The sequence below is a fragment of the Dermacentor silvarum genome, chromosome 3, assembly GCF_013339745.2.
Source record: "Dermacentor silvarum isolate Dsil-2018 chromosome 3, BIME_Dsil_1.4, whole genome shotgun sequence".
NCBI lineage: Eukaryota > Metazoa > Arthropoda > Arachnida > Ixodida > Ixodidae > Dermacentor > Dermacentor silvarum.
This window is the reverse complement of record NC_051156.1, coordinates 84,265,635-84,325,633: the sequence shown is the minus strand read 5'-3', so window position 1 is coordinate 84,325,633 and position 59,999 is coordinate 84,265,635. Positions and strand designations below refer to the sequence as shown.

The 59,999-nt window shown below is 45.4% G+C and overlaps 1 protein-coding gene across 1 annotated transcript; it reads right to left on the bottom strand.

Moving 5' to 3' along the window:
- Positions 1-20,852: 20,852 nt before the first annotated feature.
- LOC125943862 (monocarboxylate transporter 9-like) lies at positions 20,853-56,906 on the bottom strand. Its single transcript, XM_049663395.1, has 4 exons — positions 56,702-56,906; positions 55,415-55,558; positions 44,699-45,925; positions 20,853-21,000 (listed from the first exon to the last, which is right to left on the bottom strand). The coding sequence occupies exons 1-4, from the start codon at positions 56,811-56,813 to the stop codon at positions 20,864-20,866; spliced, it is 1,620 nt and encodes a 539-aa protein (XP_049519352.1). The 5' UTR covers positions 56,814-56,906; the 3' UTR covers positions 20,853-20,863.
- Between the last annotated feature and the right edge of the window lie 3,093 nt (positions 56,907-59,999).

Below are 59,999 nucleotides of genomic sequence, written 5' to 3'. Positions count from 1 at the left end.
TATTCTTTTTTTTCAGCCAACTTTGTACTTACAGAAGATAGTTTGTACTGTACTTTTTAAATGTACCACTCCCCACTATAATGCCTCTGGCCCTGAGGGTAATTCCAATAAATAAATAAATAAATTAATTAATAAATGTATTGCTAGGTAATTAAACCAAAGGGTACATATATATATATATATATATATATATGTAAGAGAAAAAATAACAAATATTCTAAATGCAATAATTGAAAAAGTGAGAACTCCCGACCGGAATAAGCCCACATGTTTGCACTTATTAGTGAATACTGGAATTAAAACTCTCAGTCGCAGCAATAATATGCATAGCAGGCAAAACCATCGCATATATATATATATATATATATATATATATATATATGCCCACCATGGTTTCACCATGGTTCTGAGTGGCGCTGGCTAACACTCCTAGGGCTAGATCGAGTAAACATAAATACCCAAGTTAGTGGACGAATTGATGGCCGTCGCCGTAGCACAATGGGCAGTGCAACGCACGCGTAATGCGGAGGTTGCGGGTTCGGCTCCCGCCGGCGACAAGTTATCTTATCGTCCACTTTCATTTCCATTTGCTTCATTATTTACTACATTCCCATTTCAACTACACCTAATTTTCAAGACGCTTTCCTTGGCTTCGTTGTCTGTTGGCTTTATGTGGTTATGATAACAAAATCGAGCCCATCGGTTCCCATTCGTCTTTCGTATATATGTATATATTGTAATGAACAGAGACACAGAGACAGCACCCGTTCCTGGGCCAGCTGTTCTATTATCTGCCTCGTCGTCTTCCTCTCTCTGTGCGCGCCCGCAGTCCGAACGCCCGAGCCTAGGTGCGTCTTTTTCTTCCTTAAAATCGGCCACGCTGCTGAAGACAGCTCTGGCGGTTGTGAGGGCGCGCTGATGCTGGAAAATCGCTGCATAGTCATCGTCGGAAGTAGTCGTCGTTGAGACCGTCCAGCGCGCAACCAGCTCCTCGGGGGGTCGGCACTGACTGTTGCGCTCTGGTCGCACGTCTCGTCGACGACCATCCTGTCGCAGTTGGGCACGTAGGGCTGGAGATCCTGCACGATGAGCAGCTGCTCTGCTCAGCCGTGGCGTGCCCCCTCGCAACGCTGCCACAAACTGATCGACGCCCGCCGTTGCGCTCGAATCAGCCGCGACCGAAGAAAAACCGCGACCAATGCGCGACTGGTCTTTCGTGCGTCTAGTCCGCGGTCCTGCGCGTCTTGTGCGTCTATCGCGTGCGGGCAGGTCTTTGATGATAATGCCCCCCAACTCGGCCAACGGCTGCGTAGACATGCAGAGATGTGGCTCCGACGAGTCAGGAAGCATCTCCCTGCTATGATCCATGGACTGCTCGGGGCTCTCGGAGTGGTAGCGTCGGCGCCTCCATGCGCCCCTGCGTTGAAGTGGTCGAGAGCCATTGCACTGAATGCTTTGGATGGAAAGTGGTCTTGGTCTCTGAAAGCGATGGTACGGTGTCGGAAGCCGCCGCAGAGTCGAGGAGCCGTGGTGGTACAAATGGCTCTCGTTCTGGGTCTACAGCGAGGCAGGTGGCGGAGCAATCTGCCAAAACCTTCCCGGGTGCAGCTACAGCGGCAAGATGCTGCGGATTCTGAGCTGTGCACGGTTTTCGTCGCAGCAGCTCAGCCGGTGCAGACTGCCGCGTGAAAGTAGCAGCGGTGACTTGCTGCGTGTTCAGAGGTTGTGGTAGAGCCAATGATGCTGGTTTGGGATCTGCCGCTCGGTAGTGACTCGAAGCGGGAGCGGTAGTCGCCGTGCGCTTCCCACCGTCTGTGATGGGGCCCGCGACGACACTCGGGGAGCCGGCTTCAGCGGCGGGGCAGCCTGCGGGCCTCCCTGGCGAGGCGTTACTGGGCACGACTGGTGTGTCAAACTGGTGCTCTTGAGGAGACCCGGCCGTAGAGCACTGCTGGCCGGGCTCGACGCAGGCATACGTGAGCGGGCCGAAAGCAGCGATCAGAGCTGCACTCCATTCAGACCACGACCCAAGTTTAATGCCTGCGTAGTTGTCCCATGCCTTGGCGGCACCGCAGAGTCGTTTCGCGGCAACGAGCCATCTTGTGTTGTCAGGCCAGGCATGACGATCACCCAGGGCATTGATGTTTCGAACCCAAAGGATGACGTCGTCTTGAAAGCCGCGAAACGTCGGTATGTCCACGAACGCCGGCTGCAGGGAAGCGTGGACGGCGTTCCCAGGCAGGACGCAACCGCTGACGGATGCGAAGGCGGTCGTCATACCCTGGAGCTGTTGTGTCAGCTCGGCGATGGCGTGGACGAGGGCATCGGTATATCCCTGACCGAGAGCCGCCGAGGAGGCTTCGACGCCATCCCCGGACGGTGCAGTGGGTACTTGCGACGGTGGTAGGGTGGCGGGCTCCATACCGAAGGAAGCGTGGACGGCGTTCCTGGGAAGGAGGGACCCGGCACGCCGAGGAACCGTGCGAGGAACACATAAGGTGGAAACGCCTTAAGGCAGGTTCATAGTAGACTGCGCCATTGTAAAGAACAGAGACACAGAGACAGCACCCGTTCCTGGGCCAGCTGTTCTATTATCTGCCTCGTCGTCTTCCTCAAAACATCTCTGTGCGCGCCCGCAGTCCGAACGCCCGAGCCTAGGTGCGTCTTTTTCTTCATTACAATATATATATATAAACTTTCTTTTTTACCTAACAACGAACAAAATTTGGTAAAGTGCTAACACCTTGCAAGTTTCGTGGTCCCTTATCATTGCACATATACTTTAAGATCACTTAAATTCTAAATAAAAATGAGGTCAAAAAGGTGTGCACCTGCATTTCCAGCTCCAATTCTTTACTACGTCCCTTTTGGACATTTGACTGTGCGGCCGAAACGTCAATAAAGTCGTGTTATTGTATTTTTTCTTCTTCTTTACTCCGTTCTCGTTCTATGAATTATATATATATATATATATATATATATATATATATATATATATAGTTATACAAATGAACATGCATTTCGTGACGGTTCTACAACACATTATATGGCATGTTTATCAAGGGATATCTATATTTCCGCAGCATTAATTCGAAATTATATTGATGTTTATTACTTCATCTTTAATTTATTTCATATTTTATTTCATTTTTTCACACACTCATAGAATTTGTATAAAATACGCCTGCCTACAAACACAAACAATACCACGTGTACAAAGAATGCAATGGATCGCAGTTCGTTCAACTCGGAGGTTAGCGGAGGTCACAGTGCAGGAGTTCTAGGGCCAGGTGAGGGTGTAATGACCGCCTTTGTGGTCAAATACTTGGCTGGCAGCAGGGACCCTTCGCATTCCTTTTGTTAATATGTATTCATAATGGCACTGTATGTACGCGCAGCTTTGTACCCCTTTATAGCACCACTGTATATGCCCGTCGTTTTTGATGTACCTTGACATGAGCCATTAGACGTGTCGACACTCACGACGCCACTAAATCCTTTCAGTGACGCCCGCATGCTTTTTGTTAATATGTTTTCAATAATCCCACTTCATGCACGCGCAACTTTATACCCCTGTATAGCACCACTGTACATGCCCGTCGTTTTTGATGTACCTTGACATGAGTCATTAGATGTGTCGACACTCACGACGCCACTAAATCCTTTCAGTGACGCCCGCATGCTTTTTGTTAATATGTTTTCAATAATCCCATTCCATACACGCGCAACTTTGTACCCCTGTATAGCACCACTGTACATGCCCATCGTTTTGATGACTTTGACATGAGTCATTGTACGTGTTGACATCCATGACAACACGAAATCTGTGCACGCCTGTGCCAATGCGCTACTCACGATTTACGAGCTTGTTTTCACAGCATTGTTGTATTCACTGTTTTTTTTAATAATTCCACTCTGTGCACGCGCAAGTTTCCATTTACGTTTTCGTTGTACTCTTTTTTACTTTGTATTTTCTTCTTTTTTACTTTGTATTTTTTACTTGTCTCTTTTACCCTTACGGAGTGGAGCAGCGCTTGTTGCAGTTTGCTTCATATGCATCATTTCTTCGCTATTCAGGTGTTGCAGATCCTGGCGATTGTTTCAACGTTAGCGCCCCTGCATATCTACACTCTTAGCACTGTACCTTTTATGGTAACCTATAATCACGAGTAACGTATAAAATAAAAAATACATCCAGAATATTTTGTTGTTTTAATTCAATTGTGTGTCCAATATAGGTTACAACAGCCAAAATTGACGGATTTAAAGGTTAATTCAGCGGAAAACGCCTTGTAACCTTTAGATTGTAACCTATAAAGAGTACTGCAGCGCATGGGTCAGGAGACCTACATCATGGATTGGACGTTTACTGATAAAGGCATCGTTATGTGACCGTGTTCTACATTTATGGTCTTATTATAAACGTAGGACCTCGGCAGTTAGGCTGCATTGGGTCTTAATTTCTGCCAGTAAGCTGTTTTATTTTTCACAATAAAAAATATCACGTGGCAACCTCTCTGGGAGTTGTCTATAAGTATGCGTACGCATTGTGGCACTTGCTCATCTCCACGCAGCCCGGTGTCATTGTCAGTGTTATGAAACTTCATCCGGCCAGTACAAACGACACCGCTGTGGCGATACAAACGGGTGCGGACTGCAGCGCAAGGTGCATTGATAACGCAAGCAACCTACTGCAGGTGGCAGCGCCAGGTGCACTGATGACGTGCCGATAATATAAGCCGATAACGCTCTTTAGCACTCTATCCATCCGCGTCGAACCATTATGAACCGTGACCAAACGTACTCCGCCGGCGGCTGCATATGACGCGGCCGCGCGGAGCGTATCTTGAAAGCGAACCGCGATGCCGACTGCTGATATAGCTTGGCACGCTGTGTTCTCGCCGCTTGCTTAGCGTTGAAGAGAGACGCGCCGGCCAGTATCGTGAAAGCGATCTGCAAAACGAGCAGAGTGCGGCGTGCGGTTAGGCACGCACGAAGCGCGTGTCTAACGGCCTATAAACCGACACCCGCTACCAACTAGGCAGCGTGCACGCATAAGTTAACTCGCACGGGGAGTGAGCTGGGGATACGATGTGCGCTAGGCGACCGGCGTAACCGCTTTTACAAAGACAACAACCTACATGTCCGCAAACCGTTCTGTAATGAACGTACGATGCTTTCTAATAAAACTTGCAGCAAATGAATGTACTGCCAGCTTTCCTTGGGCGCTTTCCTTGGGCGCTTTAAACTATCCGTAAGAACGGCGCTATAACTACAGCAAATTTAAGTTGCAGCAGAGAACACGAAACGCGCCAAACGTTTAAAGGACTCAGCGGGAAGCCGCTACACTCACATAAAAGCGAGCGACGTCCGCTCTGGTGTATTTTTAGGGGACATAGACAGATGAAAGGAGTATTCAAGGTTTGAAGGCGCCAACTGAGAAGGGAGCTCTTTATTGCTGTAAAAACACGAAATGCCCCCACCATCACATAAATAACAAACTACCGGTACGTACCTTTGCCATCTGCTTCTTTTCTTGTTCTTTTTGCTTGTCCTTTTGTCAAACATGGTGGAAGAGAGCAAGCATGAGCCACACTGGAGTACGGAGATCCACGGTGCTATCATCTCTCCTCCTCGGACCAATCGAGATAGCTCGAGTTGCACGATGGGAAGTTTGTAAGCGGGAGGCAGGAGGGCGCGGGACATGTCGTCCTTTCGTTGTTGCAGTTGTCGTTTTGATGTTACGAGACAGGACTTATGTTTGACATGTTCGAATACCATGCGATCAGCGTTGTCTGCTTGCACCACTTGTAGCCTTCAGTAGTTACTGCAGCTTCTACTGGGAACCTGGGCGATCCGCTGCATACCCATGTCTTTATGCAGCAGAGACCTGTTCGGTGTGTTGCGCGGTTGGTGCAACGAGCCGAGTTGCGATTGCAAGCGATACACTATTGTGCGCCTGTCGGAAAGTGACAACCGGGTGAGATGTGATTATTGTGACCACGTCCCAAACGCACACGGAGGAATATGTCACCTCGGTAAGTAAAACTTTTGCTTTAATTATTTTGAGGTGGTAGCACGTGAAGTCTTTATAGTTTGCAGTTTAACATTTGACAGGTGCATGCTCAGGCTGTGCGTAAGTGTCTCTGAAAAAGTGATTGTAGATATATTTGCTTCTATATGCGCTTCGATTAACTTTGAGCTGACTTCCGTGTTATGATTTTGTGCAAATATTTGATGAGACCTTTCTCACACATTGTGCCTTCGGCATGGGCTGTACTAATGGAACTAACTGACCTCAACAATAGCTTTCCTTTACTAGCATCGTGCATTGGACTGCTGCAGTTGACAGAAATCCTTTAGTGCTGCACAAGTAATCGCGCGTTCCTCCGCGGTGCCGTGGCGATGTCTGGCTGCCCGCATGGCTGAGCGCGTAACCCGCCCGCGCTCTATGGAGGTAATCTCAGGTGTGCAAAAGTCGGGCAAGCCGAGGTAGCTCGGGGCTGCATTTGGGCTGCCTTTCCGTGCGCCTAGTGTTGGAGATCGCGTAATCTCAAGGTACAGAGACGCGCTGAAGGGTGAAACAAAATAAACGATCACTCCCCTCTGTTTGCGTTCTTCAAGCCAACTTCACAGTGAGTGTTCGCGGTCGTCGAGTGAGATTCGTTCATTTATGCTTCTGCTGGCGTGACACCATGCTTATTAGTAGGCTAATGTTTACTGTTACGGCGAAGAAAACGGCGTACCTTAGTTTGAGTAGTGGTCTAATGCTTTGCCATCGCTATTAATGGTTCGCGTCTCGGGCGAAAATGCATCTTGTGTGTGTGCTCAATCGGGCCAATAATTTACCATGGAGATCGGTGGTTACCATTGACCCACCGCGAAGAATATGAATTTATCTTTTTACCGCAACCTCACCCCTTCTCTTACATCTTACACTTCACTGCTCAATGATTTATAATGATATTGTATGCCGCGTTGTTTCGAAGGAATATATATGGTATAGGCCAGCTTTCGCACGAATTTTAACTTTATTTACGTGTTTTTTTCGCCAAGAGCGCTCAGTATTTAGTAAGCTCCGTACGTTTTACCTCAATTGTGTTATTTCAACTAGGACTTGCTGAATATATTTTTTTTATTTGAGTGTCACTGTGTATTATCAGCTGCTGAATCTAGATGTCATCGGTAAGATGATGTAATTGAGTACCGTATGCTCCTTATAAAGTCTTCAAGAGGAAAGGAAAGTCTGTTTAGGAATTGTAAAGTTGTGCTTAACATGTTTTAATACACCCCATGTCAAGTCCACTCAAATAATTTTTTACAGAATCATATGTAAGGCATGAAGAAAGATAGTCACAAAAAACAAAGCTGCACTAAGTTTAGAACTTCCAAGGTGACATCTTTATATGCTTGCATTTAGGTTTGTGGATGCAATAATTACAGTTGGGCAGCATAAGCTTTCCAACATAATAATGTTGGAAATGTTCCAACTTAATAGTGTCTGAACTTCTTTCCCTGCATACAAGCCATGTGTGCTGCAGCTAGCTGGAGGTATTGCACGAAGGTGATGTTGATTTGGATTACAGAAGCATATTTTAGTCTTTTCCTCCTGTTATTTTACACCGTAGTGTTGATTTTACTTGTCATAAAACTCAAATTATTTACCTGGCAGCGACACTTTTTCATTCGACACATGGTGCAAACAGGTGAACATGACTGCTTCTGCAGTTTCATATTTTCTTTTACAAGTAATGTGAACCAATAGGTATAAGTAAGCAATTTGGGTGGAAGATATTTATTATGTATCCTATATGACGCTTCAGGCAAACGTCTGTACAATAAGCCGTGATTTAGAACCTGTGCTTCTGTAACTAATTATTGTTAGCAGTTTTGAGATTCGATTTATCTTATGACTATTCTTTTCTAGCATTGAAGTGGAGCTTCGTTTTGCATCCAAGGTTGGGGATCTCGAAAATAGGCTGAAAGCAGTTGTTGAAGTGTTTTCTCAGAAAGAGCAGCGGGCATGTTCGTTGCTGGACATCAGCAAGCAATTGCAAGGCTGCTTCGGCTACACATTGATCAATGAGGTATGTGAAAAAACAATTTGCTGTGCACTCTTGTCCCCATTTTCCAATTTATTTTTAAAGCTACTGCGCGGAGCTAATGTGATGAATATGCAAGAATGAACAAGGATATGTATTCTTTTTCAATTTCAAGGCATAAAATGTGCCTTCGTGTTGCAATCCCCCAAAAGAATTTGTGCTATAAGGTTCCTTGCCCAGAGTAGCCCCCACTGTATGACTGTTTGTCTCACGGCTCTAAATAATGAAGCCGTCAATTGCACTCGGACTTATGTACACTTAAAATGAAAGTTTATATTAGCGGAACAGGGTCAAAGATATCTTTACTACGGTTAGTTTGATACATAAAAATTCAGATTTAATGGCGGTCAACTTATGCATAGCCTGCACGAGTGTTCTTAATATCCTGGAGTGAGATTTCAGTTGTAGATAGTTCAGCAAACGAACTCGAAATTAACATTATACTGATTACGTTTTGTAAAATAACATTTAATTGCTTTTTCGTCAAATATTCTTCCTATAGTGACAACTAAAGGTGAGCCAGTTCTAATTTTCCGTCATGTAGAATGGTTGGGCTCTTTGGGGTTGAGTGGTGCTCTGCGCCACTGCACCTTTTCGATAACGTTTACTTTGTCGGTTCACATTGTACTCTGCACATTAAATGTTTGATATGCTGATGTTTATAGGCTGTAACTGTCTTTGTAGGTTCCACTGCCCAGTGGTGATATCCGGATTGCAGCTCCCTACATCTACACATGCATCGAGCATACGTGTGTTTATTCTGGAAGCAGGAAAGAAATCTGGGTCTCGAATGGCAGCATAGAGCTAGCTGCAATTTATTGTATTTTAACCTACTACATCAAGAACCTGGATTATCCTGATGAATTTGCGCCATTCCTGGAACTGATACAGAAACTGTTGCTTCCCAGCAACATTTTGCCTAGAGGGCTCATAGATAACAGATTGAAGTGTTTTTTTTTGCCCTTTTGAAGAAAAAGAATGTGATTTGAATCAAAGTCTAGTTGACAATTTTCGCTTTGCATTACTCTTCACTTGTTGCCGTGAGGTGGTCAACATACAGATCATTTTCTGCATTACATTTGTATGCCTTTGTATGCCTGTTTTATTGAAAAATACTGAGGTAATATATCCATTCATGCAGGTGGCACTTAGTGTTGTGCACAAGGCTTTTATTCAGCTCCTCAATATTCTTAAAATTAGTGCTACTTGAATTATGGTGACCTTAGTTTATCATTGAGGTATTCTAACTGGTAGCCTCTTGACAGAGAGTAATTGTGTACTACTATGCCTAAAGAATCCAAATTATCTTTTTCACTATTTATTTTAAATGGGTAGTGCATTCAACAATTTGGAATCCCATCCGTGCCATTGCTAACTAGGCACTGAAACGTGTCTTGTAGTAGTATTAAGAAACATCTTTTCATCTTTGTGCTGTCGCCAGGATCTGAACTGAAAAGTCACGATGCTGTAAGCATCACCACTTCCAGCCTTTTGTCACGTGGTCCTACAAGCCAGTACATTGCAGAAGTCCTGATTTATCCTATTCTCATGTTTATAAGAGCAATCAGTTGTCTTTATTGCCAGTGGTGTCGAATGCTAAAACCAAGAAAACATTGCTCCGGTACAGATGGGCTGCACAAGGCACCATCATAAAGATGCTATGCTGACGCTGCGAGCGAAGAGAAAGTGACAAGCAAACTGTACATGCTGCCGCATTGTCATAAGCGCCGTTTTTCTTGGTGTGGAAGACGAGGTGATTCTGTAGCTAGTGCAAAAACTCATTTGAATTTTCATTACCTGGATAATGATGTCTATGATGGAATTTTAATTGTATAAAACACTAGCTATCACAAATTATTAAAACATTAATTAAGAGAGCTTTTACGAATGTGCATAATTGTGCCAAATACTCCTTGTCTAGAGGCTTCAAATATAAACACTGAGATGAACTATTGTGAACAAAATTTATGTTACCCAAGATTTTAAACTTTCGTGCAGCCAAAATAAAAGGTGTCCTGTTATGTGTCACATGGGCTTCTCTGATCCTGATACATTATCTCAGTAAAACACAGGGAAAAGTTTTCTATCATGCTTCTTGACTTAGACGATAGCCTGTTCCTTTTATTTGCCAATGTTCCAAAACTGGTACATACGAAACCTGATTTTTTTATTTTCTTTCCCATCTATCTCAGTTTTTTCTTTTTGTTTTTGCATACTCACTGATACATGTAGAAACCATAGCAATTAAAATTTTTGTTATCAACCTATTATGATGCTTTGCATAAAAGCTCACAAACAGGCATATTTTGCGTTCCTTCAGTGCCACACGTTTGTGGAATTATTTCGCAGGAAAAAAGCAATGTTGCAATGAGCAAAGCAGAACTAAAATATCGGCATATAGTCGGGTATTACTGGGCAAAAAATAAAAAATAATAAAGACACTCTAGTTTTAAGTTTTTAGACTTTTATGCAAATGTTCCATTTTTGGAACATTGGCGTTTTACGGTGTCAATTGCAGCGTAGACTCGCGCATGCATTTCGCCTTCTTATTCGTTGTCTTGCTTTTGAGCGGATATCGGTGGAAATTGCAGCGTAGACTCGCGCATGCATTTCGTGTTGTTTTTCTTCTTTTTCGTTGTCTTGCTTTTGAGCGGATATCACTCAGTTCCATCTGGGGACTCGTATTGGAGCATCGCAGAAGTATATTTTAACTGCGCTAACCCACACGGACAAGGACGAGGCAGTTAAAATATACCATGCAGGTCAACCAACTAGCCCGACTTGGAGCTTTATCGCAGAAGACCTTTGTGTGCTTTCGTTCCGACAGTGATGGCCCGCAATAGGTTCCAGCAGCTGAAAAGGTTTTTCTTGTAGTGGACAACACTCAGTTGAGAGAAGGCGAGAACATGGGAAAGATTCAGCCGTAAATCTACAAATGTTGCCGCCAGTTTGGAGTGTTCCACGAAAGTCTCAGCACCGACGACTCAATGGTACCCTATTATGGCCACCACTCGTGCAAAATGTTCATTCGCGGTAAACCTATTTGATTTGGGTATAAGATATGAGTGATGTTCTCTTCGAACGGGTACCCCTATGCATTGGAAATATATTGCTGGAGAAGCGAGAAGGACGAGAAGGCACCTCTCGATCTGAGGGTTGTCAGCAATATGGCATCTGTCCTGCCCGCCCCTAAACAGCACGAAGTCAACTTTGATAACTTTTTCACTTCGCGCAGTCTCCTGACGAAACTCGCTCACCAGGGGATTTGAGTGACGGGGACTGTACGAGATACAAGAACCGGTGGTTGTCCACTGAAGAGCTTGAAAGACGTCGGAAGAGAGGAAAGAGGGTCTTTCCACTACAAGTGTGACCGGGTGGTCTACACATGCAGGTGGAACGAGAATGCAGTCGTCATTGTTTCTTCAAACCACCTCTGCCATGAGCCCCTTGGAACGGAAAAACGCTTCTCACGACGCGCAAACGAAAGGGTAGACATTCCTCAACCATATTTGATCAAAAAATACAATGAGGGCATGGGGGGTGTAGATGTTCTTGCCCGCCTCCTCAGAAGTTATCGCCGAAGAATTCGAAGCAAAAAAATGGTAGTGGAACCTTTTCAGCAATGGTCCGAACATGGCTTTCGTCGCAGGATGGCTCCTTCACTGCGAGCTTCACAAAGGAACTGATGCCGCCATGACGCACATAGCATTTCGGCGGGACGTCGTCATGTCCTTGCTGCACCTCAAGCAGATAATTAGTGTGCAGCCTGGACCTCGGGTTCATCCGAGATGGGAGGATGGGAAAACTGATGGCCACTACATCATCTCAGCGACTCGGTGGAAGTGGGCAGAGTGCAAGAAAAACATGACGAACCAGTATTAGCAGTGCAAAAAGCGTCTGCACACGAAATGCTTTGCAGCATATCATGACTTAAGAAGTGTTCACTGACCTACAGCAAGTAAGAAGAAAAAATAAAATTTTGCAAGCATTGTTATAAAGATTTATGCTTTTGAAAGGCCATGTATGACTCTAATAGTTATTCTTTTGTTAACATGAGTAAGCAATCCCCATTTAACAGTCAATAAAAGTTGTTCCAGACAAAATTTGTGTTTTCCATATGAGAAATTCCAATGTTCCAAAAATGGAACATGCGAAAAAAACTACTAAGATTTTGTGAATGCGGCTGTATTTTTTATCATAGTTAATTTAGAAGACCAATGCAAATTATCAACATCAATTTCAGTTTTTTGACTAATACGTCATGGTGCGGCGCTTAAAAGGTTAACAAGAACATCAGGGTGCTTCTGAGAATGAATAGTTGTGGTGCCAGCAATAGGAATGCATATAACTTAACAGTGTGATAAAAATCAACAGCCTTCATTTTGTATTTGCAGTATGAGCATTTAAATACCTACAAATGTTAGCCAGTGAGTTTTTATTGAGCTACGTTTTATTTCAGGCAATACACGATGTTTGCGGAGGAGTATGTGTCTTCTTCCAAGTGACGCAAGTGAAATGTGATGACTTTACTAGTTTACATGGCTACACAATAGTCAGTTTGTTTGAAATATGCGTCGGGTATACTTCCTAAGATTTTAGTATTAGTTAGCATGTACGCAAGCATTACTTCTACTTGCATGAACATATATATGCCTGTAATGTCAACATCTGCTCTTATTTTTATTCCTGCTCAATTAGAGTCTGAAAGCCTGCTTTTTCTCTTACTGTTGATTTCATTATAACACTGACTTGGAAGCACTGCAGATATCTCTATGGTACAGTCTTTTTTTTAGACGTTGCCCATCATCAAACATTTGTAATCGTATATTTTTCCATATGCTATGTTGAATTTGGAGTGTCCTTGGAGTCGTATTCTTAATGTACACCAGGAGGCGCAACAATATTTGTGTAGCCTTCAAGGGTTATATAAAAACAAATGTCCCCTTCCTATTGTAGTAGTGCCTGTAACGTCGTGGTGCAGTTCAATTTTTCCGTGTTTTCTTGTTTCCTAACCACAGTGCAAATTTATATAGACAGCTAAGAGCGTTTCACTGAAGTCATGTATGGCTCATAGTGCGACATGATGCCAATGTTACGACTTTTGAGATATGCTTATTGCTCATATGCACAGAGAAAGTGGTTCCTCCAGTGCTTACATGGATATGTATATACCTTTAATGTCGAGATGCGTTTTTAATGTTATCTTTTTTCAGTTGTAGGCTGTAAGACTTGTTTTTTATCTTGCTACCAATTAACATTTATAATGGCTTGGAAGCATTACAGTCTCGTAAGGTCGAGTCTTCTTTTTTAGGTGTCACCTATAACTGAAACTTTGCATATTTTTTGCGTTTACTACGTTGCATTGAGAACGTCCTTATTGTCCTGCTATGAAGCAAGATGCACAGGATGTGCGAAACTTTTTTTTTGAGTCTCGAAGGTGGATCTGAACACATGTCCAATTCATGTTGTGGTGTCTGCAATCTCATATACTAGCATTTGCCTTGTTTTCTTGCTTCCTCACTACAGTACAATTTTTACATGACAGTTAACACGGATTTAATGATGACATGTATGCCTCAAACACCGTGATAAAATGCAAGTGATTTCCTGGGATATGGTGCAAGTGATTTTTTGAAGTCTCAAATGTAGTGTCCCAGCAAGGCCTGCTGTATTTCTGGTGTATCTAACTTTGCATTTTCAAATAAAAATATTGCATTCCAAATAAGTTTATACTATAGCTGTGGAATTGTCAGTTTCTACTTGAATTATTTATACAAGCTAAGTGTGCCTCCTGCTCAGGCCTTCATGTTGTGTTTAGAACTGTACTGTTGGGAATATTACCGTTATACATGTTCTCCAATGTTGAGTAATACACTTATGTCACGGTGATGTTCATTTCGTTAGAGATCCTGCAAGAGATACTAGTAGTTGTAGACCTTTTCTGGCTGAAAGACAACTATTATAAATGATTTGATGAGTAGTAAGCTTTTTATGCACCATTCAGCTGAGGGTTCATTGCAGGGAATTTTGCATGGGCCTCGCTCTTTACATGGTCCACCGAGCCGGGGGCGGCCTAGCAACGGGGACGCGCCACTTCTTGGGTTTTGTTCTAGAAGGGCCCACTCCTCGCATGCGCCACCCAGCCAGCTGTCGCTAAACAACAGAGGTGCGTCTCTTCCTTCTTTTGCGCTTCTTTTTTTGGTGTGTTCCAGAAAAGCTCGCTGGTCTGCGCATGCTCGTCCAGCCAGGTATCACCTAGCAACAAAGGTGCGTCTCTTCCTTCTTTCGCGCTTCTTTCTGCTTGCGCCTCTTCTTTCTTACGCACTTCTTTCTGCGGCCATATTAAGCAGCCTACAGTCCTGCTCGGAGAACTGTGAGCCCTCGCAGAGGACGCCACTCGGCCAGTCCTTTACGGACGCTGTCTTTACGCACGCTTGCTCTTCGACATAGTTCTTGTGTCCACCTCGTGTGGTTTACACTGCAAAGGGTTTCCCTGTCTCTCTCTCTCTCAGTTTTCATTCTTTTTCATATAGGCAACAAAAAAAGAAAAAAATGACATTGCGTTTTTCAGGAAACTTAGAGCTTACACACGCCATAACATTGCTTCAACCGCAAGTATATGTAGTCATAAAATGCCACCTACCCCTCAAAATGCACAACAAAGGTGACTACGGGAGTCATAGAAATTTCTTCGCTTTCGAATGGTATCGTGACACATTCGAATTCTCTTGAGGTGCAATTGAGTAGCTGTTAAGCAATAAATGAGGAAAATGTTTGCCTTGCCCACGATCAACGTCAAGTGTTCAGAACCTTGACTCGCGCTGTTGCTGTTTTCTCCTGCTGCACATGCATTTACGTTTACTGTGTGGATTATTCCTATCATATCATGTAACATGCAAAAATTAAAAAAGAGAATATCAGTGTTTTGTTTCTAAGAGATCATTCAGCATGTGAAAATTAAAAAAAGAAAATCAGTCGGCTGATATACTTTTTAATTTTCGCATGCTAAATGATACCTTAGAAACAATCCACCTAGTCAGAATAAATGCATGTGCAGGAGGAGAAAAACAGCAACAGCGCAAGCTGAAGTCTCTGAACACTTGACGTTGTTGGTGGGCAAGACAATAATTTTCCTCGTTTTTTGCATAACAGCTACGCAATTGTACCCCAAAAGAATATGAATGTGCCACAATACCATCTGAAAGTAAAGAAATTTGTATGGCTCCCACACTCACCTTTGTTGTGCATTTTGAGGGGTAGGTGGCATTTTATGACCTCCCATCAATTCAAATGTAAAAGACATCCTTGCTCATCAGCGCGGAGTCCGCAGAAAATACCCGCCGCCTCACCCACAACTTAGCGGGGAAGAGGCCGCCGATTGGTGCAAAATACAGACCGGGGTTTTCCCCCATCTAAAACTGCTAAATGCCATGTATCCCACCCGCTATAGGGCCACGTGCCCTTGGTGCGGTGGCATACCTACACTAATACATGTGACCATGGGAGTGTACTAAGCACCCTCGTAGGCCAACTAATAATATCTCAATGGAGCAGTGGGAGGCACAGCTCGCCCGTTCCGACTTGGCAGGACAAAAGTCCTTAATTAGCCAGGTCAGGCAGGCGGCAGAGGCCAGTGGGGCCCTGGACTGAGGGGCTCCGACCATAGGCGCAAAGTTTTCATTTTTCCGGGGGGGGGGGGGGGGGGGCTGGGGCCCGACTAGCTTTCCGAAACCTACCCATATATATACCCTCTGCTAACAATTTTCTGTGTCTAGCTTTATGACGAAAGCAATTAAATCGACACTTCAGGCAAATTGTCGCGGTTATCGTCGCCGTGATGTTCCGCATTAAATCCAAAAGCCCATACCCTCTGGATGCGGGGAAAAAGCTCGTAACAGGGAGCCGAAAAGGTTGACGGCTTGATGGGCATTATTTCCCACGCGCTCAATATTCGAGTTAGTTGTAGGTCACGTAATCAAACGCGAATGGGACGGAGAGCACGCGTCTTCTCCTCTAGCTCTGCCGTAGCTGTGAGTGACTGTGCGCGGCTGACGCGCTGATGGGGCCCGCGTGCCATATCTAATTGTTGGTAATCGTTGGTGGATGCAATGATAAAGGGCAACCAGGGATGGCTGCTAACTTCATGCCTGTTGTCTTCCTTGCTGGGCTGTTTTTCTGCACCCCTAGTGTTGCAGAGTTAAGAGACAGAGGTCATCGCAGATCACTCACAGAGGCCGTCCGTAGTGGACATAAAAATCGACAGATAATGATGATGAATCTAATTTTCGGAGTTGCAGTGAATCGCGCGGCTATACGAACCATTTGCCTCCGCTGCCGGCGTTCTTCACAATGCTTGCTTTGTAAAAGCGAGTGCTCGAGGTCATCCAGTCGAGGTATTTACAGGTTTACATGGTCCATGCTTATATGTCCACTATGCTTACTATTTTAACTTTAGGTGAATGTTTACTACAATTTATATGGCCACTATAACTCGTGTAAGGGCCACACTTTTCCGTCGCGATTTTGACGAGCCTTTCATGGGACCGGGCTATGTGACCTCATTTTTCCAACTACGCGTATGAAATCCGCCGTAAACCTCCGCGATCGCCTCCTCTCGACATCCAGTAGCGACGCGCGAAAGTACGCTGCGCGCCACAACTCGCTGTTGAGCCCGATCAGAATGAACGCACGGGACGCGATTGCTTCTCAGTTGGATGTCTTTTTTTTAATATTGGCTGTCAAGTTATGGGTGCGGAGCTTACACGGGTGCGATCCTTACACGGATTTACATGGTAAGAATCTTCCTTCGTGTAATTGTCTTCTACTTCGCTATCACTAATACTGCTTCGCCTTCCCGGCCAAACTGCACTCTTTTTTCTATTTTTTTAGTACTCTGAGTCCGAGTATAAGCGCTGCTGCGCACGACTTCTAGACTTCTATTTATTCTCATTTTGAGTGAATCCAGCTTGGCATCATTTCGGTTACTGAGTGAATTCTATATACAATTAAGGTGTTTCAGCGAACAGTTTCCAAAATTTTTAAAGGTGGCCTGTGGCAGATAGTACAATTCTAGTTCATGAGCTCGTCTACTCGAAGAGGCGGGCATTACTTGTACAAAAAATGAAATGAATAATCGACGAATTAACAAAATTAACCAATTAAGTTTTTAGCTAATTACCTTATGGCCCATGTTGCAATTTACAAATTCTAGTACAGATACATGGGCAGATACATGCTGTTTACTTTTTTTATTTATTTTTATTTTGTATATATATACTGCAGCCCTATATAGGGCTATAGCAGGAGTGGGAACATTATACATTGCTACACAATAACAAACATACACATACACAAAAAAAATGAAAAAAGAAAGCGCTTTACATCTTAGCGAGGTGCTTAGTGGTGGTAGCTATAAAATACTTCAGTGATAGTGAACGAATGTGGCCGGGGAGAGAATTCCAATGCTCAATTGTACGTGGGAAAAAACTGTATTTGAGTGTGTTGGTACGGACAAAGATAGGTGATATGTTCAAGGCGTGGGAGCTACGGGTACAACTTGCGTTTGTAAATGTGATGTAGTTAAAATCAGAAAGACCACAAGTAGAGTTAATAATTGCATATAAAAGTTTTAAGGCTTCGATGAGATACCGTGAAAGTAATGGCTCGATGTTCAAAGATTGTTGAGCCTGTGTTGGCGAGAAATTGCGACTGTAATTATTGCAAATGAAACGGATAGATTTACGTTGAACAATATTGAGCGAATTTATTTCACAGTGTTTGTAGGGAAACCAGACAACAGATGCATATTCTAGGACAGGGCGAATTAACGTTTTATACAGTAATAGTTTAGTATCGCGAGGGGTCTTAGGTAAAGTGCGGCGCAAATAACCTAATTTGTTAGGGCTTTCTAATTTATATATTCGATGTGCTTAGACTATGAAAGATGCTCTGTTAGAATGACTCCTTGTTTGAAGCAACAAGCAGGAAGGTTGCATGTGTTTCTCCGTCTGCGTTTCACGAGACCTACTGATGGAAAACTATATGCGCAACAATACACACGAGAGATACATGCTGCTTGAAGAACGAGAAAAATATTTTTTCTCCAGAGGGAACCGTACAGTAACATTGTAGAATAAAAGCTGACACTGCGGCCGCAATGCGCGCGCAAACACCGAGCGGCATTAGAATATAATAAAAAATAAATAAATAAGAGAAAGAAAAGCAATTTATTCTAAAGGCACAAATACATGTCATATGCAATTATGAACCCCATTTGATCGGTCTGAACGCAAATACCAGCGCGCGAAGTAGTACGAATGACCCTGCCGAGCAGTATCGCGAGCACTTTCCAACGGCGCGACCTTGATGCGGCCCAATCCACTTCGACCGCAGCGCCGCCCCAGTATTTTTCCACGCCGGGCGCCTCACTGTAAAGCATGCGCCGCCCCAGCCGCTCGTCCCACTCGACCATATTCTAGTACACTCTAGCGCATACCTACCACGAGGGATCGGCCATGAAGCACGTCCGCGGGTTGATAATGATGATTTCCATACAATGGAACATACCCAAGAAGCAGGTGGTACAACGCACATGCTCACAGCGGAAGATTGGCCAAGAAGTATGTGGTAGATATTGTGACAACACCAACTATCTCTTTGAGGTGATCACTGATCACATACCCAGAGGTGATCACATACCCACAATGACGGATCGGCCAAGAAGCGTGTCCGCGTGTTGGTTATAATGATTTTCCTACTACGGCATATACCCATTTCAAGGGATCGGGCAAGGAGCTTGTCCGTGAGTTCATTATGCTGATGTTTTCTATACTATGGCACATAACCAGAACGTTGGATCGGCCAAATAGTGATCGGCACATTTCAAATAAAAAATGTGGTTGATCCCTCTTATATAGGAATCGGTATAGAACACGAAAGTGAAACGTGTCTTCACAGAAGTAGTGTAATGTTTATTGCACATTAATATATAATGTCTATTGGTGTTTTGTGGCTAAAGCGCCCTTAGGCGTTGATGCACCCACGCTGACGCCTGGTGGCACGTCTCCTCCATCACGACTACCAACGTCGATGACCATGAGCAACCGTCGTGCATATGGAAGCTTCACTACGCTGCACACGCTAGCACAACGCGAAAGACGAAGCACGTAACTGACACACTAATACAACGCGCAAGACAAAGCACGTAACTGAATCGTCACCGAGTCAAATCAGCGCGTACAGCGCGTCGTAATTGCAGCCTCCGCGATCAACTTCAGAAACATTTTCAGAGCTAATTGCGGAGGCCACGCTCCGCTGTGCTGAGTACGGTGAACGCCACCTAGGTGGCGTTGGTAGTGCTTCTTGATGCCAGCGTCCCTTCGAATGCTGGCATCGAGGCGTCGTAGTGCTGAGACCACCGAAGCGTTCACTGTCGGTGCGCGTTAGTGTCATAATGCAGTACTTCTCTTTTCTGCTCGTAGGCGGCGGCACCGCCCCGAGCAAGAGCGCGGGTACACGGAGGAGTGTTAGATATATAAGGCGCGTCTGTGTAGCTCTCTGCAAATGCGTTTGTGGCGCAATGGGTTAAACGCTCGTGATCTATCGTCGCGGACCGAGAGGTCGTGGGTTCGATTTCCAAATTTTGCATGTTTGTGGAACTTTTTCTTCTGGTTTCTTTCTTTGTATTATGTTCGTGTACATTGTAAGAACGTCATATCCGTGACGGAAATACGTCAGTGAAGTCTTGGTGGACCCCGGCATAAAACACTTTCGTGTTAATAAGGAGAAATGAGTAAATATAAGCCAATATAAGATTTGTCACATTGAGCAGCAAGGGTGAGCGAGGAGCACGTTCGCATGCCAGTTTACTTTACAAAGCCAAAGACAAAAGAACGAAATGGGCAAATTTATAGCAGTTTAATAACCGCATCATAAAAGCTTCGCTTCGCATAGATTTCAACATGTACGTTAGTTTTGCTTAGTTTTTTTGTCACTTTCGTCCTATAATAACGGATTGTTGCCACCTTGTCTAGTTAGGTGACAGTGGGATGACTTTATTAATGAATGGCATTCCTCTTGAACAATGTTTATTCACTGACAACTTCTTGTTTATTCGCAAACAATGTTATGATTACACTGTTGTACATGTATTGGTACCCAAAGTAGACCATACTAGTTTGCTGTGACTTTCAGCTTAGATTTTTCTACCTATATAATCAGTGTGGCTGAAAAACAAAGCCTTTAGCTAGAGCTTTGCTAATATTAGTTCATTTCGCATTATAAGACGCAAAGCAGTGCATAACGCAATTTATTACATATTTCTTCTGGTGGTGCCTTTATTGAGCCATCTGACACATTTTAATGTCCTTCTTGTTGTGTCGTGGTTTCCATGGCGACGTCAACAACCTTCAGCAAGCTGAAGGTTGCTGAAAGCCACAATCGAATGTTGAAGGCAGACATTTTACTTTTTCATGTGTTTGTGGGCACGGCAAGATGACAGAAAGAGAAGGTTGTTGCACTCCATATTTTTTGTGAGCACAATTCTCAACCTGCGAATGAAAAACTGCAAAAGTGGGCGAGGTGGGTGCTTCTATGACCCTTAGACTCATTTTTGAGCTTTCACATTATTTCTGTATATACAGTTCTGGCCAATGGCAGCGGTGAACAAAACTTATCTAACTGCACGTCAATAATTTAAGATAGAGACAATGTAGTTTCATATACAGAGAGACAGAGCTTGCTTGTGGATCACGACTTCAGATTTATTGGACATTTGCAGTGGTGCAGGACTTTCTCCCTGCTATCCTTAGAAGTAGAATCCCTATTGAAGACACGGCGGCCAACCACGCAATAAGGCGCACTAGGCTGTCGTACGAACCCATGGTGTCCCTAAAAAAGCCTGTGAGAAAATGCATAAAAAAGTAAGCAATGAAATGAGTTCAGATTTACTACTGAATTAAGATAGACAGGAAAGTAAACAACGATACACTAGGCACTTAGAATAATTAGTAGGTTTTAGGTAACGCAGAAAATTTCAGGGCGTACTGTAGCGTCTACGGTCACGTTCGCATGTCTGCAACACTGTCAGGCTATAATGCAAACATATCTTGTAAAGCACGCTTCGTGTACCTTCGTGCTCAAAACGCGCGCTGCTATAGGGGGGAAAATGTATTGTTATGTGCATCGCTTTAATTCTGGAGTGATAGGTCTTAAAAGTTGTAAATCAGCCAGTCCCAAAAGTGCTCTTCCCCGCATTTAACTATTTTTCTCTGGAAATCCTCGCTTCATCGTGCCAAAGAAAGGTTGATTCCTTTAGAGAGAGCCATTTTCCCACCTCATATAATGTGTTCGTTGAAAACATGGAATAAGGGGGACCACGTTTTATCTGGCAGAATCCTGACACAGTCTGTTCTTATCTGAAGTGGCAGTTGTTCGCAAAATGTCGTAAGTCGGCCGCAAACGATTTAGTTGTCCAGATGTATTTTTCTCCCTCCGCAAGAAAGATGCACAGCTCGCCGCAGTCTCGCTCATGTGCCGGCTTCGCAACATGTTCCCAACTTCTTCGCATGTCAGGCGTGAGTGATGGCTATGTGCCCCATCTCTGCGACACTTGTGTCGGTGTTGCATAGTGCGGCAGACACAAACGGAGCCCGATGAGCACTAGAATCACGGCGTGGTGTAACATGTAGGGTTTTCTGTCTGCGTAGAGGCTGGGCAGTGGAGGAGCAGGAACCATATGTGATTATCTTAAGAAATGTTTATAAAGATTCCACAGCTAGTCTAGTTCTTCACACGAAACGCGGGAAAATAAGGGTGGCGCCACCTTGACCTTCCCACACCAGCTAGTCGTGACGTCATGAATTTTTACGGCTTCTTAAATGGGGCATAGTGAATTGTTTACCAGTAAGAAAATGAACTACATTGTATTCTAGAGAAGCCAAACATTGAATATGGAATATTTCGAGAACTTTTACTGAGCCAGTGCGTCCCCCCCCCCCCCAACAAAAACATTAGATTGTAAAATTCGTGGCGTTACAAGACTTACCGGGGCTGAGGTTTCGCGCGAAATAATAATAATAATAATAATAATAATAAACAAGTGAACTTTCAGGTTGCTTTCCTATTCCTGTATTGAACCTATTATCACAAAATGAACTAAAATAGAGCGTTTTAAAAATATGTTAAAGCAGAAACCGATTTAGTGCAACTACTTAGTGTTCCTTGAACTGCGACTCTATCTCAGTTTTCCATTCGGCAATGAGTTGTCAACTACCGAATGTAATATAACAAAAATTTCTTGTCACACACACAAAAAACGTTATTTGTTTATTTACGAATGCTCCCAGTGATGCACGGGAAGAGCTTATGTTTTATCAGCTTAAAGGAGTATCAGCAGCAAACATATACAAATCGAGTCCAATTAATCATTAGTTTAGATAATATGTAGAGCGTAACGTTACGTTTTTAAGAAAGTTCTTTTTCTAACAGAACGACTGCCGTTTTAATACTACAAAAGACATGATTGTTCGTACCACACACACTCAGAAGCTAGGGCTGCCACATGACCAAATATAGATTACCAACTAATTTAAACTGTTTAGTAGCATATCAACCGCTGCCAACTTCCAACCAGATTTTTAAACCAGGTAGTTTATTTTTAAAAGCGCTAAAATCACTCTTGATGCGTGAAATGTTCATATCCTGTAATTCTAAAGCTAAAGCCTTGTAGCATTATCTGCAAGTTCTATATGTTCATTTCTTCTAAACTTGTACTTGAAATTGTACGCTGTGCCAGATGTTCCTTGCTAATCTACAAAACTTAGTTAACCGCTATGTAGAAATGTGACACGTAATTTCTATTTTACTTGATTTTATGCCGAAAAATAGCTGCAAAGACGCGCTAAGATGGTCCAAACCCTGTAATGCCTTCATAGAATTTCGTCTGTGCCCCAGCATATAAAATTTGTTTTCATTTCATTTGACTCCGTTGTGAGATGTTTCAAATGGTGAGGGGTTCGTCTCTGTCATTTATGGTAGGAGAGGATGATTTTCGATTTGTCGGTTGCACTTGTAAGCCTGCCGACAATTCTTTGAAAATGCAAGTTGCACTCGAAGGTTTCCCGGAGTGGGTCTTGCGTTGCTTAGTCTGACCTGTGTGCACTCCATGCCGTGATATCGTCAGCATAGATAGTGGTTGATCTTGGCACCTATATACATAGCGACACCTATATACAGCTGATATTGGCACCTATACAGGGTGCTTCACTTAACCTTAGCGAAACATTAAAAATATGGAAGTGCTACCCAGCTTGACGGAACCAAGGGCTTCTTTCACACTCAGAAAAACACTTATGCAGCACGTATTCAGCAACAGAAAGCTGTATCGGGAGTTTTTCATGGTGCTCTACAATTTTTTCACTGACACTTATAATATAATGTTAATAATTGTGATGTTGATTAATGAATTAAGATTTTTTACTTAATTAAGCGGAATGCATAAAGCAAACCTGAGTATCTTCAAGCGACAACAAACAACATTACCTTGGTTCTGTCCAGCTAGGTAGCAATTGCCCATTTTTAATGTTTGACTAAAGTGAAGTGAAACACCCTGTATATGTTAGACCATTCTTCAATAAAATATCAGTTGAGAGTCAGCGCCGTGTTTTCCTTTTCCTTCCTATTGTCCGTATCTCGTGTTGCGCTGTTACGAACCTTACGATGAATCCTAACCAACTGGCCCAACTTGCCGTATTGATATAGATAGTACAATCTACGTCAGAGGAACGTTGCACAGAGGTCAACACTCATGCCTAGAACGACAGAACGTCGTGCTCGGGACTGCACGAGCGACATCTTCAGTTTGAAATAGGTCACATCTGAGCATGCGCGGCGCCAATGACGTGCCTGGCTTGCATTTTCTCTCCTTGTTTATCGCCGCAGCTGCAAAAACTGCTTTGGCCGTCAAAAGCGCAGTTAACGGTGTAGCGCAAAAAAACAAAAAACAAAAAACCAAAACAAAAAAACCATACCGCAGAGAATAGTACTTCTCGGCGCCCGATGCAAGCCTGGCTGCAAGCTTATTCAATGTTCGCGGTCTCATTTTTTCGGCAGCAGATTTTCACCCTCTTATCAGCTGAATAAAGTTTTCTGTGGTTTTTCGCGCCAAGCTCCTCGGAAGAGAATATGGTTGGCCGCTCCTGAATTTAGCGTTCGGAACGTAGTCGAGTGAGCCAGCTGCTGCATCAATGGCTATATATTCTTTATGCGACTTTACTGATGCTGCATTAGACCTTCAACACTGGCCCCACCCTTGACACTCGATGAAAGAAAAGCCATTACGGTATGGGACGCACGATGACCCAAAGAGCCATATCGGCGGCTACGAGACGTCCATTGGCAACTGTTAACAGAGTGCTCCAAGCTTTTTACAAAGAATGTCGGCTTGCTGATGCTACCCGTCATCGCCCAGAAAGGGCTGCAACCGATGAAGAGGACCGACTGATCGTAGCAGCGTCTGTTGAAGACCCCTTTCTCAGCGCCCGGTAAATTCGGGATATTTGGGATTGGAGGTTTCCACGCAAATCATACGTCGGAGGCTTCATTCAGCCGCGATAAGAAGAAGAATTGCTGCTCAGAGGACCGAGCTTGAAAAAAACGCACAGAGATCAGCCCATGGACTTCGCTTCCGTTGTCCAAAACTGTACACCAGAAATCTGGCGGGCCGTTGTGTTCAGCGACGAAGCCACCTTCTGTACACGCTGGGACCACATGCAGGCAACGTGTGTTGCGTCCAGAGAGCAGCCGGTAATATTGGTTTTCTAGCGCGTGTTATGCTGCAAATATTCCATTAGCGCGCAAAAATTGTCCGCATAATGTGCTAGACAGAGAGAGAGAGAGAGAGAGAATGGTATTTTATGAAAGACAAAGATTACAGCCACGCTAACAGCGACACTTAGTCTTAGTACTAACTAGGGCAACTAATTGATATTTCACATTAATGACAGTATATGTGTTTATGTTGTATTTGGGTTTGGGGGAATTCTCATGTGTAAGCCTCTGGACAAGAGTATTGTAGCAACGTTAATTTAATGCTTGGCATTCGAGCTTCTTCCAATGCCGCGCCGCGGCTTATCAGTGCTTAAGGCAAGTTTTTATTATTATTATTATTATTCTTAAGCAAGTATATGGTTTATCACGCAGAGATGACGAAAAATAAGTCTGGTATGTTCGCTCCAGTGGGCGCACGTTAGTCACCGTGTGGCGAGCAGTGAGCTATCAAGGCCTATAGGCCTTGATAGCGGTCCTGTAGGACCGCTCCACTGGCTTAAAGGACGGATGATGGCAGCAGCCCACACGGACGTAATAGAAACGGTCATTTTACCTTACGTACTGGACGGCCCCTTTCCAAACGGACTCTACTACTTTCAGCACACATCCACTAAGCCACTAATGTTCGAGAGCTTCTTGACAGCCTCGGTGTAATGACCTTAGAGTGGCCTGCCAGAAGCCAAGACCTCAATATTATTGAAAATGCATGGGGTCTGATGAAAAAAAAATCTCGCCAAACTGCCCGACCTTGCAAGATTCAGTTCCGACGATCTGTGGGGCGCTGTTGAAAATGAGCGGGTACGTCTCCGGAATGACCCCGCTCTTGTGGAACATCTTTACGAGTCTTTCTCTGCGAGAATTCATAGCATACAGCAGTCTGGTGGAGCTGCAACGCGATATTAGTTTGCCTCACTGCAATCTTCTGCGGCACCAATGACAAGCACTACGAAGAGGGTTCTGCAGTGGCTAAGTCGCCTCTTCCTCAAACTTTGCAGTACTATCAGCATTGACAATGTTCGCTCACGAAACGCACAAGGAAATGCTTCCGCTTACCACTCATGAATGATGTGCTTACATTTGACAGCGTTTTTGAGGTACCTACATTTGTTGATTTCAATAAATTCATAAGTTCAGGATATCTAGGCAGCATTTTTCTGTGTGCGATCGAAACCTACAATCATTCGCAATTAACGCATCATTGGCGGGTTGACGAACAATAAACTATAAGAGTAGGTGTGTAAAATTCACTCCTGGCAGACGGCATAAACACAATGCGCTATGCAAAATCCACGGCGTGATGCGCGAGATATATGTGCGACGCAATGGCGGTATTATGATACCGCGAACTGAGAATAAGCCTGCAGTATAAGGGCGCAGAACCGGGCGATTCCACGCTTTTTTTTTCGGCGCTACACCGTTGACAGCGCTTCTGACAGAAAAAACAGTTGTTGCAGCCGCGGCTATAAACAAGGAGAGAAAATGCATGGCAGGCGCGTCATTGACGCCGGGCATGCTCAGATGTGGCCTATTTCAAACTGTAGATGTTGCTCGTGCAGTCCCGAGCGTGACGCTCCGCTGTTCTAGACATGAGTGTTGACCTCCATACGAACAGCGAACGCTTGACTGTTGCTATATTGAACAGGTTCGGTAAGAGTACCGTGTCGTCAGGGGTGGATTGTACCGAGTCCTAATCTGTTGTGGATTGTTAGTATGGCAGTCCCCAGTGCTCAGGGGTGGATTGTACCGAGTCCTCATCTGTGGTGGATGGGCAATTGTAGGGGTGTGAGTGCGGACTTCGTGGCTGGAGTTGGTGTCTTGGTGGCGGTGGTTGATATATCTGTAAATGGAGCGAGGGTGGCGGTGATGAATTGCTCGCGTTCTTGTATGGTTTGATCCCGGCTCGATCCTGGCCCGAGGGCTGCATTTCGATGGGGGCGCAATGCAAAAACGCAGGTGTACTTACATTTGGCGTACTTTAAAGAACTACAGCTGGTCAAAATTAATACAGTTTCCCACAACGCTGTGTCTCAATCAGATCGTCATTTTGCCACGTAAGACCCTAGAATTTATTTTAATGCGTTATCATTCTTAGGTTACTTCACGTACTTTCTATCTAAGGGCTGTCAATCTATGTATGTATATTTCTATCTATGTATGTTTATATCTAACCGTTATCCTGCCTACCTGGGCATTGGGCAGTCGGTGGTCGAATCTGCTGCGCATCGGGCTGCATTTCTGAGGGAAGAGGGTTAGAAACCAACCATCGGATCAACTCGGGTCACTGAGTATGTGACAATTCGTACATCCGTGCCGTTCATCAACGAACCTCTTTCACGCCGACATGGGTCACTGTAGACGCGGAACTGGGTAGGTACCGCTGCTCGAAGAAACTCTTTGACGCCGACTAGGAATATCGGGTGTGTGCCACATGGTCTGTACAAGTCTCAAATGAACCTCTTTGATTCTAACTTGTTCTGCTGGGTATGTGCTATCAGATGCGTGCGCTCTTCACTGAACTTCTTTGATGCCAACTTAGGATGAAGAAGAAGAAGCCGAGGTGCGGACGCCCCTCACATCGGCTCCGTCGTTTTTGAATGTTTATGCAGCCATCTTTACCACTATCACGGAGTCAAGCACAGCACTGGATTTGTGAAGTCACCGGGAATTGACGGACACCTTTCTTTAAGGTGGGACTTCCATTTTTGCACTTTTACTGACTTTTACTGGCCTTTCTTCGTTCATCGAACGTGTGCGGCTAGCAAGGCCCAACTAGGCCTACTGGCCCCGTCGGGCAGCAATGGCGGAAACGCGCATGGAAGATGAAGACGCCACGGGATTAGAAGATAATGAGGAAGATCTAGGCTGGTAAATTGTGACAAGCCGAAAATCTCACTCCACCACAAGGTTCCTGGCGATGGAAAAACATCGCCGCAGAGCCAGCAAGAGCAAGGCAACAGCAGCAAGAACAAGGGACCTACAACCACTACGTTCAAGAACCGTATTGTCAAGGCACCAAGGATGCCCCAATTGCCGCAGGAGCACAGAACAATCATTATCCGCCCCCGAGGAGGTCTCAACTTGAGCAAAGTGAGCACCACAGCGATAGGCGTGGCGGTTATTGAAGCATCGGGCCTGACTCCGGAATAAGCCCCAGAGGATGTCGTTTGCCCTAACTTCACGCAAAACATCGTGGTGATAAGTACACCAGATCCCAGTCATGCTGCCAGGTATGTGCGACTCAAGTCAATAATTATAGTGGAAACCGAATATGAAGTTAACGCCTACGAGACAGCTCCGCACACCACGTGTAAAGTGGTGATTCGGAGAGTTGACCTCAGAGACAATCAGGCCACGATAACGAAGAACATTGCGCATGACTTTAACCCACTGGCACTGGCATCCAAACGTATTAAATCGACGGGCTCGCTCATTGTTCTGTTTGATGGGCTCAAGGTACCCAATTATGTCAGATACGGGTCAACCCTTGTGAGGTGCTACCTGTATAGGAAGCAGTTTGATGTCTGCTCTGCTTGCGGAAAGATTGGACATAGATCAGATGTATGTCCAACACTGTACGTGGTTCAGTGCAGAGGATGTGGAACTCAAAACCCGGAGGACGATCACATGTGTGTGCCTGACTGCAAATTCTGTGGAGGGGACCACCCAACTGGGGACAAAACTTGCCGCCAGAAGTACCAAATTCCATACGTGGTGCGAATTCGACGACGAGAACGCAACAGATATGGGGCGCTATAATGTAAAATGATTCCAAACCGTTTTCATTCCCAACTTCTGACGTCAAATTTACGTAACCACCGACGCAAGCATCGGGCGGTGACCCGCAGCGTTGTCTGAACAACCCAATCAAACACTCTCCTTGTTTATAGGATGTCACCTTTGTTCGCTTTCAAAACCAATAACATTGTCTACAGCGGTTTTTCTTATCTAATTGGCTGACACGAGGCGAGGAGCACGCTCTAGTGGAGAGGCTTTCGATGGGGCCGAGCCAGCACAGTGAAAATAGATAACCCCATGAAGAGGGTGGTGCCGGCTTCTCTGATTGGTCCGCTTCGTCTTACTTAGCTAGCGGTGGCTGGTCGAAAATCGCGGTGGCGTGAAACGGAAAGATAAGATTTCCCGCTAAAATGGATCCTCAACAAGGAAGAGTTGACAGAGCGATGTCTTATGCATGCCGAAAGGGCTCGATAACGTTTTACTGCCACGCAAAAAGGTTTATCATGCGCAAATAAATACGTGCTCACCGGCAGGTGCGAGTAGCGAGGGCCTGAGCGATCGGCGGGCAGCCATCTTTGATTCCTTTCGGAACGGGACAGTCTGTGGCTATTCAGAAAAATTTTCAGTTTTGTTCGGCATATTAATGCATTTATTTCGCGTACACGTCACTTTGACGTGGTGAGTTTTCGCGGTTTTGTGACGTCGCGTGACAGACAGGCGAAGTGGGCGTAGCCAGAAAACATTGGACCAATAGCAGAGAGCTACTGGTAAAAGACATCAAATCAGGAATTATTATTTTTCTTTTGTGCGGTTTAATCATGCATAATCAGTCTGTACACGTTATATCAGATGGGGAGCTATTGCGGTTTTCGTGACGTCGCGTGACAGACACGCGAAGTTGGGAGCGACCCGAAAATGTTTTGACCAATCGTGGAGGCTGATTGCAGAAATTGGAATCAAAACAGTTTGGAATCATGTTACGTTATAGCGCCTATGCATCGAGGGCTACATCAGCTCAGCTGCAATGGGATGCCCAAACGGGCGCCAAGGAGCGCTCGCGCACATGGTCAAGACGCCGCTCGCCGTCGAAGGGCAGAAGCTGCTCCAGATCACGTCAAGTGCAGGTGTGCTTCGAAGGAGGAGGGAGACGCCCGGCGACAAGACAACATCTGGAACAGCCTGGGCCGACAAAGTGAAAGGTACTGTGAGGGCTGCTGAGAGCGGTGCGGGGCGGCCGGTCGGAGATAATGATGCCAGGATAGAACAGCTGATCAAAGAAGTAGCATATCTGAGAAAGGTAAATGAAGAACTTACTAAGCAGGTTGTAGAACTTCGCAAAACTTGCAGACTAGCTCCACAAAAGTCGCAATAGCCAAACCGGTGAATAATGACAGCAGTCAGGAAAACGAAAACACACCAGCTCCAAAGAAGCGGGCAATAAGCCCAGTAGAAACGACAGTGTGCTCTGTTTTGGATGAGATCATGGAGGCGATTAAACAACTTAGAGAAACCACAGATAAAACTACCTTCAAAGTTGATAAGTTATGGAAATGGAGGCTGACGACTGCAAAGAGGCTTACCAAAGTAGAATCACAAGGCGAGGACGACGAATACCTACCCTCAGAAGCAGAAAGCGTCAGATCGCTCCCTGGTGCGTCGGGGGGTTCTACAAAGCGTACTCTAGCAAAGCACCTCTCATGCAGTTAATAAACACATCTCCAGATAAACCGAAAATAATTATGCTGCAGGAAACCTTGGTGGATCAGATCAGCCTAAGCGGTTACGAAGCGACATGCAGGGGCAAAGAGCCAAGTAGGGGGCTAGCCACGCTCGTGGATAAGAAAATACCATTCATAAAACGTGATTTGCTACCTGGACTAAACAAATTAGAGTACTTACTTCTGGAAATCATTTTGAAAAGGAGTAAAGGCGAACCACAGTCTCTTTTGTCTCAATGTTTGCAGCAGCCCTAGCGACATGAAACGGAGCTTCAGGGCACTTCTTAATAAGACTATGGCTGTTACTAAGCACGCTCCACTCATTATTGGAGGGGATTGCAACGCCCCACATCCAACCTGGGGATATCGCTGGAATACTAATAAAGGGGATGGACTCTGGCACCTAGCAACAGATCTTAATCTCTCCCTCATCACTGACCCAGCTTATCCTACTAAGTGTGGTACATCTACGTGCAGGGACTCCACCACAGACCTTACTTTTGTATCAAATTTAGTGAACGCTGGCTGGAATAACACCAATATTGACCTGGGTAGTGATCATTACATATTACAAATAGTGTTAGAAACACCCAGTAATGAGATAAAGCACTTTAACTACGCTGACTGAGATCTTTTTCGGAAAGCAAGGAAAAGCAGAGCTGAGACAGAGACAGGACAAAAAAAAACACTTCAAACTTGGACCACTCAGCTCAGCGAAGACGTAAAGGCGGCAACGAAGGATATTACCACTGAGGAGGATATCGAGATCATGGACAGTAGGCTGGCGCACTTGATTGAAGCCCAACAATCTACGTTAAAGAGATGGAAAACGCAACGGCCGAATAGGAGACTCAGGAAGCATATAGCATTGTTGAATTGGGAGATTCAAGAACACTCCAGAAGTTTACAGCACCAACAATGGGATGAGCTTTGTAATCCCATAGATGGTCGAATCAAACGAGGTGGAAAGTGGAACTTACATAGACATTTGCTTCATGAGAACGACACGAAATCTAGTAGAACAGCAGTAGCACACTCGTCCATCGTGAGAGGCAAGACACAACAGAGGAGGCCATTCTGGATCGGCTCGCAGCTAAGTCTTTACCACTTAAGGATAGCAATGAGAGTACACACCAGCTTGAATATACAGGAGAACATTGCGAGCCTATGGATCAAGATTTCACAGAAAGCGAAGTTCGCGCAGCCCTGTATGACCTCAACAGTAAATCCGCTGCCGGTCCAGATGGCATTTCCAATAGGCTGTTGAAAAATCTGGACGATGATTCAATGAAATATTTAACAAAGTATTTCAATGAACTCTGAAAAATAGTGATTATCTGAAGTTATGGAGAATGGCTAGCACAATTCTTATTCCCAAACCAGGCAAGCAACTCAATCTAGATAACCTAAGACCCATATCGTTAACATCATGTTTGGGCAAAACCATGGAGCATGTCACACTCATTAGACTGACTAAGTATGTCGAGAACAGAAATGTTCTTCCGCATAACCTGATCGGTTTCCGTCCTCGACTTTCGACTCAAGATGCAATGCAATCAAACATCACCTTATTCTTGCTAGCCCGCTACATACGAGAGCTCTCCAAGGTCTAGATGTAGAAAAAACCTTTGATCGCATCAAACACAGGGCCATATTGGATATCCTCTCGGAGATGGAATTGGGCAAGCGATTGCACAATATAGTCAAAGCCTTTCTCGGTAGCCGTTCTGCATGTCACAGGTTAGGCGAACTCCAATCGACAACCCTGGAACTTGGGAATCGTGGGACACCACAAGAGTCTGTCCTATCTCCCATGTTATTTAATTTGGCAATGTCAAACGTGGCTCGCGGTCTCGCGCAGATTGAGGGTATCCACTTTGAAATATACTCAGATGATGTAACAATCTGGAGTGCTGAAGGTAATATGGGACAAACAGAGCCCAAACTAAAGGAAAACATTTATGTGGTGGAAACCATACTTGTGGGTATAGGACTGAACTGCGCTGCTAAAAAATCAGAACTATTCGTACTACGGAGCAGTAAGCGTGGGCGCAAGCCGAACGGATATATCCCAGAGGAAGAACCCCGCACTGACATATACGCCAAGAATGGAGAACCAATCAGGCAGGTGGAGACTATTAGAGTGCTGGGACTTCTCCTGGAAGCGAATGAATCTAATCACAGGATGATACAACATATCTCTAAGAAGTCATAAGAAGTCATTAGGCTTCTGCGTAGAATTACCAACAAGCGTAATGGGCTAGAAGAAGACCGTGCCATAAGATTCGTACGTGCACTCGCCTTTTGCCACTTCTCGTACGTGGCAGGCATGCTACAATAGACACAGGCTGATAAGAACAAGCTAAACGCTTTAATCAGACGACTTATAAAGGCTGCACTAAGACTTCCCATCAGCACGGCCAATGATAGATTATTGCGCCTAGGGCTGCATAACACACTAGAAGAGATAACTGAGGCTCAACAGCTGGCCCACCAGAAGACACTAATGGGGACAAGACCTGGGAGGGCGCTACTTGTATGTACTAGGTATGTGCCGCTTTTCAATGAACACGTTTCGCGCCAACGGTTTAGAGAGCTGAGCCATAAATGGACTAGGTATGTGCCGCTTTTCAATGAACACCTTTCGTGCCAACGGTTTAGCGAGCTGAGCCATAAGTGCACTAGGTATGTGCCGCTTTTCAATGAACACCTTTCGCGCCAACGGTTTAGAGAGCTGAGCCATAAATGTACTAGGTATGTGCCGCTTTTCAATGAACACCTTTCGTGCCAACGGTTTAGCGAGCTGAGCCATAAATGTACTAGGTATGTGCCGCTTTTCAATGAACACCTTTCGCGCCAACGGTTTAGCGAGCTGAGCCATAAATGTACTAGGTATGTGCCGCTTTTCAATGAACACCTTTCGTGCCAACGGTTTAGCGAGCTGAGCCATAAATGTACTAGGTATGTGCCGCTTTTCAATGAACACCTTTCGCGCCAACGGTTTAGCGAGCTGAGCCATAAATGTACTAGGTATGTGCCGCTATTCAATGAACACCTTTCGCGCCAACGGTTTAGCGAGCTGAGCCATAAGTGCACTAGGTATGTGCCGCTTTTCAATGAACACCTTTCGTGCCAACGGTTTAGCGAGCTGAGCCATAAGTGCACTAGGTATGTGCCGCTTTTCAATGAACACCTTTCGCGCCAACGGTTTAGCGGGCTGAGCCATAAGTGCACTAGGTATGTGCCGCTTTTCAATGAACACCTTTCGCGCCAACGGTTTAGAGAGCTGAGCCATAAATGTACTAGGTATGTGCCGCTTTTCAATGAACACCTTTCGCGCCAACGGTTTAGCGAGCTGAGCCATAAGTGCACTAGGTATGTGCCGCTTTTCAATGAAAACCTTTCGCGCCAACGGTTTAGAGAGCTGAGCTATAAATGTACTAGGTATGTGCCGCTTTTGAATGAACACCTTTCGCGCCAACGGTTTAGCGAGCTGAGCCATAAATGTACTAGGTATGTGCCGCTTTTCAATGAACACCTTTCGTGCCAACGGTTTAGCGAGCTGAGCCATAAGTGCACTAGGTATGTGCCGCTTTTCAATGAACACCTTTCGCGCCAACGGTTTAGCGAGCTGAGCCATAAGTGCACTAGGTATGTGCCGCTTTTCAATGAACACCTTTCGCGCCAACGGTTTAGCGAGCTGAGCCATAAGTGCACTAGGTATGTGCCGCTTTTCAATGAAAACCTTTCGCGCCAACGGTTTAGAGAGCTGAGCCATAAATGTACTAGGTATGTGCCGCTTTTCAATGAACACCTTTCGCGCCAACGGTTTAGCGAGCTGAGCCATAAATGTACTAGGTATGTGCCGCTTTTCAATGAACACCTTTCGTGCCAACGGTTTAGCGAGCTGAGCCATAAGTGCACTAGGTATGTGCCGCTTTTCAATGAACACCTTTCGCGCCAACGGTTTAGAGAGCTGAGCCATAAATGTACTAGGTATGTGCCGCTTTTCAATGAACACCTTTCGCGCCAACGGTTTAGCGAGCTGAGCCATAAGTGCACTAGGTATGTGCCGCTTTTCAATGAACACCTTTCGCGCCAACGGTTTAGCGAGCTGAGCCATAAGTGCACTAGGTATGTGCCGCTTTTCAATGAACACCTTTCGCGCCAACGGTTTAGAGAGCTGAGCCATAAGTGCACTAGGTATGTGCCGCTTTTCAATGAACACCTTTCGCGCCAACGGTTTAGAGAGCTGAGCCATAATGTGACTAGGTATGTGCCGCTTTTCAATGAACACCTTTCGCGCCAACGGTTTAGAGAGCTGAGCCATAAGTGCCTAGGTATGCGCCGCTTTTCAATGAACACCTTTCGCGCCAACGGTTTAGAGAGCTGAGCCATAAGTGCACTAGGTATGTGCCGCTTTTCAATGAACACCTTTCGCGCCAACGGTTTAGAGAGCTGAGCCATAAGTGCACTAGGTATGTGCCGCTTTTCAATGAACACCTTTCGCGCCAACGGTTTAGAGAGCTGAGCCTATAAGTGCACTAGGTATGTGCCGCTTTTCAATGAACACCTTTCGCGCCAACGGTTTTAGCGAGCTGAGCCATAAATGTACTAGGTATGTGCCGCTTTTCAATGAACACCTTTCGCGCCAACGGTTTAGAGAGCTGAGCTATAAGTGCACTAGGTATGTGCCGCTTTTCAATGAACACCTTTCGCGCCAACGGTTTAGCGAGCTGAGCCATAAATGTACTAGGTATGCGCCGCTTTTCAATGAAAACCTTTCGCGCCAACGGTTTAGAGAGCTGAGCTATAAGTGCACTAGGTATGTGCCGCTTTTCAATGAACACCTTTCGCGCCAACGGTTTAGCGAGCTGAGCCATAAAGTGTACTAGGTATGTGCCGCTTTTCAATGAACAGCTTTCGTGCCAACGGTTTAGCGAGCTGAGCCATACATGTACTAGGTATGTGCCGCTTTTCAATGAACACCTTTCGGCCAACGGTTTAGCGAGCTGAGCCATAAGTGCACTAGGTATGTGCCGCTTTTCAATGAACACCTTTCGCGCCAACGGTTTCGAGAGCTGAGCCATAAGTGCACTAGGTATGTGCCGCTTTTCAATGAACACCTTTCGCGCCAACGGTTTCGAGAGCTGAGCCATAAGTGCACTAGGTATGTGCCGCTTTTCAATGAACACCTTTCGCGCCAACGGTTTAGAGAGCTGAGCCATAAGTGCACTAGGTATGTGCCGCTTTCAATGAACACCTTTCGCGCCAACGGTTTAGCGAGCTGAGCCATAAGTGCACTAGGTATGTGCCGCTTTTCAATGAACACCTTTCGCGCCAACGGTTTAGAGAGCTGAGCCATAAGTGCACTAGGTATGTGCCGCTTTTCAATGAACACCTTTCGCGCCAACGGTTTAGAGAGCTGAGCCATAAGTGTACTAGGTATGTGCCGCTTTTCAATGAACACCTTTCGCGCCAACGGTTTAGAGAGCTGAGCCATAATGTACTAGGTATGTGCCGCTTTTCAATGAACACCTTTCGCGCCAACGGTTTAGAGAGCTGAGCCATAAATGTACTAGGTATGTGCCGCTTTTCAATGAACACCTTTCGCGCCAACGGTTTAGAGAGCTGAGCCATAAGTGCACTAGGTATGTGCCGCTTTTCAATGAAAACCTTTCGCGCCAACGGTTTAGAGAGCTGAGCTATAAGTGCACTAGGTATGTGCCGCTTTTCAATGAACACCTTTCGCGCCAACGGTTTAGCGAGCTGAGCCATAAATGTACTAGGTATGTGCCGCTTTTCAATGAACAGCTTTCGTGCCAACGGTTTAGAGAGCTGAGCTATAAGTGCACTAGGTATGTGCCGCTTTTCAATGAACACCTTTCGCGCCAACGGTTTAGCGAGCTGAGCCATAAATGTACTAGGTATGCGCCGCTTTTCAATGAAAACCTTTCGCGCCAACGGTTTAGAGAGCTGAGCTATAAGTGCACTAGGTATGTGCCGCTTTTCAATGAACACCTTTCGCGCCAACGGTTTAGCGAGCTGAGCCATAAATGTACTAGGTATGTGCCGCTTTTCAATGAACAGCTTTCGTGCCAACGGTTTAGCGAGCTGAGCCATACATGTACTAGGTATGTGCCGCTTTTCAATGAACACCTTTCGTGCCAACGGTTTAGCGAGCTGAGCCATAAGTGCACTAGGTATGTGCCGCTTTTCAATGAACACCTTTCGCGCCAACGGTTTCGAGAGCTGAGCCATAAGTGCACTAGGTATGTGCCGCTTTTCAATGAACACCTTTCGCGCCAACGGTTTAGAGAGCTGAGCCATAAGTGCACTAGGTATGTGCCGCTTTTCAATGAACACCTTTCGCGCCAACGGTTTAGCGAGCTGAGCCATAAGTGCACTAGGTATGTGCCGCTTTTCAATGAACACCTTTCGCGCCAACGGTTTAGAGAGCTGAGCCATAAGTGCACTAGGTATGTGCCGCTTTTCAATGAACACCTTTCGCGCCAACGGTTTAGAGAGCTGAGCCATAAATGTACTAGGTATGTGCCGCTTTTCAATGAACACCTTTCGCGCCAACGGTTTAGAGAGCTGAGCCATAAATGTACTAGGTATGTGCCGCTTTTCAATGAACACCTTTCGCGCCAACGGTTTAGAGAGCTGAGCCATAAATGTACTAGGTATGTGCCGCTTTTCAATGAACACCTTTCGCACCAACGGTTTAGCGAGCTGAGCCATAAATGGACTAGGTATGCGCCGCTTTTCAATGAAAACCTTTCGCGCCAACGGTGTTGCGAGCTGAGCCATAAATGCACTAGGTATGTTCCACTTTTCAATGAACACCTTTCGCGCCAACGGTGTTGCGAGCTGAGCCATAAATGCACTAGGTATGTTACACTTTTCAATGAACACCTTTCGCGCCAACGGTTTAGCGAGCTGAGCCATAAGTGCACTAGGTATGTGCCGCTTTTCAATGAACACCTTTCGCGCCAACGGTTTAGAGAGCTGAGCCATAAGTGCACTAGGTATGTGCCGCTTTTCAATGAACACCTTTCGCGCCAACGGTTTAGAGAGCTGAGCCATAAGTGCACTAGGTATGTGCCGCTTTTCAATGAACACCTTTCGCGCCAACGGTTTAGCGAGCTGAGCCATAAGTGCACTAGGTATGTGCCGCTTTTCAATGAACACCTTTCGCGCCAACGGTTTAGAGAGTTGAGCCATAAGTGCACTAGGTATGTGCCGCTTTTCAATGAACACCTTTCGCGCCAACGGTTTAGCGAGCTGAGCCATAAGTGCACTAGGTATGTGCCGCTTTTCAATGAACACCTTTCGCGCCAACGGTTTAGAGAGTTGAGCCATAAGTGCACTAGGTATGTGCCGCTTTTCAATGAACACCTTTCGCGCCAACGGTTTAGAGAGCTGAGCCATAAGTGCACTAGGTATGTGCCGCTTTTCAATGAACACCTTTCGCGCCAACGGTTTAGCGAGCTGAGCTATAAGTGCACTAGGTATGTGCCGCTTTTCAATGAACACCTTTCGCGCCAACGGTTTAGAGAGTTGAGCCATAAGTGCACTAGGTATGTGCCGCTTTTCAATGAACACCTTTCGCGCCAACGGTTTAGAGAGCTGAGCCATAAGTGCACTAGGTATGTGCCGCTTTTCAATGAACACCTTTCGCGCCAACGGTTTAGAGAGCTGAGCCATAAGTGCACTAGGTATGTGCCGCTTTTCAATGAACACCTTTCGCGCCAACGGTTTAGCGAGCTGAGCCATAAATGGACTAGGTAAATGCCGCTTTTCAATGAACACCTTTCGTGCCAACGGTTTAGCGAGCTGAGCCATAAAGGCATTAGGTATGCGGCGCCTTTCAATGAACTTCTCGCCAACCTGGATTACTGAGTATGTGCCACTGAGTGTGCGGCAAGCACCCGCTGTGGTTGCTCAGTGGCTATGGTGTTGGGCTGCTGAGAACGAGGTCGCGGGATCGAATCCCGGCCACGGCGGCCGCGTTTCGATGGGGGCGAAATGCGAAAACACCGGTGTACTTTAATTTAGGTGCGCGTTAAAGAACCCCAGGTGGTTCAAATTTCCCGAGTTCCCCACTACGGCGTGCCTCATAATCATATCGTGGTTTTGGTACGTAAAACCCCCATTATTTAATTTTTTTGTAGTCTGCGGGAAGCGAGAGAACGATTCTTAGCGTTCGCAGGCACCGGTGCGCCACGCTTCTCTTCTCGGAGGCCATGGGTGGACTTCACGGCAAAGGCACTAGATAGCGCACCATGTACAGAAAGAAGCGCGAGAGAGGAGTCCGGTTGCTTCATGACGCGTTTCTCAGACGCCATGCATTTCAGAGGCCACGCGCAGGCTTCGCGGTGGCGGCGCTAGATGGAGCCGTGTTCGTAGGGACGGCTTCATTCTCACGAGTGAAGCCGACGGGAGCGGACGTGTCGAGTTGAGGTGCCATTTCAGCGCAGCAGGAGCAGCGTGCCAAAGAGATAAGTTTTGTTATTTTATATTTCACTTTTTGGTTTTTTTAGGAGAGTTAGCTTAGTCAATCTTTATAAATTATTTTAATGCTTTTTCACTTTCTTGGTCTTCTGGCTTAGATAAAAGTAGGTAAAGAATATTTTTTTTGCCACATCTACGCCTTATTAGTACCAGATGATGGTTGGTACGAGGGGGAACCCACGCGTGCGTTGTTCTGAGTGCGAGCGTTCCTACGCGCTGGAAGAAACGTGGTTGAAGTCAGCACGCGAAGCGAATGGTGCAGATTTTATCTGTAGGATGTGTGTGCTAGGGTCGCGGCTAGACCGCCTAGAGCAAGACAAGGATAAGTTAGCTAAGCGGGTTGGAAAGCTAGAAAAGGAACTTAAAATCGAGCAGAAGCAGAGGAAGGAGGCAGAAGAAAAGCTAGCTAGCGCAGAAATCCAGCTGAGCGCCACCATTCTGCAAAGCAATGATGAACGCATCGATGCGAGCACCGCGAACGGAGCTGGCTTCGATGCGAGTGCAGCTAAGACTGCCGAACCCGCCACGCCGGGAAGCCGTGGCGGAAACGTCAGTGATAGTCACGAAGGGGATACCACTGAAGCGGCCACGGGAGAAAACCACAAAGCCAAGGGCAAGGCTAAGACAGGCGGGGAGGGGATTGTGACCTCGGGGCAGCTTTCGGCGGTAAAGGGGGAAGAAAAGCGTCGAGTTTTCTTTGTTGGGACTTCCAACATGCGTAAAGCAGAACCGGCGATAACAGAGAGGGTAGGTGCAGGCGCGCGAGTCCAGATTAGTGCGCTTCCGGGAAAGCCGATTAGAGAAGTGATAGCGAAGGCCAAGGAACGCATGTGGGACACAATGGAGGAGAGACACCTAGTGGTGATAATGGGCGGAGTGATTGACGTACTGCACGGGCGAGGAGCAGGGATCACAAAGCAAATAGCCAAAGGGGTCACGGAACGGCGGAAAGTTTCAAAGGAAGTACAAATCGCGGTGTGCACGGGTGCCAGAGGTTGAAAGGCAGGGTTATAAAATTGAAAGGGCAGTTCTTGCAGTAAATAGGGAAATTCGGACTCTAGCTAAAGCAATGAATTTTACGGTCATTGACATCAACCGAGAAGTGCACCGAGCAGGCCGCGAAGGCGCTTTTGTGAGTGACGGGATACATTTTAGTGAAAGTGTAGCAACACCGGTCGGACGTCGATTGGCGGCACGAGCTGTAGCTTTTTTAGGCGGGCCCCAGGCAATCAGGAAGCAGGATTGAGTATTGAACAAAGCGAAACACCAGTAAAGGGCAGAATTAGGCGACCAGGAGTCAGGAAAAGACGCAGAAAGGAAAAGAATAGAGAAGGTAAAATTTGCTACATTAACATGCAGGGTGGTCGCAAGCAGGAAAAATGGCTGGAAATTCAAACGCAACTGAATGATGAAGCAATTAGCGTGTACGCCTTGACCGAAACGCATCTACAAGATTTGGAGCAGCCGCCTGTTATTGACAACTTTGTATGGGAAGGGTGCAACAGAATGACCGGGTCAAGGAAAGGCGGAGGCGTAGGCGTACTAATTAGGCGAGGTCTGAAGTGGCGAAGGGTAAACGAGACATGTAAAGAGCATTTCTGGATTAGTGGTACATGGCAAGGTAAAAAGACGTGGCTGGGAGTAGCTTACCTATGGACAGGTAGTGATAGCAGAGAAAAAAATAAGGAATTGGTCGATTGCATTAGAAGCGATATTAATGAGTTCAGTAACTCGGGCCAGGTGATATTAGTGGGAGATATGAACGCGCACATGGACGAATTAGACGGATATACTGATTACAACGGCTCTCTAGTGCTGGATTTGTGTGATCAACAGAACCTTATAGTAGTTAACAGGGAGAATAAGTGTCATGGACAGGTAACGTGGCAATGCGGAAACAGGCAGTCATGTATCGACTACGCCTTAGTCTCAGATATGGTCTACGAACAACTAGACCAAATGATAATAGACGAAAATGGAAAAAATAGCCTGGGAAGTGATCATAGACGTTTAGCATTAAAGTTTGGGCGAGATACCAGCGCAGAACATGAACCAATAGCCTCAGAGTTTTTAAAAATGAATGACGAGCAAATAACAGAGATCGCAAACAACATAGAGAAGAAAATTGAGGCTTTTCCTACAGCAGTCTGGGAATATAAGGAACTGGTGGAGGTTATGCAGCATGAAATAAGGCCGACACGGCAAAACAATTGTTGGATTGGAAAGAGGAAACCACGTAAGTGGTGGAACAAGGAAATTAAACAAGCTATAGAAGAGCGTAAAGAGGCATCTAGGGTTCATCGAGAAGCCAAAAATTTGGGATTACCAGAAGAAGACATGCTCCTTAGATGGAATACATACCGAGAAAAGAAAAGGGTTGCGAGTGAGCTCGTGCAAGAGAAAATTAAATGCGCAAGTGAACGTTGGGTGCATAACATTCAAAAAAGAGACAAAGGCGCCCCAAAAAGATTCTGGAACTATATAAAAGCACTCGGAGCTCCAACTAGAAACTCGCAAACGGCTATAAGGGATGAAGACGGTAACATCTATGAAGGCGATGATGCGCCGCGGTACATCACGGACGTTATCAGGCATAACTTCAGCACGAGAAAAAGCGTAGTTCGGACAACAGATCCAGCAACAACAGAGAGGCCTGAGAGATCAAAATTTAGCATAGAAAGCTTTTATTGGAAAAAGGCAGCAGAAAATGTCCCTAACAACACGGCAGCAGGACCCGATGAAATCCCAATGCAGCTAATCAAAAACCTCGGTCCAAAAAGCAAGGCACTGCTGACTAACGCCATAGAGCAAGTAATTAGAACAAAGAAAATTCCCGTTAGGTGGCGTGAAAGGAAGATGAATCTCATCTACAAAGGCAAAGGAGATAAGGATAAGACGAGCTCGTACAGGCCAGTTACAGTAACGCCGGTGATATATAGAATGGCAATGCAAGCCATAAAATTAGAACTGTCGAAGTGGGTGGAGGAAAACGGTGTATTGGGGGAACTACAGAATGGGTTCAGGCCAGGCAGACACTATGTTTGTACTAACTCTATGATTGTACTAACACTATGTTTGTACTAGCACTATGTTTGTACTAACATAGAAGACAATATGTTTGTACTAACTCAGTGCATAGAGATTTCAGTAGCTCAGAAAAGACCTTTATGGATAGCATTTCTAGATATTAAAGGAGCTTATGACAACGTAGACAGGGAATTGTTGTTGGATATTCTTCAATACGAAGGCATAGATGACGATTTCGTGGAGCTCCTGAGGGAGATATATCGAGACAACCAAGTACAAGTGGCATGGGAAGGCCGAAAAGGAAATGAAATGGTGGGAATTCACCAAGGATTAAAGCAAGGATGCCCTCTGTCACCATTGTTGTTCACGCTTTACGTCAAGGGCATAGAAAGACGACTGGAAAACAGCGAATTAGGTTTTGATTTATCCTACATGAGTAATGGACAAATGGTGCAACAGAAGGTCCCTGGACTGATGTACACAGACGACATTGTGCTACTAGCGGACAATAAAGAAGATTTACAGATACTTGCGAATATCTGTGGGAACGCAGCGACAAATCTAGGCCTTAAGTTTAGCACAGAGAAATCAGGGATTATGATCTTTAATGAACACACGAGTAACTTCGTGGTGTCAATTCAACAGCAAGTAATACCCATAGTGAAGCAATTTAAGTACCTCGGAGTACACATAAACGAAGGAAAGAATTACTCAAGCAACCACCAAGACAATCTAAAAATAAAGGGGAAGCGGAATGCAGCAATAATGAAACACAGAGCACTGTGGGGCCACAATATGTATGAGGTGGTGCGTGGAATCTGGAAATGAGTAATGGTGCCAGCGCTAACATTCGCAAATGCCATTATATGCTTAAAATCGAATATATTGGTGGGTTTGGAAGTTAACCGAAGATCACTAGGCCGGTTGGCTTTGGGAGCACGGTAATACTACAAATGAGGCAGTGCATGGTGGCATGGGTTGGGCCTCTTTTGAAGTCAGAGAAGCACAAAGCAAAATTAGTTGTGAAGAAAGGCTGAGGGGTATACAAAAATGCTAGATAAAGAACATGTATAGTATACCTGATTCAATCAAGCCGGCTAGGTGACTATTTGTCGCCGCCCCGTTTCAAAGGGGATGCCAATAAATCGTCATCATCATCATCATCATCATCGCTGGAAAGACGAGTGCCTCTGTAGTACACTGTGCATACATACCTCGTTTCTACGGTGGCAGCACGTTGTGTCGCTATATTGATTCAATGCTAACGCGTTACCGTTGACATTAATCGTGAAATGGGTTCTGCGATAATTTTTATTAGGATGTGGGCTATGCTGACTGTTCGTTCTAGCGCCGGAAATATTACCCTTGTAGGAGGCGTCGGAGGCTGAGAAATAGGCTTTAACTTGATGTTGTTAATCGCTTAGCCTGAGGGTCTTGTGCAATTCAAGCAAGGCTGCGGTATGTAAATCGACTGCTCTGATGAGCACGGGGTTTTGTCCTCTTAGAATGCAGAGCATGAGTTAATGCATGGTAGAGGCAAGGAGAGGAAGGAAAGAGTGGAGAAGGAAAGGCAGGGAGGTTAACCACTTCAGCACAACCGGTTTGCTACCCTACACATGGCAGCGGGATGAGGGTGAATGAAAGATGGGGAGGAGAGAGAAAGAGAGCACATAACACAGCACACTCATCGTCAGTCACAGTTCGTGTGGTAGAGGCAAATAGCTCCGTCGCCTTACCGAGCTCACACAATGTGAAATAAGAGGGTTACTTCCAAAAATTGAGCCCTGCTCACGGCTGACGGGCGCACTTAAGTTTGTTATTAGGTAAATGCAGGAGCTGCTGACCCCTGCAGATCTTAGCGATTGCATGCGGTCGGAACGCAGCCGGTGCAATGTGATCTATAGGTGGCTATGTGTCTTGAGCTTGCAGTTTACGTTTGCGTGGAACAGGAACCAGGCACTGCATTCGATATCTCCGGCAGAAATGAAGTTCTTGTCCATGCTGGTGAAGAGAGATGATGTGGGGAGGGGGCTGTCCTATCGTGGTCATATTGGTGTCTGAGATATGAGAATTAGGCGCCCTGTGAGTCGGCAAGGCCTAGCACAAACTCTGTCGAAAGGGGCGCAACGACGTTGCAGTTGCCCGAATCATTCCGTCCGGTTTTTGGCATATGAAATAGACAAGCGTAGTAGACACCAGAAGGGACAGATTTCGCGCCGTAGTGTTAAAGGAGGAGGAACAAACTTTTATTTAAACCAGCAGTTTAGTTGGCTGGGCCTAGGCCTCCGACGTGGGGACATCGAGGTCTTGCCTCTTCGCCGCCTCGCAAGCTTGCTGGGTAGCCCAAAGTTGGTCGTCGAGTAGGGAGCTGCGCAGGGCGGCGTGCCATCTCGACGAGAGGGTCACGGTATTATTTGTCGGATATTGGTTTTTACATTACCATAGCATGTGGGGAAGCGATGCTGCCTCAGTCTTACAGATCTTGCAAATGTTACTAGGGTAGGTGTCCGGGTAGATCCTGTGGTAACGTGTTAGTGAGGGGTACGTGTCTGTCTGTAACAGGCGAAGGGTGGTTGTTAAATAATAATTTTTTCTACTTTGAAAGAGGAATTTGTTTTTTAGAGTGTTTTTAAGAAATTCACGATATGGAAGACTTCATATGCGGCAAAAGTCTTACCTTTTGAGAAGTTTGAAACGGCAAATTCAAAATATTTCTAGTCGTAAGACAAAGCACTGCCAAAAACTTATATTCAGGAGAAGGAGCGCACTCACCAGTTATTGATGGTGTCACCAAGAGCAGAGGACTTGTCAGAAGGCCGGAGGCACCCCACGTGATGGGGACCCGGCGAGGGCCGAGATAATCGGTGATCAACACCGGCGAGAATGACGCCGTCGCCGAGACAAGTATGGACATTGCTGCAAAGAAGCTGAGGAAGAATACCAATCCTTGCGAAACGGTTAACGCAAACAATGTTGCCGAGAGAAGGGCGAAGGTTATTGCCACAAGCAAGGTTCGGTTCACAAATCTGCGGTCGGCGAGGAAGGGCAACGCCATGTGGCCTAGAAGCAGATCGGTGGCAGCGCAGTATGTTCCCATCAGCTCGGCGTGACCTAAGGGTACCCCCTTGTCCCTCGCATAGTCTACTGTTACCGATCGAAATATGATTGACGAGTAGCTCATCACTGTATGTTGGAACACCAGGGGGTAAAACCTTGGGTCAGCTAATAGAAGAAACAGTCCAGCGTTCCTTGACGACTGAAACACAGTCTTCTTATACTCATCATGGGCCAGTCGTTCAACGCCGCTTCTCAACGAAGACGTTGCATTCTTCTGCAGCGGCATGCTTACAGCTGCGGGCCGACAACATTTAGCAACAGCTCGCAAGCACTCGTGTGCTTGTGAGGTCGGAGAGGCAGTTTTTTTGTGCGCACGAAGTTGCTCTGCAGGATTGATGCTTCTGCCTTCCGAGATGGTACTTGTTGATGCTGATGCGTCGCCGCGAACTGCTTTCCTCCCCGAGTATATGTTTATTTCGCAATGAATAATCGGCTTAGCGCTCCCAGACAACACAACATTATTGTCCTCGAGTGTGGACGCTCTTTCAATGTTTCTGCAGGACATGTAATCGATCGTTCGTACCGTTGTTCTTCTCTTCTTGCCATGGAATGATTTTTCGTATAGGCGGCTGGTTTCTGTTGGCCTAGGTATCACGGCGCAAGGACTTTCTTTATTAGTACGGCGAAAAAGTGGTTGTCCCGTAATTGTACGCCGCCGTAGCGCTAGCACTAGTGCTGTTACGTGCATGAGCAGCGCTCCACACAGTGCCAGCGTGCTTCGAACGCCGTATACTGAATTTAAATGGGATACGATGCTGGGAAAAACAAGAACGGACAAGGTGCGGCCCCCATCTTTCAAACCCATGGCGAAAGACCGGTGTTCCAGGAACGAGGTCGCAACAGTCACAGCCATGGTATTCTCCATAAAGCCGATTCCCAAGCCTATGAAAAGAAAGAATATAATTAACAGATTAGTGTAAAACCATGCGAAGATAACCGACGTTCTTGCGTTCACCTAAATCTATTCGTGACCTGTGCTGGCAGTCCTGCACGTACGAAAACGCGCTGGTGAACTGTACGTATAACAGAAAAGCTTTCGAACTCAGATGTTATTGCATCCACTATGCATACGTAGCAGCGTTACCTCATGTGGATCTTTATTGCACACATATAGAGTACATGGTCAGACACATGAAAAAGTAAGAAATCTGGCGTTTTATGTACTATTATTAGGTAAAACAATTACCTGATTATGAGGTATGCCATAGTTCGGATTATTTTGACTTTGGTTCTTCAACGTGCACATAAATTTTACACGAGCGCGCACGTAGCATTCCGCCGTTGTCAAAATGGGACCACCGCGGCCGGGGTCAATCTCATGACATGGAGCTGAGCAGCGCAATGCTATAAACTATCGCGCTGGGTAAGGCTTGAAACCAGAAACAAAGATGTCAACAACATGAACTGCTGCTGGAGCTCCTCTTAAGAAAAGGAAACATCACAAAGGTTCTTGAAAATAGCTTAAAATATTAAGGCGGACAAAAAGAAATGTATTAGCTCAAACTAATAAAGAAGGAAGCCCATCGCGAATTTTTGCGCGTTAGATGGGAGCCCGAAAGAGATTTCATGTTCTCATTTAACGGTCCTGTGAAATCCGCAAGTGGGTGTTTTAGTACCCATTCATATGATCATATTCTGCTAAAGAAAACCACCAAGCGTTTGCACAGTGTCGAGCTAGCTGATGAAGTGGGCTCTGCCGCAAGCATCGAGTATTCGCATTTTCTACTTCTTAGTGCTTGCACCCATTACAGAAAAATGCCACCAGAGCATATTTATTAGCGTTTTTTTATCTAAAGACGAAATATAAAAGCCCAAAAATACATAATGCTCCGAGGTCTTGGGAACTCTGTTCGTCAAGTCATTCTGCAATGTAACGCGCTAATAGTAGCCGGCGTTAAACATAATAAATATATTTATTAAAGTGTAGACCACGACGAAGAATACTTTTTGACCATACGGCAGGCCCAAGAATGGCACATAAGTTTCAGACAGAGAGGTGTGAGATTTTTTCGAACATCAGGTCACGACGTTGCGGGAATGTACTCGTCAGACACCGCGTCAAAATGTTCGAAGAGTTATCCATGGTCATATATTCCAAGGGGTGTGCGCATTTATTAAAATTTCGATTAAAATATCGAATCGAATAATGTCCCATTCTATTAGTCTTCGAGTCAAATATATTTCGGTGGTTTGGTAACGTTGCACTATGTGAATTATAAAAACTTCGACGATTCATAACATTCTCTTTCATCTGTTCTCCACTTTTGTTTACAATTTCTTGTCCTGTATTAATTATGTGCATCACAATTACATGTCCAGCATTTTACTGTAATGTACTAACTCGTATGAATACTTTAGAAATGATAAATAAGTTTCATTATAAATTCTTGCTTCTTAGTGGTAACAGGAATGTGCTAACTGTGCTAGACACTATACTATACGATGTAATGCCGCACTGTCGACTTGCAACACGCGGAAACTCTTTTTGTAATTCCATATAACAGGATACCGGGACCCCATTAGGCGTTCCTATGGCCTACAGCTTTTGCTGCCTCTTAGGCCTTTTCTTAGAAAGGAACGAGAGAAAGAAAGAAACGTTCATTGTTGAAACAGTGTCCCGAGCGAGGCCCGGTATCACCCTGAGGTGGGAAGGTTCCTTAGTCCAGGAACCCTCTGGCTTCGACTGCCCTCTTGGCCCTGGCGACCAGTTGTCGTTGGTCTTCTAGATTCCCGAGGGCGAGCTTGGCCTCCCACGTTTCGACTAGGTGGTCTTCGTTTGCTTGTGGTGCCCGGTTCGCGTCCATTTCCGCCTGCATTTCACTATCTTCATGCCACGGGCATTCCAGGAGCAAGTGTGCCAGGGTGTCGGGAACGTTGCAGAGAGGACAGAGGTAGCCGTGGAGCGTCGGGTAGAGGCGGTGCATTATAGTTCCGTGAGTGTACGTATTTCTTTGTAGGCGTCTGCGGACCACGCTTTCTTCTTTGCCGAGGTTTGGGTGCGATGGAGGGTATACGCGGCGGTCAAGCCTGTAGTGTTTCAGTATCGCCGAATAGTTGTTGGGTATGGCTTCCACCTCTTCCGCCTCTACGGCCGCGGGTCGGAGAGCGTGTGGGGCGAGGGGAGCCCGGCTGACGTGCTCGCGGCCAGCGGTGTGGGCCGCTTCGTTCCCCTCTGGTACCTCATGTCCGGGTACCCACGTTACGCAGGTGTACGGGAGCGGAGTGCTACGTCGTTTTAGTAGCTTGAGCGCATCAGCCGAGATGCGGCCCTCGAGAAGTTTCTACAGGCGGCCTGAGAGTCAGTGAAAATGACTGCTGCGCCTGTGCATGTGGTGGTGGCGAGAGCGATTGCCGCTTCTTCCGCCGTTTCCGGGTTGCGTGCCTTGACGGTTGCCGATGCTAATTCGCGGCCTCGGGAGTCTACGACGCTGAGAGCGTACGCGTTTCGATGCGGATACTTGGCCGCGTCGGTGTAGCTAGCGTCCGGGTCTTCCTTGAATCTTCGTTTGAGGGCGTTGGCTCTAGCTTGCCTTCGACTCTTGTGGTACATAGGATGCATTTTGCGCGGGATGGTTGCAATGCAGAGGGACTCTCGAACGTCCGATGGGATTCGTTCTTTCTTCTGTGTCTGCGACGTACGTCTCGCTGTAGTTGGTGTCGGAGTACTGATCTCCCGGTGGGTGTGAGCTTGAGTCGTTCCAGTTGGCTGGTTTTGTGCGCTTCGGCGAGTTCTTGCCACGTGTTGTGGACGCCCATCTTAAGGAGAGGTGTAGTAGAGGCCATGGGTGAGTCCCAGGGCGACTTTGATTACCTACCTTATCATGATGTTGATCTTTTCTATTTCAGCGTTCTTTAAAGCCAGCTACGGCATGCCGTATGTGATGCGGCTGGTGAGCAGCGCTTGTATTATTCTTAGTGTGTCTTGCTCTTTGAGGCCATTTCTTTGGCTGGAGATGCTCTTGACAATATGCGTGAGTTGTGAAAGGGTGCGTTGTAGTCTTAGTAGGCCGGCCGCTCCAGTTCCGTCCTTGTGAATGAGAAGTCCCAGTATTCGTAGCGTACCGACTTTTCGGGATTGGTGTCCCGTTGAGGGTGACGCAGGAGTGGGGCTCTTCGTAGCTGGGTGGCCTGCCTCTCGTTCTTGCTTTCAGGACGAGATGCCCAGACTTCTCAGGGGCGAAGCGGAGGCCACAATTTTGGAGATAGCTTTCGATGGTGTTTACGGCTTCTTGTAGGGCGCTTTCTTTCCCTCCAATGTACGCAACTCTGGTCCAGAGCGTGATGTCATCGGCGTGCATCGCGTGACGCAGATCTGGTATGGTCTCGAAGAGTTTGAGTAACTTGATCATAGCCACGTTGAAGAGTAGCGGTGAGATGACCGACCCTTGCGGGGCACCTCTGTTTGGAAGTTGGATAATTTCGCTGCTGATGTTACAGATCCTGACTGTTGCCGTGCGGTCGGTCAGAAAGTTTCTGACGTACGCGTAGGTCCTAGAGCCGCAGCCGCTGCCTTCGAGGTTGTTGAGGATCGCGTCGTGGCTGACGTTATCAAAGGCTCCCTTGACGTCTACTGCCAGTAGACGTCAAGTACTTGCTTCGATTGTTATGATGATCGAGGAGGCCTTCTTTGAGCTGTAAGAGAACGTCTTGCGTTGAAAGGTGCTGCTTGAAGCCGAACATGGTGTCCGGTAGGTGGCCGTTATCTTCGAGGTAGTATGTAATGCAGTCGTGCACCATATGTTCGAAGAGCTTTCCCAGGCACGAGGTGAGGGAGATCGGGCGTAGGTTCTCCAAGCTGCTAAGAGGTTTGTTGGGCTTGGGTATCATGGTGATCGCCGAGTGCTTCCATACAGCAGGCAATTCTCCTTTCTCCCAGCACTCGTTGTACCGGAGGAGAGCCTAGGTTGCGTAGATGTTTGTTGGCAATCCAGTCTTTGCCGGGGCTGGTATTTATAGTCAGCTTGGATAGGGCTACGTGGAGTTTGGCCTGCGTGAAGGGTCGGTGAGGTCTAGATTCGGTTTTCCAGCGTATACTTTGCCGCAAGTTGATGCGCGAGAAGGTGCAACTCCGCAGAGCTTCTTTGGATTTCTCGGAGGAGGTGTTCTTCTGATCCGTCGTAGTTGTGGATAAGTCTGTAGAGATATTGCTTCTGTTCCGCTTTGGTAGGTTCCGTGGCCAGGAGTGCGCCTAGGAGGTGCAAGGTCCTTTTGGTGCTCAGAGTACCCTGTAGCTTGTCACAGAAAGCGTGCCAGTTCTGCCTGGCGAGTTGGTCTGCATATTCTTGAGCCTGCTTGGTAAGGATATGACGCGTGTCTTTAGCTTTCTGTTGAGCTTTTGTCACTTCCATCTCTTGAGGAGGGCACTTCTTGCTTCCCAGAGGTGGAGGAGGTGCGCGTCGACCGCGGGCGTATCGGCATCGAGTTGTACGACCTTAGTGTGGCGTTCTGTTATACCTAGCACATTTTTGAGCGACTCCTCAATGTCGGTTATAGTTGCTCTCGAATCTAGGTTGTCCCTAAAGGATTTCCATTCAGTTAGTCGTGAAATTCCGGTCTTGGTCTGTCTAGAGGTGTGTGCTACATCTAACTGGAGGATATGGTGATCGCTCACTAGGGTTTCCGGAAGTCAACTCCACTCTGCCCAGGAGACGTCCGCCGTAAAGGTAAGATCGGGGTTTTGTGTCCTTGGAGACGATGTTTCCAATTCTCATGGTCAGGAGAGCATCATTCCAGAGGGTGAGTCTGTGTTGTTGGGCGGCATCGTGCACCCTAGCACCCTTCCTCGTGGTGGTATGATAGCCCCATGCCGTGTGCGAGGTGTTGAAGTCCCCCACTATTACGACTTGGTGGCCATTCGTGGATTTCTTGATTTTTCGTACAAAGTGATCGAAGTCCGGTAACTGGTCCCGAGGGGGGCTGTACACGCTGGCCACTAATATGCTTTCTGCGTCTTTCATTCCGGTAAAACCTCGATTACGGTGTGTTCTGTCTGGGTGTTCTCTGTGTCGTGTTCTTGCGGCAGTATGGCAGTGCGTTGTGTTTGTGCATAAGTGGTGTATCCTTGCAGTCGGACAGAAACAAGAAAGGAATGAACAAACAAAATTACTAATATTTTAAATGCGAAGCATTTCGTCGCGGACATTTGCTACTTTGACAGTACCTATCTATCTATCTATCTATCTATCTATCTATCTATCTATCTATCTATCTATCTATCTAGCCGCCTGCGTTTTCGTGCTCTCATGGTCATTTCGTTAACTTGGTATGTACCAAAATTGGCATACTGTGACAAGTATATATGGAGAACATAAATTATGCCATGACATCCATGTCATATAGGTCATGACAATGACCCAGTGAAAAAGACTAACACTCAAAAACCACTGAAATGGGTTCGGACGTGGGTACTTAGTGAAGGAAACACTAAAGTATGATGGTAGAAATCATAGTCCTGAGCATGACTGAGCAAAAATAACCGCCTCCAATTCACGCTGTGAAGGTGGTTGAACAGCGAAGCTGTAAACGACACCCACAATGATTATCCATTGTGATATCACTTGAATTCACATACGTGGCTCTACAAGAGTGCAAGCAGAGACAAGGGAAATGTACCTAATTACACTCTATTAGTTCACAGCGATATTATATTCACGCTGTTCTTCTGGCGTCTTTACTTTATGTGGCCTACCCACGGTAGCCTGCAATGAACTGAATGAGTTGCTAGACCGTGGTGACGTCACTGCGTGATTTCTCTGCTGTTGGGTACTTTTCCACTCGGAGTAGCTAACGCAATCGTAATCGTTACCGTGAAACACACGCGGGAGAAGGAACGCTGTAAACGACACCCACACCGATTACCCATCGTGACGTCACTTGAATTCACACACGTGGCTCTAGAAAGAGTGAAACCAGAGGCACTGGTTTCACGAGGGTTTGGAATGACGTCAGCCCGTTTCGAAGCAGCTGCAAACCTAATCTTTACCGGAACGCGTCGGAGGGTGTTCCCATTCACACGCGCCTTATCATCCATCATGTGGTTTTGATGCTTGTTTCGTGGTTTTTCTTGTGAAAACAAGTGCTCAGCTGTATGCTGTAAGCCTGATTCCAAAATTTGTATTCAATTTTTCGCCTGGCGTTTCTTGGTTACGCCGACACGAAAATTTCCTTGGCGGGTAGAGGTATACAACTTCTGCATAAACTGACAATGACTCAGAGAAAAAAGAATAATGCTCAAAAGACACTGAAATGGGTTCTGACGTGGGTACTAAGTGAAGGAAACGCTAAAGGATGCTGGTAGAAGTCATATTCATCAGCATGACTCAGCTATAATGACAATTACTTAGCGAAAAAATATTAACACTCAAAAACCACTGGAATGGGTTCGGACGTAGGCACTAAGTGAAGGAAACACTGAATAGTGACGGTAGAAATCATAGTCATGAGCATGACTCACCAAAAATGACAATGACGCAATGAAAAAAGACTAACACTCAAAAGCCACTCAATTAGGTTCGGACGTGGGTACTAAGTGGAACGAAACACTAAAGGATGGTGGTAGAAGTCATAGTAATAAGCATGACTAAGGAAAAATGGCAATGACTCAGCGAAAAAAGATTTATGCTCAAAAATTACTGAAATGGGTTCAAACGTGGGCACTAAGTGAAGGAAAAGGCTAAAGGTTGATGGTCAAAATCATATAGTCATGAGCATGACTAAGGCTTTCGCCTTAAGGTCTCTTAGGTGTAGCTAAAGGGACTCCAGAGGGCTCATGATATAAATACCATGGCATGCGTGTCATGTAGGTCATGCAACAGCCGCCTACGTCTTGGTGCTATCATGGTCGTTTCATTAGCTTCGCATAACATCGATTCCAACAGAGCGTATGATGTGCCGGTTTTTTTTTTCGAATAGGTTTCGAACACGTCAAGACGTAAACTGCGCGCAATGATACACAAATTTGTTTACTACAATTTATTGTAGTAAACAATACAACGATACACAATTTATTTGTTAATTGATACACAATACTGCCAGCATAGTGTAGGCAGGAAACATGAGAACTTAGTGGAGCAGGTTACGTCGCACAGGGAGTCAGGGCTTACAGAATACATAAAGATCATTCGCACACTCCCGGAGTGCCCTGTATATGCGAAAAATCTGCTTATTTGTTAGTCATGCTCTGTTGGGGCTTTTCGTACAATGCTACCTAAAGCTCACTTTAATGAGAGAAAATTCCTTAACACTATATATACTAGGATGTAAAGACCGTTTTACAACTGTGAAAACGGCTGGTCATTATATGAAACCGATCGGATTAGCTTCTTGCACTGTTCAATTCGTATTCGATTCAGTCTCAAATATTACTATTCACACACACCTACTCATTTCCACTATTGTTTTATGAATTTCCCTTAAAGAAAAATCATTGCCAAAGCCAGCCTTCATGTATCCAACAGAAATCAACAATGCAAAAACATAGAGTCGCTAAAAGCTGGCGAGTGGGAATCTCCGCACGCAACCTACCGCATTCCTTACAGGCGCATTATAAAGGGTGGCAGCCGGAAAATATTGAGAAACTGCGAATGGGCGTAGTCGATGGAAAAAATAAGCGTTATTTACCGATGTCAATGTTATTCAACCAAGAAAAGGATGGCCGTTTTTCTGTGTGCTTCACTGCAGATGACGTGTAAACGCCTAAACGTGGTGGTACCGGTACCGTGTAAGTAAAATCCATGCATGAAAAACAATTATTGCACGTTCTTCACAATGGTACTGTGAAGTAGCGTACTGTTTTGAGCCTTCTGCACAAGAATAAAGCCTGTGCCCATAGAAAGTCTTGATTTAACAGTGGCACGTATGACTTCAACGAAAGGTGGTTACAGACACTGCGCACAGAAACTGATCATCTAAGAAATGTTTTTTGAATTAGTTACCAACCAACGGGAGCGAGCGGCGTTGTTGACGTAGTTTGTTGTGGCGAGCATCGACGGTGTTAGAATGACTGTCTCTTGTGCAGAACGTCGCCCACCTACAGCTTGCATTGAAATGAATTGCAAGGAATTGAAATTTGCAAGAAGCTAATCGAATCGAATATCGATTGTTTCCAAATATTCAACAGCCCTTTACACAATCGTTGCAAAAATTTGCCATTTCAGAGCTCGGGATGGTTGTTATACCATGATCAAATTTGATAGCGCAGAAAGAATTAACGAGACACACAGGAAACGACATACGCAAGGTATAGTCTTGGCTAGTGTGCGTTATTTCTTCCACCATAAGCACCCCGGAGTGTCACATTCTATCTGCTCTTTGCGCAAGCGTGTTCTGTTGGGCTGCTCGGGCAGTACCCTGCGGGTTAATGACGGGCCAGGTGACGACCTGGTGGAACGAGCGAACGCCGGCGCATGTCAGATAAACAGGCTGAACGCTATCGTAACTGCGATGAGAACGTTCGCAATACAACGCTTGCATGCCCCAAACACGCACCACATAGGCGGAAGCTAGAACAATAGCAACACTCAATGTATCGTCATCGACCATTCTCGCTCGCTAAATGGCTGGGCCATCGAAAGAAACAAAGCGCAAAGCACTGAACGCACTAGAATATTTCTTTGAAGAGGCAGCCGTACTTGACATGTATACTAGGTGCCGCATGGGATAGTAATCAGAATGTGACGGGAGCGCGCTTCCATTATTTGTGCTTATCTGCGCTGTATATTACGTGTGGCCCGTTTTTTTTTTTTTTTTTTTTTGAAGTGAAACGTCTTTCAGTTCGGTCAGCATGTAGCAGAAATATGTTATACCATTATCGATGTTATTTTCGCAACCATACTACCCAGACACCTTAGTTTGATATCGATTGTGCGGAGGAAATATTACATTGCTCGATCATGAATGTGTCACTGGCACAGATTACGCCTTTATCGCACCGCGCAATGCGCAATCAAAGCTAAATTAGCCTCTCACTTGGCGTTCAGAGAGGCATAGCTGGGCAGTACGTTTGTCGATCCGAGTGGCAGGGGTGGCGTTTGATACAGCTCAGTCTGCTACAGTATGTATAATCAATCAATTCAAAGCTGTGCTCCGAGGAGTTTATCAGGACTCATCATCATGATCCTCATCGTCACCATCACCTTATTTTTATGTTCACTGCAGGACGAAGGCCTCTCCCCGCGATCTCCAATTATCTCTCTCTTGCGCTAGCTGTTTCCAAGTTGCGCCTGCAGATTTCCCAACTTCATCACCCCACCTAAGCGGCTCGGAATCGTTCGCCGGGCACTTGAATACTAACAAGTACAACCATTTCATGATATGAAGCCTACTGAGTGCCTATTGCAGATGCAATATAGGTAGTCGACTTGAAATACGTACCGTGAAGAGCTCCAAAAAATACAGTCATGATCTCCACGTTAGGCGAAAATGCTGAGAGCATGAGACTTGTCCAGAGAAGAATGCTGCCAAGGAGGGAAATTTGGAAAATGCTCAAGAAGCGCTGGAGCCACGAAACAATCAGACCTGAAAGATAAATGTAACGTATCATTCAGTAATCGTAATTTACCGACTTGTGAAAGAATTAGCGGTCATATTAAAGCGAAGCATTTATTTTGTCGAGCATGCCGCGTTTGCAGTTCTTCGGAAACTCTCTTGCCCATTATGCTGGTTTTTGTTGCATTGAATGCTGACTAACAATATATCTCCACTTAACTCACCAGTGTTCTGCGTAATAAAATCATTAGGTCACAGCATAAGATGCAGCGATAAGCACGCATTACATGCAATGATAAGCGCGAACTTAAGACGCGACAGTGAGGCAGACAAAGGACATAAGTTCCCATCTTACGTTAGTGCTTATTATACCACTCACGAATGAACCAACTAGCCAAGCAAGTTATTCTATTATTAAACTCTCTACGTACAATGTTGGCTTTTATTTCGTAAGACCCCTTGTACAATACATTGCACATTGCTTTCAACTACTTTTAGAAATTCACTCGTAAGTGATCAATCTAAATATTCATTCTGAGTATAATGTGAGGTGCACGTGTAACCGTAAAATAGTGGTTAATTTATAGTCTTGTTGGCCTCTTTCGAGAAATTTGACACTAAATTTATTTATACCTCTGTGTCGTCCCAGAGGGGTGAAAGCAAGCTTGAGGTGTGTTTCGATATCAGTGAGATAGCGTGAAAATATTGTACGCGGCAACAACATGGCAATGTACTACACTTAGTTCAATCTTCACCTCTGCGTTTAAGCAACGAAATGCAGTTTTTACCATAGCGAGTGTGAGGAGACGAAGCAGATAGTGGAGATATCTTCTAGCTTCTGGCATCTAACCGGGGTATTTAAATTTTAAAAATAGTTTTTCCAAGTTCCTTCCCTTTTTTCGTGTTGCCATGGCTACCACGGCTACGCACCACAAATTACGGCGGGCTTAAGCAGCTTCGCTGTTAAAAGCATATACTCTTTTTCTATTCGCATCGTAAACAAATTTAACCACAAATACCAGCACTCTCTTCGAGCAAAGGGCTGAACCAAGTTTTTCTAAAGTTATCATCAAGAAACGGCGGTAATTTGTGCTTAAGATAGCGTTAATGTTCTAACTGCTACGAAACGTGGCATAAAAAATCGACAGTGATACATAGAGATAGTGTGCACACCTGCGCAGTTCACTGTCACGCCCATTGCGCTGGCTGGCCACGAAGCGGCTTCGCGGCTGACGCCGAAATCCTCCATGAAGTAGACGTAGAAAAGGCCCGAGGTACAAAACATGGCCGTGGAAAATAGAATGACCGCGCAGCCAATAACTGCAACACGCCAAGAAGTGTTCGTATGGTTGACCGTACGCCGTATCTGGGGTCGGGGCTCATTATCCAGGTGATGCATCGCCCCCACGGCACATGTGGTGGTGACACTGCATAGGAAAAAAAAATCAATAGTAATTCTGGCACTAACGGTACAAAATAAACATGATAATAATGCTCTGCGGCTCTCCGAACCAAACCAAATAAAATTTCTTAACTAGGCTATCGCGGAAGCACTACCACAGCAACAGTGACAGTAGTCATAAATAAATTAATTTAATTAAATTATGGGGTTTTACGTGCCAAAACCAGTTCTGATTATGAGGCACGCCGTAGTGGGGGACTCCGGAAATTTTGACCACCTGGGGTTCTTAACGTGCACCTAAATCTAAGTACACGGGTGTTTTCGCATTTCGCCCCCATCGAAATGCGGCCACCGTGGCCGGGATTCGATCCCGCGACCTCGTGCTCAGCAGCCCAACACCATAGTCATAAATAGGTTCCCAAGCACTATATGACATCGAAATATACGGGCTATTAACTTTTTCTTACTTATTTAATTTTTTAGGCTCAAGTAAAGTCAAATTTATTGCAACAGTCATGTTGGAGTTACATGGTGACAGTATTACAGCAGGAAGCCCCAGAGTTTTGAAACAACTGTAAGGGGGACTTCATATGATTACATAAATAGGGTTATTATACAAAAAACAGCAAACAAGTATGGTCACGTGAGCAGTAATAATAAGAATTAGGTAAGTTGATCATCTATAACAGGTAATTGGATACATAGGCTAATTGCAATGCTAATTATTGAAAATATGAAAAATAGTCGAAAGCGCGGGAACAAACGAATAACAACATATATTGCCGCAAGTCTGCTCATAAGCATGTCTTCTATGACGGTAGCCAGCGAGCCAGTCTGTCAGAACAGCGTCTGCTACGTCTCCGCACCTGCTTGGTTTCATGGGGTGGCGCAACGTATGCCACTCGTGCACGCGCACGAGACAGTGGCGCGGGCCACCGCTGGAGAAGAGGAAGTAGTGCGTTCGGCGCAGAGACGCTCGTGTGGAACGTTCTTGTAAACTCTGCGTGTACATAGTTAGTTTCAGGGCACAGGTTTGCCCTTAATAAATTAGTTATTGTATGTTACTTCTCGAACAACCGTTACAATATTAACAAATATAATCAATCCGATAAAGGAGACCAAACTCGTAATATTATCAATAATATCAATTTCCTATACAAAAAAGGTATACAGCAACAAACACTTCATAATTAATTAGGAATTCAGATGAGTCGGTTAATTCCTGAATGAAATATTCATGGTACGCGTGGTGAATGTATGAACGGTGTGTGATGATCTTGTTTCAAGAGGTAATGAATTCGATATTGCTATTCCAGAGAAGAGGGATGTGAACTTGCCGTAATTCGTCATTACGGCAGGTAAAAGAAGATTATGTGCAGGGAAAACCGGGTACTGTTGTTGTTAGTAAAGTGTTCAGGGTTAATACATTCAATGATGATGTCATGTCTGATGAGTCTATATGTAATTATGGATAGATTCTGACGGAATAATTGTCGTAACGGGAGAATGTTAAGTTTAGGGAACAGTGACCTGCAGGACGACTCAAATAGGGTGAAAGTCATTAGTCTTATAGCTTGGTTCTGAAGTCGCTGCAGACGTTCAATATTAGTAAAATACGTATTGCCCATGACGATACGCAGTACGAAAGATGGCTATGAATATAAGCAAAATACAAAGATCGTACGATGTGAGATGGAAAATAAGTTCGTGTCTTGATGATAATGTGGATGCCAAATGATATATTTTTCACCAGTGATCGGGTGTCTCCACAAAGATTTAGTTCAGTATCTAAGATGACACCGATAAACTGCGCTTCGTTCGAAAATGTATGACGTGATCATCATTCTTAACAGAAGGTGGGACGTCGACTTAAATTCGTGGGGAATGGAACACCATAAATGTTGTTTTAGTGGTATTAATGTGCAGCTCATTATTATGGCACCATAAAGTAATATTATTTAAGTCGGTGTTAAGGTTAGACTGGAGTGTGGCAATTGTTTTACTGGATGTAAGGATGTTAGTGTCATCAGCGTAAAGTATGCACTTGGTCTTAGCAAGAATAGTGGGTAGGTCATAAATAAACATCAAAAATAAAAGTGGGCGCAAAATTAATTCCTGATGGGACTCCTGTGTTAACTAGCTTTGATGAGAATGGCCGTTGACCTGTACCTTTTGAGACCTGTTACTCTTTATTAAATCTTTCATAAAGTTTAGTGGAGGACCAGATATACAAACGATACGAGTTTAACAAGTAGTATGCCATGGTTTGTGGTGTCAAAGTCCCTCGTCAGATCAATGAATACACAGCCCACAATTAGACCTCTGTGAATTGCTTGCATAATTTCTTCAGTTATTTAAATAAGTGCCAGTTCGATTGAATATCCTTTTCGAAAACCGAATTGCTGAGGAGACAAAAGTTAAATTTCATTAAGTAGCGCATCAATCAAGTGTGGAATAGCTTTTCAATCACATTACTAAAAAAGGAAGGATACAAATTGGCCTGTAATTGCCTACTGAAGTCTGATCACCTTTCTTGAAAACAGGAACTTTTCTACCAGCTTTAAGACAGCTCGGAAATACCCCTGCCGTGGACAGTTTGTTAATAATTGCGCCAAAACTGACGATAATTCATGCGAAATTAGTTCTACTTTACATGGATCAATCCAGCGCTTGTAGTCTTCAAAGCTGCGATGACCTGGTGAACACATCTGCAGTCGTCGAATGCAGATAAAAGGAATGACTGCACCGAGGAATATCAGGTAAAAGACACGCCAGCCGCTGCGTATCCGTAGATGCGCAAAAATGCTCACTGAATGCATCAGCTATTCTGAGAGGATCAGTACACATTTCGTCGCCTAGATTTATTTTTATTGTGGTCTCTGAGCAATCATTTTTGTTCCAAACTCTTATGATTTTCCAGTAGCGCGTCGGGTTGCATGTGTTTTTTAGAATAAGATCCTGGTAATAATTTTGCTTAGCGCGCCTTAATAAAGAAGATAACTTTGCAGAATATAACTGAAAGAGGGATTTTAATATAGAGTTAAAGAGCTGCGACTATAATTTCTTGTT

Coding starts and splice junctions, on each gene's coding strand:
- LOC125943862 (XM_049663395.1), bottom strand. CDS start 56,813: ATGTTTTGTACCTCGGGCCTTTTCTACGTCTACTTCATGGAGGATTTC. Junction 45,926..55,414: donor ATTTTTTGGAGCTCTTCACG/GTACGTATTTCA, acceptor TTCTTTTCATAG/GCTTGGGAATCGGCTTTATG. Junction 21,001..44,698: donor GGTGACACCATCAATAACTG/GTGAGTGCGCTC, acceptor ATTTTCTCACAG/GCTTTTTTAGGGACACCATG.